The 69,034-nt window shown below is 54.0% G+C and overlaps 1 protein-coding gene across 5 annotated transcripts; it reads left to right on the top strand.

The window, feature by feature from the left end:
• The first annotated feature begins 14,061 nt into the window (after positions 1-14,061).
• Igsf9b (immunoglobulin superfamily member 9B) lies at positions 14,062-67,399 on the top strand. 5 transcript variants are annotated; one of them, XR_010049751.1, is made up of 21 exons: positions 14,062-14,320; positions 23,314-23,511; positions 25,013-25,159; positions 30,298-30,449; positions 30,639-30,756; positions 31,642-31,783; positions 32,047-32,192; positions 34,488-34,630; positions 34,935-35,075; positions 35,153-35,269; positions 35,509-35,659; positions 36,567-36,690; positions 38,548-38,723; positions 40,108-40,334; positions 41,031-41,115; positions 43,221-43,382; positions 43,676-43,721; positions 44,227-45,882; positions 47,151-47,196; positions 53,097-53,218; positions 55,761-55,782. XR_010049751.1 is itself a non-coding variant. In XM_063256115.1 (21 exons), exons 4-21 carry the CDS (start codon positions 25,099-25,101, stop codon positions 55,967-55,969), a joined length of 3,978 nt encoding a protein of 1,325 aa, XP_063112185.1. In that variant the 5' UTR covers positions 15,123-15,179; positions 16,793-16,884; positions 23,314-23,511; positions 25,013-25,098; the 3' UTR covers positions 55,970-67,399. The 5 variants fall into 5 exon arrangements, 4 of the variants coding, with proteins under 4 accessions (XP_003472595.2, XP_013010973.1, XP_063112184.1 ...); XM_063256115.1 differs by lacking the exons at positions 14,062-14,320; positions 47,151-47,196 and adding exons at positions 15,123-15,179; positions 16,793-16,884 and having other exon boundaries at positions 55,761-67,399; XM_003472547.5 differs by lacking the exon at positions 47,151-47,196 and having other exon boundaries at positions 14,063-14,320; positions 36,567-36,678; positions 55,761-67,399.
• The last annotated feature ends 1,635 nt before the right edge of the window (positions 67,400-69,034 follow it).

Genomic DNA, 69,034 nt, shown 5'->3' with positions numbered 1-69,034 from the left:
TTTTGTCTGCTTGTTTGAAACCTTTGAAACCTTTGTTATGATTATGAGGTGAGAGGACAAGTGTCATGCCCTGCTTGACAGCTGAGGACACAGATGCAAATGTGCAAAGTGAATGAGTGGCAGAACTGGGCCCATTCTGACACCCAGCTCTGGGCTGGAACAGGTTTTTGTAGTGTGGAGGTTCTCCCAGAAGTCACTGGGCCTGTGTGCCTGAGGTCGTCACACACCTGGAGAGAAGCTAACGGACAGGGAAGAATCCCAGTGGCTTTAAGGAAGGCTCCTGATGGGCCCCTGGTTCTTCAGGCTGCAATATACCAGAGCCCCTGGGACTTTGCAGAGGGCAGGTCCTCTGGTCTTGCCACTGAGCTCTGATTCACTGGGCTGAGAGCCTACATTTCAAATGATCTAACTGTGGGCTCTTGAGCCTTGTTTAGGAAACAGAGCTTCAGGGAGTGAAAGGCGAAGGGAGAGAGGAAGCAGGAAGCAGGAAGCTCGGGGCAAGGGTCTGCGAAGAGGAAACGGGAGAGATGCGGCATCTTGTCTGCCTGCAGCAGGCAGATGGAGGAGTGAATTTCTGCAGAGAATATGGATACCTCAGCCATGAATTCAGGGGAAAGATGGAATGACAATGCTTTAAAACCCAGGTTGTTTGAGGCCCAGTGAGACTCAACAGCATTCCAGCTCTCCTAGCCTACTTGAGGTTCTTTAAGACTCATTCCTTGGAATTTAGAGAAGCAGCTGCATCTTTCTTAGCAATGTGTGAGTGTGTATGTAGGGGTTCTGGATTAAGTTGGGGAGAGACAGGATAGGAGGCAGAAAAGGAGCAAGCGCAGAATAAAAGTTTGCAGTTCCTGATGCCTTCACTGCACGGAGGATGGTGATAGAGTCACAGGCACTACTATTAAATGCCTGAGATCATTTTGCTAGCCTGACAGGCATAAGAAAAAGACACTATCTTACTGGAGTCATCAGCAAGCAGGGCAAAGAAGGGGAGCAAGTCTGGTGAAGGGGAAACCCCAACTAGGTCCAGGAAGGAACTGGGTTGAGAAAAAGTAAGAGATGGGGGTGTGAGGAGCGTGAACAAAGGGCCTTCCTCTCAGGCCAGTGACCATTCTGTTCTCCTCGTTGGACACTGCTATGTCTTGTATCTGGACGCTGCCTGCCCCAGGCCCCGTCACTCACAGGTGGAGATTTTAGAGCTGGATGGGTCTGAAGTGTGTGATGCTGGGATTGAGTGTGGTGCTGGTTTAAGGGCACTCCAACCTGGGTGTGGGTGGCTTCACCCCAAAGAGGCATAGTTTGGAAGGGATAAAACGGACAGGTCAAGGCAGGCCTGCTGCTGCTGCATCCGCTTGTGTGCTGTGGCTGCTTTCCTGTTGTACTGTTTTGCTGTCTTCTGCCCACCATACACTGTTTCTCCTCTGTGATGCCCCTCTGCCATGCCACTCTGCCTTGGAGCCTGCCAACTATGCCCTGAAACCTCCACAAACTGTGGGCTACAGTAAACCTCTCCTTCTTTAACTTTGAGTGTCAAATGTTTGTCTCAGCAGTGAAAAAATTAACTAAGACATCATCCAAGGATGAGAAGCTGGAGACTTCTACTAAGATGAGGTCTCTCTTCATATGTGCAAATAATTCTCTTCCAGGAATCACGTAACCTCAGGAAGCAAAAAGTCACATCAGGATGAGGCAGGTTGGAGACCAAGCAAAGTACCTACAGTTCTGTTCTTTAAGAAATTTGCAGAAAGCTCCCAGTCTCTGTGTTTTAGTCTTCATAACAGCAGAGACACCTCCTCTAATCCACTGAGGCTTTGCTTGATTATACTTTTGAGATCTGCCTTGGGAGAATTTGTGTGCCCTAAGGCAGTGCTTCTCATAAGAGCAGGTGACGGGTCCCACACAGAGAATGAAGTTGAGCAGTATGATGGGAGGTACAGAGGGCAAAAGAGATGGTTGAGACCGTGGTTGTGATTCAGAGGAAGATTTCAAGATGAGTTGAAGTTATCGTAATTGAAAGCCAAGTTAGAAATGGGCTGATTAAAGAAAGAGGTCAAACCCCTGTAGGGCTAAGTGGCTGCTTGTGTCCTTTGGCCTCTCCTCTACCCACTTCTCTCTTTGGCTCTTACGTGCCAGTCCCCGATGGGGCTCATTCTCATCCTACTTCCTGTATTTAATGCAATTCTCACTCCTTGTGCAATTACTCATCCATGAGCTGGGCTGTGATGCATAACAATACACTCTCTCATTTGTATACTGCTTCGCAGCCTTCAGAGAACCTCTATACCTGTGATGTCACTTGATGCACACAATTCCATGAAGGAGGAAGTGCAGAGTCGTGACTAAGAAAACAGATTCTGGAAGTGACTGTCTGGCTTCCAGTTCTGTCCCTACCCCTGCCATAGATCTTATCTAGACTGCTTTCATTTATTCTCCTATAAAATAAGAGGAGTAACAGACCATTCCTCTTCATGTCATGAAGATTCAGTGACTTACTTTTTGATACATGCTTGTAATAGAGTCAGGCATATGGGAAATTTGAATGTGTTAGTGCTATTATTGTGATTATTCTGGGTTGGTAGAAGGGGCCCGGAGACTCCGACAGGGTAAATTCTGGAGGGGTTGGGGCTGGCATCCAGCTCTCCTGGCTCACAGTCTTGTGACAATAATGGGAATCAGAGCTGTTGCTACCTTTATTTCAAGTCTATTGTGAGGTGGGCATAGTGCTGGCTGCTTTATGACCTGACCTCCTTAAAACAACCCTGAGACTCAGGCATGTTTGTCCCCTCCTTATACAATTCTCACATCAAAGGGATTGGGACTTGATCCTACCTGACTCTGGTTGCTTTGCAAGATGCGGATACAGCGATCCATCTGCATCTCAGAAGAGCTGGGCCTTCCTGTCCTCGCTATAGAGGCGCTGTCCATAGTGCTGAGGGACGCAGAGGTGCCCTGGAGCGGGCTTGTGGAAAAGCTCTCTCCTCTCTTCTCTGCCATTTTAGACAGGAGGGAAGGGCTCTGACTTCACATGCTTTGTCTTTATTCCTGGAGGCTCAGAAACTTGGGTGCATGGAGGACAGTCACGGCTTCTCTCCCACCCTTCCTCTCCCCTCTCCTGGAAGCCAAGGGCATGAGAATTTACAGATGTAGTGCAGAGTGTGTGAGAGTGTATGCGTGCTGAGCCGTGTGCATTTTTGCCACATCTATACATATTCTCATGGCTCCCTATGGGGCTGCATGTATGTGTGAAAGCGTGTGGGTAGGCAGGTCTGTGTGTGGCAGCACAGCACCTGTCTGTGTGGGCGGTGTGAGCATGTGTGCCTGTGTCCCTGGAGTGTGTGGAGAGGGACTGTGTGGGAGGAGGCTAACACCTGTGGTCTGCATGGAGCTGCAGGGTGGTGGTTGTGCAGAGCTCCGTTCACTCAGCTTCATCTTTATGTCGTCCCTGAGTGGCAGAGCATGAAGCAGTACATGCAGACATGAGCATGTGTTCAATTCTCTCTTCTACACACACACACACACACACACACAAACACCTGAATCCCTATGCCTGTTCACTGCTACCTCACCCATATCTACTGATACATAAGTAATTCCCAGGAGGTAGTGCAAACACGGACATATGTGCACAGAAAACTTGAGCACACTCTCCTATCCACATGGAGTGACCCACATGGAGGTCACTCTTTGACCCTCTCTTTTGAGGACAGCCTTTTGTGCTCTCTGACCTCCCCAGGAGTGGCTGGCTGTGGTCTTGGCTCATGGGCCCACTCACTGGGCTTAGTCCTGGCACATCACGGCCTGTGTGACTGGCACTCTTCTGAAAACAGGTGCTCCTGCTGGCGCCACCTGCTGGCTGTCCCCTAGCATCTGCAGCAGGGACAAGGTGGGGAGCTGCACCCTGGAGATCAGAATCAAGGAAAAGACATTGAATGTTGGGCTGTGGGTGAGCATAAAGAAGATGGGTTTTATGGGGACCAACATCCTCGTGGCACAGATTAGGCAGGAAGAGAAGAATGTTCTAGGGATATCCAACCAAGTAGGGAGAGACACATGTGATCCCACATGCACACAAACTGTGCTTCAGTGCGGGCAGCCTCGTGGGCCACAGAGCAGCCACAGAGGATGCTGACTGTGGTACCAGGTCTGAACACATGCGCCAGCCCTGCGTGGATGTGTGCATCTTTCTGTGGGTGGTGTCTCAGTGCGCACACGCCACTGCAGGCTGTTTATTATCATCAAAAGTTCTCAGAGGTTTGCCATATATGCATCTACTTACATGTGATTTGCATACGTGTGCCCCTGCAGGGAGTGTGTGTGACTCTCGATTCGGCGTGTGTGTTTGTGGAGAGATGTGGGTCTCAGTTGTATTCACACACCATGTAGTAAAAGCCTTGGCATTTCTGATTTTACCAAACCCTTTGATCTAGACCAGGGCTCCGAGAAAGTGTCAGCATTTTCTCCCACTCTGTAAGCTCCTCACTCTCCATGCCAAGGGAATCTTTAGTTGAGACTCAACCACCTTCTCTCTTCCTTCCTGACCTTCTCTAAATGCCTGTGATTTACGATGTAGAGTTTGACTCTGGACTTCCACGTGCAGAGATTTCCAGCTGCTGTCATCTCAGGGTCCGGGGCAGCTGATCCAGCCCCCGATGCCCTTTTCGTCTGCCAAGAGGGCCCTGCTTGCCTGGTGGATGAATGGTAAAGCATCTATCTTGGCCCTCACTTCAGCCCATGCTTCTTTGCAGGGCTCATGCCTCAGGGAACCTCCACAAAGGGACAGCAGCTGAGGCCAGAGAAAGGCCCCTTCTCTCCACAGCAAATGCTCTTTTCAAACCAGCCTCCCTTGTGCTGGAATATCGCAGAGGCTGCTTGGTGACCCTCAATTAACCTTGGGAAGCTGCCAGGGGAGCAGCCTCATAGCAGTCTTCCCCCCACCCCAACCCCTCTTCTCTCCACATTCCTCCTTCTATCAGCTCATTGTCCTAGATTCCCCCATGAGATTCTCTTTTCAGAGCCTCAGTTGGCCTCCTCCCACAGCCCCCAGGCTTCCCTGGCAGCTGTACCCACCCCCAAGTCCACAGGCTTTTGCTTTTCCAAGTTGATTTCCTAGAAAGGGATTGTGTGATTTTGTGTGTGTGGTGTGTGTGTGTGTATGTGTGTGTAAGAGACACAGAGAGAGAAACAGAGAGACAAACATAGAGAGACAGAGAAACAGAGAGAAAAACAGAAGCACAGATATATAGAGACAGGGACAGAGACAGAGACAGAGACAGAGAATGGATGCCTAGGTTCTAAATGCTCTGAACCTGGGATTCCAAACAGACTCCTTCCTAAATAGGTCCTATGCCTGTGGCTGTCACCCTCACACCCCACCCTCAGGAGCATATTTCCTTATGCACATCCAAATATCCCCATAGCTGACCTTCTCAGGCAGGGTGATCTTGTCTGCTCTATGATGTCCCTTTTTTTCTAATGACCCAGAAACAGACTCTGGGGTGCAGAAAAGCCTCGGGGTTCAGCGTCATCCTCTTAGTGTTCATCAGGGCCATGGAAGCCCACCCCAGGGGCACAGGTTCTGGTGAACAGAGCCCCTGAAGTCCACTGTGAATTGGTTCTGGATGAACCTGTAGCATGCTCGAGTCCTCAGAATGACCCTGCTGTCTGTTAAATGTGAACCCTGTGAGATAGGACCATATCCGGGCTGTCATCTCCCACGCTGCAGGGTGATGGGGTCACCATAGGCACTCGATATGTACTGAGGGTGCAGGCTGCTGACGGGGTGGTTGGGCATTTACTGAGTTTCCAATGGGAACTTGAGTGGAGACACTGCTTCGGGGGAGGCAGGGATGCAACTCTGGGCTTCTGACTCCGAGGCCAGGAATCTCTTCTTGGACCATGTTTGCCTGGTGTCCAAGCACCATGGAAACTTGTTGCTGTGGTACCCTCTGTCATGGATGTTTTCCAAGAATAAATCCGGTTCTGTCTCTAGGCTCCCTGTACCACTCTGAAGTCCCCAGAGGGGAGGAACAGGAGAAAGAGAAGGTGAGAACAGAGGGCTGTGAAGCAGGATGGGAACGGGGGCGGGGCAGGTGAGCATGTAGAGGAGGACTGAGGGCTGGCTCTGCGAGACAGCAGCAAGAGGAGTCCAGGCTGATCTGTCTCCGACCTCGGTCCTTCCCGGGTCCAGCCCCTCCTCCCTTCCTGCCTCTCGCACCTGGTGGAACGCTGTTCATGCCAAGGCTCTGGAGGGAGGGGGCAGTGGTATGCAGATGCATTTGGTCTCCTGGCGCTTCTCACAAGGCCCTTTTGTGTGGGGTTGAGAGCTAAGTGTGGAAGGGTCAGGGAATGGGAGGTCCGGGGTCTACTGGGTGCCAGAAATAGACGCCCTCACAACCTCCAGCTGTGGCTCCAGCATCCTCTTTTCCCCCATCTCCGGGCTGGGTCCGAAGCAGAAGCAGGGTTTGTCCCCACACTGCTGTGGGGACCTCTTTTGACTTCTCAGCCCCCATCTCTCTGTCCTGTTTTGCGGTGGCCCAGAGTGATGCTGTCTTCTTAACCTAGGATCAGACTTGGCTGTTGTCTCCCTCTATAACCTCACTCACCTGCGCTATCCGTCTGTCCCCTCCCCTCCCCTCACCTCTCCCGCTCACTGCTTCCTCGCCTCCCTAACACAGCCTCTGATCTAACCCCGGAAGCATCTCCTTCATGCTGCAACCTACTCATCACTGCCTCTACACACGCACTGGCCACTGGCCCTTCCTGAATGTCCGGTCGGGCGAGCACAGGGATGCACGCCACACCAGCTCCTGCCCTCCGTGGGACTCGTTTGCCCCTTTTCCTTTTCATGGAGGATTGAGCCCAGGCTCCACTTGTTTCATTCAACTTTACCCCTCCCTGCCATCACCATCTTCACCTTCTTGACCTCCTACTGGTACCCAAGTCTGGGTGCCTCATTTTGTCTCCCAAATGCTCCTGTGTTGACATTGGTCATGAATTGGCAGTGTGGAGAGGTGGGGGGCCCATCAGGAGGTGCTGAGGTCATTGAGGGGCTTGCTCTTGGGAGGGTTAAGGCTTCTTTTGGCCCCTGCCCTACAATAAGAGTGAATTGGGACCAAGTGCAGATTCTCCGCTGCTCTCTGGCTTCCCACCTTACCATTGGATCTTTCATTCCTTCCGTGATGTCACCGTCACTAGGCCATCACCAGAGTACGGACCAAGGGAGCCACTTGACTTAGACTGTCATCCACAAAGTTGCTGAGCTAAATAAACCTTTCCTTTGCAGAGTTGCCCTGCTTCAGGTACTCTGTTACAGCACTGTCTCTCTCAAGCTTCCGTGTCACCAGAATTTCATATGCACTGTTTGTGTGGTTTCTTCCTCTTTCTGCCTAGATACAGATGCTCAATGCCCACATGGCAGAGATGGCAGGTTGTCACTCCTGTGCCCTCCACAGTGCCTTGCCTGGTACAGTCTGATCACAGACCATTGGTCAGTGACCACTTGACCTTTGGGGAATTCTTCCTGCTGGTACCTCCCTGGCTTTGGTTCTTGGTCTCTACATTGCCAGTTTCTAGCATGATCTGCTACTTGGCTGACTTCATATCTCTTTGATTCTTTCCTTGGATCAACCTCTTCCCAATTTGGAGGATGTCAGCCTTTTGAGTCCATTGGAAAGTGCTTCTGGGGATGATTCCATGCCATGTGAGAATCCCTGGCCATGCACTCCTTTGAGATGAAAAATCAGATCTCACTTCCTCCTGGTGTCACAGAGGCATGGAGTTGGGGTGTTGGGGATCCATGCCAGAAAAACTATCCATAAGAATGTTCCAATGAAAGAGAAGGACTCAGACTCCTAACCTGCTAGGGCAAGGCAGCTATAGCTATCTTCTTTTGGATCTTTTCACACCAGGGTGTGTGACTGGCAGCCACAGGTACCCAGCCATGCCAGGACCTCACTGCTGGGTCTGTGGAGATGGACAGGCTTAGGCACATACAGTTACTCCAGGAAGTCTGAGCATCACAGCTTCCAAGATTCAGTACTTGACAAGGAGCTGAAGAGGGATGGTGGCGTGCTCCTGGGTGGGGGCAGGCCACAGGGGCCCATGAGCTCCTGAGATCTGGAGATAAGTTTCCTGCTGAGCTGTGAATCTCCTGTCCCCTTTCTGGATGCAGTCATAAACCCACAAACACATCTCCTTTGAGGTTGTTCAGAGTTGGCCTGGAAGACCGAAAGGAAAGAGGAGAAAGGATGAGTTGTGTGAGGCTGCTATCTATCTGGTCATCAGATAAACTTTTCCCAAGTTAGATTTCTGTCTTGCGTAACAACTTGTTTCTTTTTCAGCCAGAAAAAAGTTGCATACAGTTTGGCCAACATTCCAGGAACTGACTTCTCAATCAAGTAATTTCTACAACATTTCCACAAACACAACTTTAAGATTTTTGACTCTGAGTTCAGGAAAAGAGAATTCTGCTCTTTCCATGCGCATGGTTATACCTGGGCACAGCTGTGCAGGGGGTGGGAAGGCATCACTGGTGGCCCACTGGTAGATTGCTCCATCTGACATATAGGTGTGCAGACTGCAGGGCCACACCGCGACAGTGGCAGGCTCCTAACCCCTCCCTCGTGAGGGATGGGCTCTGGTAGAGCCTCTTCAGGGGTGAGATGTCTTGGAGTGACTTTGTAGCAGTCAGATCAGGTGTCTTGTGTCAGGAAGGACTGTGCCAGTCTCTTGGTCAGTACCACCACGTAGCCATGATGTGAGATTCAGGGGTAACTGTGACTGAGCAGGAGAACTCTGAATTGTCTGGGAAGACTGTTTTGATGAAGTTTGAGAGTGAAGTTTGAGTTTGAAGAAGAAAAAGTATTCAAGAGCTTGTATTTGGGGCCTGGGATATAGCTAAGAGATAGAGCACTTGCATAGCAATCCTCAACAATGCAAAAAAAAAAAAAAAGTCATATTCTTGAAGAAGGAAAGGTAAATTGTTACAACAGTTACTGGAGTCCACAAAAGTAATTTATGCCCAAAGATCACCTGCTCCAGACACAAACAGCAAATGGGCGAGAAGGAAGCCCAGCAAGGTGCTGTACAGTTCTGCTTATATTTCAAGCTTTATATATAAAAGGGTTAGAGAACCTTTCAGGTTCTTTTTCACCTGCATCAGATTTTCAGATCAGATATTTATGTTTTGGAAATTGAATTTCCCTTACTTTTTTCTCCCCTTCTAAGTTCTTTTAAAACATGCTTACTGGTCTCTGGGGTTTTCAGAGAAGACAAGGCAAGAGGACTTACTTTTCAGATGGGCCAGTTGGGGCACATTCCTGGGATCTGAGATTGATGGTGACAGATTGAATTAAAGTGGGAAAATCCTCAGATCTACATACTGTATGTCAAACTCTCTAGTGATGGTTGATTTTAGATGTCAACTTGACCAAAATATTAAAGGGTAGCCAGACAATGGATGAAACATTATTTTGGGTGTGCCTGAGAGGCTGTTTTCGGAAAAGATGATCATTTGAACCAATGGATTCAGTGAAAAAGATCTACTCCCACTGTTGTGGTTGGGTATCATCCAGCAGGTTGAGGACCAGGATAGAATGAAAGACAGAAGGATGAATTTGCTCCCTTCTGAGTTGGACATCATCCTCTCCTAGCCTTCATACATCAGAACTCGGGTGTTCAAGCCTCAGACTCAGTACATCACCAGCTTTTTGGGTTCTGCAGTTTCTGAATGGCATATTGTTGGACTTCTTAGCCTCCATGATTGTATGGTTACATAAAAATCTTTTTTTTTTCTTTTTTGACCTCATGACCTCATGTTTGCCAGGCAGGTGCTGTGCCATTGAGCTAAATCCCCAGCCCCTCTCTGTGATTATATGAGTGAACTCTCAGATTCCCATAATGAGTCTCTTATCTCTCTCCCATCAGTTGAATCTCTCTCTCTCTCTCTCTCTCTCTCTCTCTCTCTCTCTCTCTCTCCTATTGGTTCTGTTCCTTGGAGAATTCTGACAAAAAAAAAAAACCCCTATTACTCTAGACATTTCTTCTAGAGTTTATTTTTTCTTGAACTTGGAAGACTATTTTCATGAAATTGTATCATTTCAGAGATGATTTCAAATTACCTCCCATCCACAAGTTCTTCTTACAAGCGCACAAGGACACTGCTGAATGGAGTTAAGGTTATCTTTGACACCTGTGGAGTGATACTATGTATCTTCCAAGACTAGGGTAATATGTTCTCCACTTAATCTATTCTATTTGGGATGCCAGCCTTGGAGCCGTCACCATACTGTGAGGAAGCCCAAGCAGCCCGTGGAGAAGTCCACATGAGGATGTAATGCATCCAGGGGACAAGCCTGGCTAAAGGTCAGGAAAGCTCACTGGCCACAGCATATGAGAGCCATCATGAAAGCAGAAAGTCCATGTGCTAGTAGAGCTGATACCATGTAGATCAGAGACTAACTGAGTCCACCAGCCTCTGCCCAACTGCAGATTTGTAAGCAAACAAGTGACTTTTGTAAGATCCTTTACACTTTTATATATGGGAAGCTAACTGATATATTCTTTATTATATAGGCACGAAACATACTCTTTTATGTTTATTTTGGGCAAATTCCTTTGACTTAGAGCTTACGGTTTTCCTCAGAAGAAGCTGTCCCAACAGTCTTCTTATCCTAGATCTTAGGAGGGATCTGCAGCCACCAAGGAAGACGAGAAGGAACAGGTGAGCAAGGCACAGTTTTTGAGTCATGCTTGCTTAGCAAGTGTGAAGAGGGAGTAAAAATCTCCTCTTCCACACCAGCCCCCTCATCAGTCACCCTCTCACATATCCTCTGAGGCCATGGACATGGGTGGGTAGATGGCTAGATGTGATTTTGCATAAAATAACAAATAAACTTGGCGTTGTATATTTCCAATGCAAATGCTGCTGTGAGTTGAGAGAAGATGAAAGGTATTCCCAAACATATAGCATCCCTACAGATCTGTTCACCAGCAGAGACATTGATACCAAACAGGCACACCTAGGTGCCGCTCATGGGATTGGCTCGTCTTCCTCCCTCATGTTCCTCTTGGGCAGCTGGGATCCATGATGCCCTTGAATGCCCAGCTGGATGTGCATGCCAAGCAGGGGCTGCATCTGTCCTGGATCCACAGCTCAGCTGTATGTCAAGAAGGAAAGATTTGACTGATCTCGCCCCTACTGTCAGCTGATGCAATGCCTCTCTCTTGAACTGACATGTTTGATATTAATGATGATGATCCTGAGCTCTTTCTGTATCTCAGCTTTCTCCCTTTTTCTCTCTGCTGTCACTTCCCCGTTCACCTCCTCCACCAGTAGAGCTCTCCAGAAGGATCTTATTCCTCTCTAGGTAGTTTCTTTGAACCCCTTTCCAACCCAACTTATGCTTTAAATTATCTGTACTTATTCTTTCCAATATGACAAACAGCTTTAATTTCTCAGTAGAAACCTCCACCTTGAATTGGACAAACCAGTGGAGCAAATCTGACTGAAATAGGTGGTGAGAGTGACTCTATCCTTTTTGTCAGCCTGCAGGCCACTTGCAGAAAGTTTGTTTGCCCAGATGCTTCCCACTCTCTTGCCTGCCATGTGTCAAACAGAAGAGCAACTTGGATCAGTCCTATGGAGACCAGCATTTCCATCTAGGCCACAGTAGCTGCTTAGAGTCTTTGGAGGGCAAAGAATCCTGTTATCACTAGTTGTGTTAGGCAGTTTTTTTGTCACCATAACAAAATACCTGAAATAGATTACTTCATAAAGAAAAGAAGTTTATTTAGTGCACAATTTTGTAGGTTCAAGCATATGGTACCAATATCAGTTCAGTTTTGGTGAGGTCCACCTGGCAGACAGAGACAGAGACAGAGACAGAGACAGACAGAGACAGACTGAGATGAGGTAACAGATCCTTTTGAGAGAACTACCAAGGGAGCCCATAAGAACCACCTGACCGGTGCAGCCTCAATGAAACAGGAGACGCTCTTGTGGGCGACAGTTAACTGCTGCTTTATTTACGCGGGCTCTGGTTTATATATTTGGCCGTGACCAATCACAGGCTGCCACGAGGAAGCAGGGCGGGAATGGGACGCAGGCTCTGGCTAATATATCCAGCTGTGGCCAATCAGGGGTTGCCACAGAGTACGGAGTGAGCACGAGGTGTGCATGGGTTGGCTAATTTAAAGAGGGACGTAGTGCATTGCGGAAGCTGGCGCGGTCCTTAGTCCCGGGTGGGGTATGGTATGTTGAGCGCCTGCGCCCAACACCACCTTCTGAGAGGAGGCCCTCACAACTTCAGAAGCTCTCAGTAGGATTTACTACCTGAAGGTTTTCCATTCCTTCATCTCCTGATACTGCCACACTGCAGTGAAGCCTCTAATCATATAACCCTCTGGGAGGACCCATTTAAACCATGCCATTTAAACCATAGCATGAGCTTTGCAAATAGATTCCAATAAGAACCTGGGGTGGGGGTCAGAGTTGGAGTTTTTATTCGGTGGCATCCTGCTTAGGAACACACATGTCAACAAGGTCTGCAGCTTTCAGCTCACTTCAGAGCTTCAAGAAAGGCATCTTGGCCCACAACGAGGAGGGAAAGTAATGGTCCCTGGGAAAGATGTCCTTAGAGTGACAGGTCACAAGTGTTTTTCTTGAGTGCATGGCTGGGGTCAGGTAGGAGGTGATTCAAGAGCTGTTTCTCCAGATTATACCCAGATGCTAGCCTTCACAGTGAGTGAGCTCCTCCACCAGGGTCCCAGGGTCCCCTCCTGGTTGGCAGTGAGCTACGATCTGGGTTTCAGGGAGGACTGTTCCTCCACCATCCTTGCTTTAGGCAGGTTCACATCCTAGTGCCAGGTCTCTGTGGCTCATGGATGCCTTGAAGGAGGGAACTCCGGAGCTCTCCTTCACTGCCTCTCAGTCTTCCATCCTTGGCCACCAGCCCATTCTGGGGAGCTGTGTGGCGTTCACTCCTTGAAAGAACAAATTTCTTCTCTGCCGCCTCAGAACACGGGTGTGAGGTGATTGTTTGTAGTAAGCTTCCATGATACTCATATACTCCTTCTGCAAATACAACTGCTTTCGGGGGAGCATGTGGAGAGGCCAGGGCAGGAAGACTGAAACGTGAGGGCCGTCCGGGGTGCTCACCTATGCTCCCCTGTAGGAATAAGAACTCAGACTCCTCAGTCACTCAGCCAACTCATCCTGGCTTCACGCAGCTCGGATGAGGCTAGACCAAGTGAGATGGGGAGCAAAGGCATCGTGTGCTAGAGGAAGCACACGATGTTTGTTTGTTCAGAAGGGGGAAAACTTTCATTGCTGGAAATTGAGACTTGGTAATGATGAGCAAGGATGACCGGCACTGGGGGAGGCAGCGCGGTGCACATGTGCTCCAGAGGGGTCCGTGACACGCTGCAGCTGAGCCGGTGACTCATTCCAAACCCTAGCGACTTTCAGAGGTCATTTTAGTCATCCTCAGTCCTCGGGCTGGGTGGGACTAACCATCGAGTTTGGTGGAGGCGGAGTGCGGGTTGGGGTGGGGGAGGAGAGGCAGCGCGTGACCCCTTTGAAGCGCTCTCCAGCGAAGGACGTTCCCCAGCTTTGCCCGGCTGCCTGCTCTGGGTTTCCCCATCCCTGAATCAGTGTGGTCCTCTGGGAACTGCATTTTGCTGGATGCAAACCGGATGTTGGGCTCCCTGGGTGGGCGGGGGCCTCATCCCCTCAGATCTGTCGGGGGTAACTGTTGACTCCTAGGGTCCCGTCAGCCAGTCCTAAAAGCTACCATTTCTTTCACCATAAACTTGCCATGCAGTGTGAACAGACTACAGAACACAGCGAAGACGCTACAGCGCCTTCTTCCCGGCAATGCGCATGATTCTGCGGCTCTGTGCTCGCCGCTCTTCAACGCACCTTGAAATGGGCTCGCCTCCTTCGCGCCGCGACGGGCAGGCCAGCAAGCCAATCGACGCCCAGGTTTGTAGGCGGCGTCCAATGGGCGGGCGGCGAGGGCGGGCCCAAGGCTAGGCTTCGCCGCGGACCTGGCTGCGCTCTGGCTCCGCTAGTAGTGCAGGTGCAGCTGCGCCGGCCCGAGGCAACGCCGAGGAGCGGGCCGGGAGGGATGGGGAGCGTACCGCTGGGGCTGCTCGGGGACCGGCGCGGGGCGTAGCGGCGCGGGCGCGCGGGCGAGGCTGCGGGCGAAGGAGCACTTCGCGATAGGATGAGGCTCCGGGCTGGCGCGCGGTAGTACTATGATTTGGTATGTGGCCACTTTGATAGCAAGTCTGATCAGCACCCGAGGGCTCGCGGCTCAAGGTGAGTTGAAGTGCGGCGTCCCTCCGCCACCCTCCCGCGCCCCGCCCGGGCGCTGCGGTGCACTGTTGGGCGGGGCCGCCTGGGTGCCGGGATCGACCTCGCCCCCAGCGGTGGCCCGCGCGCCGCGCTGTGGCCGTGGCCGGGTTCGGGGTCGGGGTCGGGGTCGGGGTCGGCGCCGACTCCGCGCGGGCTCGGGTCTTGATAGCTGCGGTACGCGCACGGGGGGCCGCCGGGACCCGCACCTGCGCCCGCGCCTAGAATCGCCCTGCCCACGCGTGGTGCCGGGCCGGGGGCGCCCGGGAGAACAGCTGAGGCCGGGCCGAGGGGCGCCCGCTCCAGGTTCGCCCCGCCTGGCGTCGCCTAAGCCTGTGCTGGCTGCGCAGGGGCGGGGGCCGGGCAAAAGTTACCCGGTCTCGCGCCGACCCCCGCTGCCCTTCCCGGCCGAGAGGCCGACCCGAGCCCTGCGCCCGGAGCGGGGCGCGGTTCTCCTTCCGGGGAGAGGCGCGAGGGAAGCAGGCGCGCCCGGGAGACGTGCGTGCGCGCGCGGGCTTTTGCCGGGAGCCCGACCGAGAGCCCCGCGGGCCTCTGGGTGGCACCCCGCGCCCGGCCCTTGTATGGCAGTGGCGGCGGCGTTGGAGGCTTCCGGCCCAGACACCGCCCAGCTCGGCCCGCAGGCTCCCGAGGCCGCGGCGGAGTCCGCAGGCGGGACGCGCTCCCTGCGCTACTCGTCCTGCGGGGTCGCCGGGCCGGCCCTCGAGTCTCCCTGCGTGTAGGGGAGGGTGTGAGAAAGTTTCCGGAATGGAACACGTCTCCTGTGCTGCTTGGGAGGGGGGCGCCTGGAAACAGCTGCGAAGGAAGGGTAAGGAGAGGATGGTCTTGTCAAGTGATCTGTGGTAGGGTGGCTTTGAAACTCCATTCCTCGGGCGGGAGCGCTGTAGCCTGGTTGACTGCGGAAGCCCGGCCGAGTGGGCGGTTGCGGGGAGGGCATGGTGTGCCTCGGACTCAGCGCCTCCCGCCTGCCTCCTGCCTCTCGTCCCCTGCTCCTGTTCTGTTCCCTTGCGGTCGCGCAGTGCCCGCGTCCTCCTCCCCTCTAGTCTTTGGTATGTTCCTGGTATGGGACTGTCACTGAAAGCACACAAGGATGTGCTGGGATCTTTGAATAAAAGAGGCACCGAAGGGAGGCTCAGAGATAGCTGCCCAGCCTAAACCAGAGAGGGGGCAGTGGACTTTTTTTTGCAAGTTTAAGCACAGAGTCAAGGCAAATGGGGTTGTCTTGCAGGGGCACACACAAGGGCAAGACTGGAGGAGGAAATTCCCGACTCTGAAAATTGCTGGGAAAGAAGGTTATACCCACCGCTCAGCATGCAACCCTCTCGAAGCAGAGGAGACATGATTGGTTTTGGGGTCCTATGCGTGGGGATGGACAACCTAATGGGACAGTTAATTTTCTGGATTCAGATCTTGACTCTACCACTTGCTGACCCCATGACCTTGGACAAATTGCTCAACCTCTAAATGCGTTTGTCTCAGTGGAACTTGGGTTAACAGTATGAGCTTGTAGATTTCTTTTGTTGTTGAATAGGTAGTGCTTGAAAGAAATGAGTGGGTTACCTGCTAAATAGTGTGTGCTTATGAAGTGTGATTATTTCACTGTCACCTGGAGAGCTGGCTCCCTCTTTTTTCTGGGCAGTCCAGGGGACCAGGAGCTGGAGGGAATTTCAGAATATGTCTGGAGCTGAGATGACTTTTGGGCTGACCTTGGCCCCCACATTGCACAGGCACATATCTGTGCAGAGCATGTGGCCTCAGAGCACTTGGAAATCCTTCTTCCAAGGCTCAGGAAACTGAGTGTGGTTGGGACAGGAGGCTGTGGAAGGATACAGATCCCAGCCTCCAGGGATGCACACCTGCTTCCTAAGGAGTGCTGGCTAGTGTTGGGCACTGCGGAACCTGTGAGAAAGCTCAGCTGTCCTCCGACTGAAGTCCTTGAAGTGGTAACTTCTGGATGACCCCTGAATTGGGGCCTTGAGATGCCATGTTAGGATCTGGCTTTAGCAGAGGAGTGAAAGGGGAGGCCCACTGGGCTGATTTGGGACTCAGCCTACTCCTGTGGTTGGGAGTGGGGATGTGTGTGTGTGTGGGGGGTGGGGGGGATTAGCTTCTTTCTTTGACTTTGATGGTGTGTGTGGAGAGGTGTTGAGGTAAGGGAGGGGCTACTGGCATGGCCTCAGCATCCCAGGTGTCTGCGTCATGGAGGCACCTGGCTGTTTCCATGGGGTGGGAGGACCCTGTGCTAGGCCTGGCTTATCTGACCCTCCAGCCCAGCAGGGAAGGCTGGTCTTCATCCCCAGGGCTACCTTCTGTCTGCCTCGGAGTCTCCGGTTGGGTACCCTGACTCCAACATCCTAAGGTCAGGTGGGTTCTGACTCAGCCTGCTGCTGGTTGAAGCAGTGTCCTCTGCTCTCCACCCAGCCTGATCCACCCTTCGTTTCAGCAATGGAGATGGGAGGGAGGAGGTTCAGTTCTGCTGGGCAGTTGAGAAGGACCCAGCTGGGGAAGTGCCGGTGGGTATGTGTGCATGTGTGTGTGCATGTGTGTGTCCTGCACCCACATGCCAAAGGCAGGACTGCATGCTGGGAGAAGTTGGGGAGGGGATGTTGGATAGGGCATGGTGTGGGGAAGTGGGCAGAGTCAGCTTTCAGCTGCTGGCCCTCGGCTTGATGTAGGCCGAGCTGTGGAGTTGCCAGTGCTCACGATGGTTTCATGTTTATGCTCTGAGGCAGAAAGCTTAGATCTGGAGACCTGGGGAGAGAGGCTGCCTCTTGGGGAGATGTGTAGCAGCACCTCTCCCTGCCTGCCTGCCTGCACGCCTGCACAGTGCGTCTCTGCTGGTGTCTGCCCGCTGCACAGCCAGGGTACCTGCTCTCGGAGCCTGGCCTTGCTGGACACCTCCTTGTCTCCTCACAGTTTTCCTGTTTGCTGTAGGGGTGAAGATGAACCAAAAGGGGGCGGGGCCTGAGAGTTAACAGTTCTCTCTTCCCTGAGAGCCCCGCCATCCAGTAGCCTTCTCAGCGGTGGCACAGGGTTCCTTCTGACTGTTTCTTAGGATAGGTTAAGTACTTGTATGAGGAGTGGATCTGAATGGTGAAAAGCAGTAATTGGTGCGAACTTCTAATGGTCTGAGGTGTGTGTATGTGTGTGTGTACATTCATGCGTGTGTGCACCTGTGTGTACATATTCATGTGCCTCAGATATACTGCATATGCACACATACTCATCTGCACACATACACATGCATATACCTGGATGTATACATGTGTGTCTGTATTCCTGTAGGTGCACATGTGTGCCTGTGGCATTGTGTCGGTGTACATACATGTGCAAGCACCTGTGTGTGGAATGGGGTAGCTCAGCAGGGGTGGTTAGTTGCAGGTGTGAGGTGGCAGCCACTCTTTCTGAGTGCGGTGGGTGTCAGTGAGACTACACATACTCCAGCAGACTCTTTGCTCTGCACCTGAAGTGAAGCAGCCCATGTCTTACCAGCCTAAGATTCTGGAGACCAAGCCTGAGTGACCAGGAGAGGCACAGAGCTGGGGAGGGCTGTGTATCAGGGGCCCTGCCCGGCACTCTCCAGGTAGAGCAGAGTCTGTGGCCCTGGGGTGAAGGGGGAGGATGCTAGAGAGGCAGCTCAGTGGGAAAGCCCTAACCTGGGGTACTGCCCATAATGTGGGCCTGGTCTGCTGGAGGCACTGACCTATTTTTCTCAGGAAACTTCTGCTTTTCTGCTGTCTCTTGTATGAACAAGCAGGAGGGTGGTGAGCAAATATGGGGCCAAAGTGAGGATTTTGGAGAAAGAACCCCTGGGGGGCCTCCCACCAGCCTGCCTACCCCTCAGCCCAGCCCCCTCTCCTGATGACATGTGCCTGCTGAGATGGGCTGTGGCATACAACTTGCACACAGGCACACATTGTCCACGGTGAGTCACTGTCCTCGTTTTCTGGCTTCAAAGTGGGGAACGCTGATGTTTTGCTGGGAGTAGATGTGTTAGTTATGGTGCCTGTCCAGTCTCTCAGCAGTGGCCTGGCCTTGTGGCAGGTCCAGCCTGGTGTGCCCTTGCAGGCTGCTGCCTGCCTGCCTGGGGGCACACAGCATGGGGGCGGGTCTTTGCCCTGTGGTGGGCTGCAGGTTGTGGTGGTGGGGGTGTGGCTTCGAATATCTGCTGAGGAGCCATTAAAGGAACAGAACCCAGATTAGATTACTGACTTCCTTCCTGGCAGTGGCTCCTGGGGAAAGGGCTCTTGGAAATACAATCTAGCAGAGCAAATTAAAGTTGCTAATAGCACCACTGGCTCCCTGGCTGCAGGGGGGAGGGGACCCCAGCCAAAGGGTGAGTAGGGAACTGGGCATTCCTGTGCCCTTACCCCAAGTGCTTGCTGTTTATTTATGGCTTTTTTTTTTTTTTTTTTTTTTTTTTTTTTTTCTGGCTGGGCCCATTGTGGATATACCAAGCCCTCAGAGGAAGCTGAGAGGACAGTGACATGCTTGTGGGGAGACCTTCCTCCAAGAGGGGTGGAGGTCTTTCTTAGAAGTATTGGGATTCCCAGGAGGGCCTCTGAGCCTCCTGCTGATGAGGAGGAGAGCAGGGCACCTGGTGTCCTTGGCATGGGTCTCTGTTGCCTGTGGACCCCTGGGGTGCTCATCACTGTGGCGTGGGCACTGGGGCGCCAGCCCTCTGCCTGCCTTGAGCGGGTGCCTCCCACTTGGTGAGTTCCAAGTCTGCCAGCTTCCTGGGATCTCCTGGAGCTCCTGGCTTGTTGAGGAGGAGGGATTGGGGACTATTGGGGGCCGAGCCTTTTTTGGGCTCAGCAGGGATTATTTTTAGGTTGGCAGATGGAGGTGGCGGTGGCTGTCGCTGGTATTATTAGACAACAGGCCTGTGGTTTGAGAGTCTAGTGCCCAGAGGAGGAGGAGGAGGAAGAGGTGGAGGCTGCCCCTGGGTCTGAGCTAATAGGTTACAGAGGCTGGTGCTGCTGGATGCTTTCTTTCCCTAGCCCACTGCCAGAATGCAGGCAGGGGCTCTGGGGTCTCAGATGCAGCACTGTTCACTGCCACTCAGGTGCCTTCTGAGACTGGCACACTCCTCTAGTCCTCCTGGGCTGTAGGATCTGAGCTGCTCAAAGAATAGGGTGGGGGCAGCTGAATTCTGTCTCAGTGCTGTAGGAAGCACGGTGGTGGGGAGAGAAACTTTTGTCCCCTGGCCTGCAGTTGGCCAGGTGGGTGGGATAGAGTGGGAATCCTGTTCCTGGTGCCTGTTACCTGGGTTACTTTGGGGAAGCCACGTAACCTCCCATGGAGACATGTCTCCTGGTGCTGGGGCTGTCTGTACGGATGCAGTGAGATTCATGGCATTTTCAGCACAGAACCTGGTGTGGAGTAGTGGCTTTGCAGTGTGTTTAGCTTGCCCACCAGCCCAGGTGTTCTTTGCCTGCTTGCCTCCCTCTGGCTTTGACCCTTGTCCCTTTTCAGGACCCGTGCTCCTCCAGCCTTTCTCAGACAGAGTAGCTCCAGGTTGTGAGTGTTGGGTGTGGGGCTGTGCCAGGCCTTGGATGGCCTTGTGGTTCTGGGCCCACAGATCTGCTGGCAGCTGTAGCCTTAGATACCCGCTGGGTATCACCTGGCCTGGAGAATGGAGACTTGTGCTCTGTGGGGCTTCCCGAAAGGTCAGCCAGCCCACAGGGGGTGACCATACTCTCCTGCCTTTTAGCTTTCTCCTCTCTGCCAGGTGGTTTAGCTCCAGGGTGGGGAGGGGAGACACCCAAGGTGCAGATTAGCAGGGCTCTGTGTGCAGTTTCTGTCTCAAAAAGGGGCTGCACCTATAGCCTCCTCCTTCTATGCAGTACCTCTGCCCACCACCACCCATTGCCAAGGCCAGTAGCCCTCTGGGCTGCTGGGAAGGGAAGGGATCTAAGCACCCCTGCAGTCCCTTCCCCAACCCTTCTCCCGTTTTCCCTGTGCTAAGGGTCTGTTTCCCGCCACCCAGTGTGTGGAGCTGTGCCTGGCTTTGTTGAGCATGTGTCTGGCTTGCAGGAGGCCCATCTGTGCCTCTTCCACTTCTGAGCCTTTCCTACCTGGGTTTGGGTTTGGTTACCCCTGAATTTGAGTTTGTTTCTCTTTGCCAAGCCCTTCCTCCCCTTTACTGCCAGCCTGATTACTTTGTCCCTTTTCCTTACCCTGAGCTTTTATGAAGAGTGTTGTATTAGGCATACTTGGCTCAGAAAGGATCAGGCTTTGGAGAAGTGCTTGTGGGTGATGGAGTGAGCATGCATGCTGTGTGGTGTGTGCATGTGTGTGTGCATGCATGTGCATGCGTGTGTACGTATGTGTGGGTGCATGTGGGGGGGGTGAGGAAAAATGGGTGAATATTTAAGAATCCAGAAGACAAAGTGTGGAGGCTGGGCCCTGGCTATCCCACTGCCTCCTTTCACAGAAGCTGTCTTGTCCATTCTGTGCCTTCTCTGGGAGTGTCCTCTGTGACTCTTCTCTGGAGTGGGCAGTGTCCTTGAGAAGAGCTGCTGGGTGAGTGGGTGCCTGCTGCCTTGGGGTGGGCTTCACATTCGAGTTTCCCTGCTCAGCCCTGGGGCTGGCTGGACTGGAGGAGACAGGGTCTGGAGGAGGCGGGGCCTAGTGTCCTCCCCTTGCTTGGGAAGGAAGGTGTGAAGGCGCTGCCTCATTGCCATGCAGTGAGAACGAGGTGGCATAGGGTGCAAATGAGTAGCTGGCTCTGTGGGAACCCATGCAGAGGCTGCCGACATCCTGACATTGCCCCCAGTACCCTCCATCCCAACAGCCTGCTCTGTGGAGCCAGGTTGCTATTAGGGGTTCCTGAGGGCTCCCAGGCTCCAGAGCCACAGAGCTGTGTGGCCCGCTCTACCTTTCCCCAGGACCCCTGGCGCCTGGGAGTGACCCCCTTTGCATCCCAGGTGCCTGTAGTTTTTCTTATCCCCTCAGTCTGTGCTGCAGATACTATTGTTGTATGTGTCACACACACACCTGTATGTACTCACACAGCTGTGCACACATGCTCACATGTGTGTGCACATGTACTGCTTCTGCTTGCTGTGGTGGTCACTGTCCACCCCCTCCATTCCAGCATTGGCCTTTGTGTTCCTGGATGCAGCTGCAGCCACGTGCTTCCCAGGTGCCCTGGTTTGGGGAGGTGCCTGCTGCAGCTGGGCCCTCTCCTCCTTTCCCTGAGGGGCTGCATTACCAAGGGAGCCTGAAGACAGGCTGGGGGTGGGGAGCCTGGAAATCTGCTGGGGCCCTGGGCAGATAGGTGAGCGCAACACTCTGCTCTGCTCCAAAATACTCTGTGATCTTAGCTCTTTCTCTAGAACACAGTGATGTCACCAGGAGCCAATCGGCTTCTGGAAGGGCTTGCCTCCTCCTCCTCCTCCTTCCGCAAGTTGCAGAGGTTGGGGGGAACCAGACGCAGAGACACACAGATGATAGACAGACAGACCTGGAATTCACAGACTTGCAGCAGAGACAGGGCCCCTCACACAGAAAAGCAGCCTGACACACAGCCATAGCCACGGGCCCCTGCCCCCCCCCCCCCACAATGGCGCATAGCTGGTAGAACCAGAAACAGGGAGACAGGCAGGCAGGTAGACAGACTTATTCATGTGTTGGGAGCAAATGAAAGAGATGCTGGGGGGTGGGGGAGAAGACAGACAGAAAGAGCGCCAGAGAAGAGCATGAGACAGACATATGAGACAGAGATGAAGGAGCCAGAAAGAGAAAGTGAGAGATACAGAGAGATACAGAGGCAAAAGGAAACAGACAAACCCAGAGGAGGATGCTCATGCAGCCAGACACAAACGTGAAGGGCAGACAGAACCGGAGCACTGTGGGTCAGAGGTGATGAGCAGGCCCTGTCTGAGCTCTCCTGCAGCACCGTGCAGTCCCAGGTGCTGCCTGGGTGTTGGGTGCCCAGCTGGGACGGAAGAGAGGGGTGAAATGTGGTGAGGAGAGCCTGTGGCTGTGTGGGAGTGGTGGGGCCAGAGGAGGCAGGGCTGAGGCTGCCCCCAGCTGGGCTGTTTCCATCCCTTGCTGTCTGACAAGGTGACCTTGAGTCTCCCTCGCCCTGCTGGTCCCAAGGCCTGGGCTGGGTTGAGGATTGATGGAAGGGGCCTACATCCTGCTTTGGGTTCAGGGCAGACCTGTGCTGTGAGGGCAGCACCCTCATGGGTCAGCCTTGCGGCTCTTTCTTGCTTGCACCTTGGATGGGGGCAGGGCCTCCTCTGGAGCCAGGATGGGTGACTCCATCTGGGCCATCATCTTCGGATGTCCTCTACCCAAGCTTCGTAGGGCCTGCCCCAGGGTCTCCCTCCTCACCCCAGCATCTGCTGTCCTGATGGGGATGTCTGCTGCATCTTGGGGAATCTGGTAGATCTGGGGCTCAGCAGCTGAGGGCTGCAGCTCTCCCCTCCCCTCTGCAGCAGGGCTGGCGCAGTGCTGGGAGGAGGGGCTGCAGAGGCCAGCTCAGGCTGGCCGGTGGGGTTTCCCTCTGGTGTTGCCAGAGCAGCCTGGCTTAGCTTGTTAGGGATTCCCTGCTCCTGTGTGCAGTGCGCTTGTGCAGTGCTGGAGCCCCAGGCTGAGGGGCGGGGCGGAGGCTCCGGCTCTGTGGGATCCTCTTGCTTCTGAAGAAGGTTGCACACCGTGCCTCCACCTCCGTGTCCCCAGCTCTTTAAAACTATGGGGGAGTGGCCAGTGAGGCAGGAGTAACGGTTATGCCTGCTACCTTTTGGGGCAAGAGAGGGATGTTTTGGCTTTCTCCCCACTCCGCATTTGTGGGGTTCCCAACATAGAAGGAATGTGAGTGAGGGATGGAGCAGGACACCAGGGGGCTGGAGAGGCAGGGGTGAGGAGCACATGAGGCTGTTGGGGCAAGGGCTCTGTCACCCTCCCATGTGCTGATTTGGCTGTCCCCATAGGTGCCCACGGCCTGCGAGAGGAACCTGAGTTTGTGACTGCTCGAGCTGGCGAGGGCGTGGTCCTGCGATGCGACGTGATCCACCCTGTGACGGGACAGCCCCCACCCTACGTGGTAGAGTGGTTCAAGTTTGGGGTCCCCATCCCTATCTTCATCAAATTTGGCTACTACCCGCCCCATGTGGACCCTGAGTATGCAGGTAAAATGAGGGTGCAAGGGCTGTCTCCCTCTGCCGCCCTTTGCGCGGGCCTTGGTGGTCACACTGAGGTCCCCAGTGCCCCTGCCTGTGTGCAGTGCTCTTTTTAGCATGGTGGCAGGCTGAGGGGGTGGGGCAGGGGAGGTGGCTGGCTCCCCCAGTGCTTTTTCCTCTGGGTCTGTTGTCTGTTTTCCTTTCATTCCTGCCTGCTCCTCCTGTCTTTGAACTCTGGTGCATTTTCACTGAGTGGCGGAAGCGAGGGAACAGGAGGAGAGGGCACGGGCAGAGAGGCACAGCAAGGGATGGGAGAGGGGCCAGGACTGCAGGATATGCTAGACAGGGGCTCTGTGAGGAGGGCACAGGGACCCCTATCCAGGAAATGGGGAAGTCCTGGCCCCACCCTCTGCCAGATGCCACACAGCTGGGGCTCCAGGATCTGCCACCTGCCCCTGCCCACTCCATCGCTGGGTTCTGAAGCTGGCTGTCCTCCTGATCTGGGTGTGGTTTGTGCCCAGCCTCCCCTTCCCCTGCTGTGGATCTCCAGGCTTGCTTGTGTCTGCCCTGCAGCGACACTGGCCCCCTGTGATTCACTACTGCAGTCTTGCCCACCTAGGGTGTGTGCTGAGGTCCACAGGAAGGGGGAGACACGCAAGGCCCTGCATCCACTCATTTCTCCTGAATTTCCTTTCTATCCTGGTGTTTGTTGGCCTCTCTCACTGGAGCCTGTGTTTCTCACGCTCCTTCTGGCCAGGGTTGCTTTGATGGCCTGGGCACTAGGCAGACTGCCAGTTCCAATGGTGGCTCTTGACCTGTGATGGGGGTGAGGCAGGAGCTAACCCTGAGGGAGGGGTTCACTTCTTCCTACCCTCAGGGGCAGAGGGGCCTCCTCATGGAGCTAACGATGGATGGCTTGGCGTTTTGCTCTGCCTGTCACCCCATCCCTGGCCCTTGGGGTTACGGGCCCATTCCCTTCAGATCCTGGAGTGGCTGGGCTTTGTCGAGATTTGTATCAGGCAGCAGAACTGTGAGCATCACACTATGTGAGAAGGCAGGCAGGGAGGGCGCTGGGCAAGGCCCTCCTAGGCACCCAGCTGGGGCAAGGATGTTGTCTGGACCTTTGTGGGGCCTATGGTCGATCCAAGAGGATCCTCTTCTGTCTCCAACTTTCCCCGATTCTCTCTCCTCTCTCAGCCCTGTAGCCTTCATGCATTGTGCTTTCCATTTATTTGTCCCAAGAGATCTCCAAAAGAATAGGTACATTCCAGCAGGCCAAGGCTTTTCTCAGTGCCGAACACTGAGCAGCTCCCTGGCTGGGCAGGGCAACCTGGGAGGGGACAGGGCTCCTTAGTGAGGTATCCTGCCTTGCCCTTTGCCACCTGCTGCTTGTCATCTCAGGGTTTGAAGGTCACAAGGTGTCCCCACCTTTGGCTGGGGTGGGAGGTGGGAAGGAGCTGCCAACTTGGCTTTGATGGCTTCTCCGGCTTCTGCGCGCTCTTTTCCTCAGGCCGGGCCAGTCTCCATGATAAAGCCTCCCTGCGGCTGGAGCAGGTGCGCTCTGAGGACCAGGGCTGGTATGAGTGCAAAGTGCTCATGCTGGACCAGCAGTATGACACCTTCCACAATGGCAGCTGGGTGCACCTCACCATCAACGGTGCGTATGGGCCTCTTCTGGGTGGGCGGGGGCTGCCCTGCAGGAAGGCCCTCTCCTGACCACCTGTGGGGCTGTTCCCCAGTCTTGCTGCTGCAAGTGAACCTTGTGAGATCTCAATTCGTGCCTGTCCCTCTCCCTCCACCACTGCTTTTCCTGAAACCCCTGGGTCCCTGGGGTTCGTGGGAACAGCGGTCCCTGGTTGCCAGGCAGTATAGACGTGGGGGACTCAGGCTCTGCTTCTATAACACCTATAATTCAGGTTAAGGCTGCATGGGGGCCAAACCGGTCATTGCTAATGTCCCTGCTGGCCTGGGGTGACCTGTCCATCTGAAAAGAGCCCTCCTTCCAGGAAGATTTCAGAAGCTCCTCTTCTTAGGTGGATGTTGTGGTTCCTTGGTAAATGAGTACTGAGGGCCTGTTATGTGCCCAGCCCTGTACCAGATGGGCAGTAAACACCATGGCCCCGCTCAGGTGGGCTTTACCAGCTCATGAAATGTAGGAGTGGCTTTAGTGCCTGTTACTTATGTTTCGGGTTGAGTGGAACCTGCTGTGTACAGATGCTTTTCAGGTATTTGTGGGATAAGCAAGCTGGGCTGGGCTTGCCCAGTCCTTGGGTTGGCCTAGGCTGTGGGCTGGATCCACTGGGGTTCAGAGGCGGGAAGCTGGGGGTCTTCAGGGTCTCCCAGAGGGAGAGTGCCTGCCTGGCAGGGATGTGCTGGAGGGCCAGGAGCTGAGAGTGCAGAGGAAGGGTGGAGGCTGCGCTCAGAGGGAGTGGATGGGTCTTTTGCTTTGGTGTTCCTTTGTGCTTTTGGCCTGACGCTTCGTCTTTGTATATGGAGCATCGCCCTGTTGCCGTGTTAGTCTTGGAGGCTTTGATGGCATCTGCGTCTGCCACATGCAGTGTGGTGCTTATGTTTTGGTGTATGAGGCCATGAATGCTGCGGTTAGAAGAGAGAAATTGATGTCTTTCCTGGCACAGAAGCTTCTCTTGAAATTAATCTGCTCTGGAGCACAGCTCCTTCCTCTTACTGACTGATAGTAGGATTGTCAGACCTGTGCTCCTTCTGGGTCTGAGAACTTGTCTAGGATCTTGGAAGAACAAAGTATTTTTACATTAAATGTAGTTTTACGTTTTATTTTTTGCCATGCCTAGGGGTCAAACCAGGGCCTTGTGGATTCTAGCCAGGCTCTGGGCCACTCCTCAGACCTGGAGCTGAGTATTTTAGCAAGGGGACTCATCTGTAGGGCAGGAGACTTAAAAGATGGCGTTGGTTCAGGCCTTAGATGGAAATGGCTCCTGTCAGTCAGTCCCCAGAGCCTGACTGCAGGCAATTTTAAATCTTGATCACTTTGTCCTTCATATCCAGCCAGCTTTGAGTCACCTCTCTTTGATGCCAGCTGTTGTATGTACATGGAATGAAAACTCCTCTTAATATTGGTCCAAGCAAAATATAATTAGGAAGGTAAATCTGCTACTCCAAGCTTTGTGGATTGAACACCAAGCCAAGCGTCCTGACGTGCCTTTCTTTCTGCCTCGTGCCCTTCCTTTCCTAAATGGAGCAGAGCCACCCGAAGAGCCGCCTCTTTCTTTCACATCGTCCTGGTTGGTTGGTAGTACCTATGACAGTGTGCAGATACCACGCATTGCATTACTCACATGACCAGAAGATAGAGTTTGGTTTGGGGTTGTGTGCTTCATTGAATGCTTGTCTTAGCAGGAGTGGGAGTTGGTTCTTTGGAAATTCCTAATTGCTCAGAATGGAATCAGTGTGAACAAGATTTGGTTTATTTCAGGAACTTATTCCGTATTAGCTTTGTAGTCCTGGGCAGGTCAAGATATTTCTCTGAGCTTTGGTTTCCTCAGTTAAAAAAACTGACTTCTGCAGGATTGTTGGGAGGATTTGGTAGAAACCCATGGCATGTGCCTTGCACACTGTCTGGAGCATTAATTACCTGTGTGTAATTATGGGTAAGATGCTGGCTGTCTCCTCAAGAAAGAAAAAGGATAAAGCCAGATGAAGATGTCCTCAGCAAAGACATCAGATCAGGCTGGAGGACAAAGAGAACTTTGGTAGTGGAAAAGTGTTTGTGAATTTAGCAGTGACTACCCATGTAAGACATGTTCTTATTAGAGTGTCTTCTCTGTGGTAGCCTCTGGGGATGTGGTAGGGGTTTTTAAGAGACATGTAGAAACAGTCAAGTCCAGAGATGATTGCCGGTGGAGTTGAGAACACAAGGAACAGCTTCCTTTAAAAGTGTCCTGTTCAGAGCCCTGGTCAGGGGGAGTTTAGCCAGGAGCTGGTGGGAGGTGGAGATGTGAAAGAGGGCACAGCATGTCCCAGAGCCCTGAGGGAGGCACATGGCTCCTTCGGGGAGCACGGGCAAGGATAAGGAAGTGTTGGGCACAAGGTGCTAAAATGCTGCACCATCCACCCGTGCTTGAGAGCCAGGCATGGCGCAGACTACGTATAGTAGAGCGAAGTTCACACGACCAAGGAATTTGCCCTGCAGTATGTAGAAGGGAGTAGATACCTTCCTTCATGAGTGAAGTTCTGTCTCCTTCTGAGTTCTGCAGTTTCATCAGCACAAATATTTCTAGCATCTCCTTGCTTCTAAACGAGAATGTCTAATGTCAGGCATTTTCTGACAGGGATCACCTTTGGAAATTGAAAGGCCAGTGAGAAATTAAAATTACAAATGGTTTCATTTCCTTCTGTGTTTTCTTTGAAGACCAGTTGGGTGGAAACAAACCCAATTATTTCTTTATCACTTATAAAATGAGCAGGAAGCCCAAGCCAAGGCTTCCGTTAGGCTGGTGAATTACTTGGAGGAGGGGCCAGCCTGTTTCTAACCTGCACTATTAATTATAGGGCACTTGCAGGAGGAATTAAGCCTGGAAATGCAGCTGGCAAGCTAACACCTAATTCAGTAAATAATCGAGAGTCAAACCATTATTTTCCTGAAAACTTGAAATTGTTCAAAGTACTTTCCTGATTAGCACCTAAATAATAAAGTAATTATGTAATTAGTAATTAATTTGTCACTCCAGGACATAATTTAATTTATTATCTTTTCTTTTAAGTTCAATACCATAGGCAGTGGAGGCCGAGACTGTGTTCAGTGCGTTTCAGGAGCAGGCGGACAGGGAGGCCTCTGCAGGTGGTGAGTGTGCTGGCCCAGGATCTGGGTTCGAGGCTCCCTTTGCAAGGGCTTGGGAAGGCTCACTGTCCTGCTTAGCGTATTCGTAGACACTGGCGAAGAGTTGGGCTTTTGTGGGTGTGTGTGCACACATTTGTGTGTGTGGTGAAGTGTGCCTCTCTGCAGGCTGTGTGCCTGTACTGGGCCAGGAGCTTTGGAGGCAGCAGGCCGAAGGGTCTCTCCAGTGTCTTGCTCTCAGGATGCTCTGTGTATTTGCACTGCAGTGGTCTGTAGCATGTATTGTGTGCCCAGTTAGTTTCATTCATTCTACAAATGGGCACTCAGCACTCTGTCAAGTGCTACAGGATCAGGGAATTGTTGCCACCACGGATGGGGGCAGATTAGAAGCAAATGACGTGGCTTCAGTTAGTGAGAAGTGCTTGTTTGGTTTTGTTTTTCTTTTGTGTGTATTTTTTTGCAACAGGGTCTCGCTGTGTAGTCCATGCTGGCCTTGAACTTGTTTATATAGCCCAGGCTGGCCTCAAGCTTACCATAGTCCTCCTGCCTCAGCCTCTTGAGTGGGGGGAATATAAGCATATGCCACCATGCCTGGCAAAAAGTACTTTAGAGGAAATGAAACAGGGCAAAGTGTCAGATCAGATGAGCTGGCCAGGTAAGCAGGGGTGGCAGGTGGCTGACACACTGAGCTTAGGCAGTGAGATCTGGACACAGAATTGTAGGCAAGAGAACCGTACATGCAAAGGCCCTGAAGTCGGAAGCTCTTGCTGTGTTGCTGAAAGACAAAGAAGGCCGGGATGATTAAAGTACGGTGAGTGGAAGTGTGTTGGGAAAGGGGGGGAATGGGGAAGGACCCAGCCCTGAGCCCTAGGACTCAGTCTTCTGGAGGGCCTGGTGGAGGGGAGGGAGCCCTCCTGAAACTTCTAGCACCTCAGTGGCTTGGAGGAGGGTGACAGCCACCAGAATGGTGGCAGGAAAACCAGTATTTGTTTTAAACATGTGCCTGCACTGAGCAAGATCTTTTCCACAGGTGTCATCCCATGTATTCCGTATTTCAGTTCTACAGGGCGAAGGATTCCCAAGGTTACCCAGCTAGCTCTTTTATTTATTTGTTTTTTAAAACAAGGTCTTGCTCTGTAATTCAGGCTGGCGTTGAACCCTGTGTAGTTCCAGCTGGCCTCAAACTTGCAGCAATCCTCCTGTCTTAGCTGCTGAGATGAGATTACAGGTGTGTGTACCAACATGGCCTGCCTGCATACAGCTCTTGAGCTTGGATGCCAAACTTTGAGAGTCCTGAGGAACTCCAGATGGGCTCCCAGGCCAGTGCTGTGGGTCTTGGGGCCATGTTCAGAATGGGCCCACCTTGCTCCACTCGAACTGCAGCACCCGTGCTCTGAGGGTTCAGAGGAGCAGCTCAAGGGAATGGGGCTCTCTTGGAGCCATTTATCCAAACGGGGGAATTTTAACCACAGCTCCAGTGCAGAGGGAAGATGACTTGTGTGGTCAGAGGGTTCCTGAGGAGGGAGCTTTCCACCTTCATTATCCACAGGAGCTAGAAGGGAGGTAGGGGGATTGCTTTCCTCTTTGTGCAAAACCAGACTGCAACTGGGGTGGGGTCTGGGTCCAGCCTAGACAGGGCTCCTGTGGCCAGTGCCGTGGAAATGTGGGGGCCTGGCTGAGCTGAAGTGGGGTCCCTGTGCATCATGATTACCCTGTCAGGGGACTGAAGGGTGGTGGGAGATTGTGGCGGCCCTTTCCTGTTCATCTAGCAACCTTCATGCTGAGCACAACAGCTTCTTCATGGTAGATGCTCCATAAACATTTGGCCCAGCAGAACGGAGACTGGACCCCAGGCCGCCCCCTCACCCGCCTCCCCCTTGGCATCTCGGTTGTCCTCACATCCTGCAGGTTGCAATGAGAGTTGTGCACAGGCAAATGTACGTGCGTGGTCCCATCCCTCATCTTTGTGGTCTCTCTTGCAGCCCCTCCCACCTTTACAGAAACACCCCCCCAGTACATCGAGGCCAAGGAGGGGGGCAGTATTACCATGACCTGCACAGCTTTTGGGAACCCCAAGCCTATCGTCACCTGGCTCAAGGAGGGGATGCTCCTCAGTGCTAGTGGGAAGTACCAGGTGAGCACCACTCATCTTGCCCTCCTTGCAGCTCCCCTCTCATTGCCAGCTGCAGGTGTCCTCCCTGTCACCTGCCCTCTGTATCCCAAGAGCACATGTCCCTCAGCCTAGCTAGCCTGGTTACTCTGACAGCATCTTTGCCCAGTGGTCACATTAGTGGGTGCTGAGTTGTCTGTCCTTGGCTCCCAGGTGAGTGATGGCAGCCTGACGGTGACGTCCGTCAGTCGAGAGGACAGAGGTGCCTACACCTGTCGGGCATACAGTATCCAGGGGGAGGCTGTCCATACCACCCACCTGCTTGTCCAAGGTAGGGGATTTCTTCAGTCTCTGTCCACCCTGCCCTCTTGCAGGGGCCTTCTGGCAGCTGATGGAGACAAGCAGAACAGGAGGAGTGGGGCAGGGGCTATGGGGACCTGAGTACCTCAAGACCAGATCTCCAAGCCTGGCTCTCCTGCGAAAATGCATTGCAGCATGCCAGGGAGCCCTGGGCTGTGTGGGTTTCTGGTTGCCTCTGTTTAGGTAGCATCCTCACTGTGCCTCCATCTCCCCAGGGAGGTGGCCTTCCTTGAGTCGTCAGTCCATTAGTGATGGCATCAATAAATAAAGATGGGGAGGCAATCCAAGCCCCAGGCATTTAAACAACAGCAAGGGCACTTGGCAAAGCTGGGGTCTGCACAGTCAGCACCGCAAGATGCCAGGGCATGGGGCTGGGCACTCACTGAACCAGGCAGATGAGGTCCCCCGGAGGGGCTCTGCCTCCCCACACTGCCTACTGGGAGAGGGCTGGGGGCAGCTGTGCTGGTGTCCACACCTGCTAGGACTGAGTGGCAGCCAGGGCCAGAGGTCTGTCTGCAGCTCAGTGGAGTCTGGCCAGCTGTGCCAGGGACTGCTGCAATTTCACCCTCCTCATTCTGCCCTCCAAACCTCTGTCTTTTCTAGAACCAGGCTGTTTCCTCCCCCAGTGTGTGTCCTGCTCAAGCTTTGCTGCGGCAGGGGTGGGCAGGATGGGAGTGTAGGTGGGGCGGGCTGGATGCTGGCTGGGGCCCGGCAGGCGTGGCAGGTACCCAAGCGCATAGCAGCTCCAGGTTGTGCTGCCTGCAGTGCCTGTTCCGAGAACTTCTGAGCTCCCTGGAAGCCTGGGCAGCCGCTCTCTGCCGTGGCAGAGGTGATATTTGTTCCCTGTTCTCTCCAGGGCCTCCTTTCATCGTTTCCCCTCCTGAAAACATCACTGTCAACATCTCCCAGGATGCTCTGCTCACCTGCCGGGCAGAGGCGTATCCAGGCAACCTCACATACACTTGGTACTGGCAGGACGAGAACGTCTACTTCCAAAAGTGAGCAGCAGCCTTCCCAGCCTCTCTTGGGCGTTTCCACTGCAGGTTTCCAGGGCAAGGGCTCTGAGCGGGGGCTGCACTGTTGGCCCCAGGCTCTGGAACCTTGGGGTGGAGCTAGATTAGAGCATGTGGGGCACCAGGGGTCTGGTGCACCCGGGAGGTGTGGATGTCTCATTGCTGCCTGGCTTGGTGTTCAGAGGACAAGATAGATCATCTCTGTGATTTGCCAGCACCCCTTCCTCTGTCTCCTTGCGGTTTTGCAGCGACCTGAAGCTGAGGGTGCGGATCCTGATTGACGGGACACTGATCATCTTCCGGGTGAAGCCAGAGGATGCTGGGAAGTACACTTGCGTCCCTAGCAACAGCCTGGGGCGCTCCCCTTCAGCCTCGGCATACTTGACTGTGCAGTGTGAGTGTGGGTGTTGGAGAAGGGTCGAGCCACATCAGCTGGACTGGAGGCTGGAGGGTGGCAGAGACCAAGGACCATTTATAGGAGTATGGGTGGGGGATAAGAGATGGAGGGAACAGGACGGTGCGGAGAGGCCAGGCCAGGCCTGTCACAGGCTGGGCTGATGCTCACTGGGCCTCTTCTGTGGGCTGATTCACACACTGAGATTCGAGGATAAGCAGCCCCCATCTTGGCCAGCTGTCCTTTGGAAAGGAGTGGCTGGCTTTGCCTGGAGTGCTGGCCTCTCCTGCTGAGCCTTGAAGGAGAGTGTCTGGGGGCTACTGAGAGCCTGCTTGGACCATTTTCCCTGCCTGCTGTGCTCTGCTCTTCTAGGCCTGGATAGTGTGGGGCAGGGGTGGGGAGCCTGTCCTGAGTGACAGTCCCTTCCCTCGTCCAGTGTCCAGCTTCCTGCGGTGGCTTTTGCTCCTCTCTGGGCTGCTGAGCTCTATAGGCGTGAGCTACTGCTCACACAGGGTGATCAAGGCTGCCGAGTGAGCATAGTAATTCACTTTGCTAATCTTTAATACTTGCGTGCTGCTGGTTACTTTCCCACCCTCTGGCAAGCTGAGCATTGTGAGATCGAGCAAGCGAGTGAGGGAGGAGGGTGAGGAATGAGGATTAATGTCTTCCTTTGGATTCAACGATGGTCCTGTCACTCAGCAACAAAGGCCTGCATTAGGCTGTGGGTGACAGACTGACAGACGCTCCATCTTAGCAGGGCCTGTGTTGGGGACCGGAGTGGCAAGGGTGAGAATTATAACAGTCTGGAGGCCTGCTGGCCGGCTCAGCCTGGGAGCTGAGGACAAGCAGAGGAACAGTTGGCTGCCCGGGTGTAAAGCGATTCTGATGGCTGTACCTAGTGGAGTTCTGGGGGCATCTCCCCAAAGTGGGCAGAGCCGGGGGGCCAGGCTGGGCCTGCTGGGTCCCTGCACCCTCGCCCCCTCACTTCTCATCTCTGTGAACTGGCTCTGCTGGCAGAAGCAAAGGCCCTACTCTCCACCTCCTCTGTCACAACTCAGAGGCCTTGTCACAGGCCTGGTATGAGTCTAAGCTCCTGAGAGCCGTGAAGCCTAGAACACGGGTTGTACCCGTGCAGTCAAAAAGGCAGATGGAGCGTTGTTGTTAAGGGACGGAGGGTGGGCTAGGCTCGCCTGAGGGGAGGGTCTGAGTCAGGAGGAGCAGATGCCACCTCACAGGCCTCCTGCAGGCCATGCCCTGGACAGGAGTGCGGGGTGTCTGGGGGGCAGTAAGCTTCAGGATGGTGACCCTGGCCAGGACTGAGTCCCATCCTCCAAACCCAGGCTGTCTTTCTGCCAGAGAGGTGTTTCGGTTTCCCTGTCTCTCTTGGCGCCGGCTCCACCAGTCACTCCCACTTGTCCTTTTTTACCTCCTTTCTGCCTTCAAAGAGAATCCAGGGGGTTGAGATTTATAGGTGGGTGAGACAGGGATCTTTATTTCTGCTAAAGAGCAGCGTTCTGAGTATTTCCCATTCATAAAGCCTTTGAAAACCTCGGAGGGAAAAAAAAAAAAACTCCACCATACAAAAGTAGGAAGCTATGTCTAAATATATAACACGGCCTGGTATTTATGTAATGCTGTTCTCGGAAGATTTCAGAGTGCTTAGAAGATACCGGCTTCATTCATCCTCACAGCTTCTCTGGTTCTGGATCCTTCTCTGTAGCCCTCGGGGGACTGGGGAGAACTGAGAGGAATGACTCAGCCTGTGTCACTGGGCTGCCATCCTGCAGGCTTCGTCTGTTCCCTGGCCAGGATCCAGTGGGGAAACTGAGGCCAGGGAGGCCACACATCCAGTAGAAGGGGTGGAGGAGATGAAGGCTTACTGCAGCGGGATCCTGGGTAGCACTGGCTTAGGCTTGGGACTTAGAGAGCTGAACTGTTAGTTCCCAGGACAGACTTCAGGACAAGGGATGGGCAGGGAGTGGGTGGGTAGCAAGAACTGAGGCTCAGGGAACTGGACCTCAGCAGTCTTTGGACTGGGGCTGCAGTGCTATGGACTGGGGCTGCAGGAGTGTGCCTTTGAACTCCTCCAGAGGTCTAACAGTGTGCGAGCAGTGAGTCTACAGCTTGATTTGCTGCCTATGTTGGTCTTGTTACTTGTGGCAACCCTGGTCCTGGGCAGTGTTGGGAGCACTGCAGAGCTGTCTGGAGATGGTGCGGCACTTGGGATGGGTCTGGGCTTGTTTACTGCATTGCTTACCTGGCTTCTCGAATGACCCCCTGCTCTCTCCCTTCCAGACCCGGCCCGTGTCCTCAACATGCCCCCCGTGATCTACGTGCCTGTGGGCATCCACGGCTACATACGCTGCCCCGTGGATGCAGAGCCGCCAGCAACTGTGGTGAAGTGGAACAAGGACGGCCGCCCCCTGCAGGTGGAGAAGGTAAGTGGGTATGGTACCCAGGCCAGAGAGCCCTCTGGGTCCAGTCCGAGAAGCTCCCAGCCACCCCGGTGCTCTGCTGGATCTTCTGTCCCCCAGCAGCACAGGTCTGGGAAGACAACAAGCTGCATCCTACAGGGTCCAAAGTCCAGCAGGAACCTGGCTGCTCTCCTGGGGCATGGGGTGGTGTCCGCCCCGATCTCCTGCATGTGTAGTCCAGCTGGCTCGGCTCAAATTCCATCTCAGGTGGAGGGCGGAGAGCCCATCCCCTGACCATGGCTCCCTGCCTGGTTGTCTGGATTGACAGAACCTGGGATGGACCTTGATGGAGGATGGCTCCATTCGGATCGAGGAGGCCACTGAGGAGGCTCTTGGCACGTACACGTGTGTGCCTTACAACACCCTGGGGACCATGGGCCAGTCCGCTCCCGCGAGGCTCGTCCTGAAGGTGAGGCACTGGACCATGTGTGGCCTCTGTGCGCACATGTGGGTGCCTGGCTACACACATGTGCCTGTGCTCCCCAGGACCCCCCGTATTTCACGGTGCTACCAGGCTGGGAGTACAGGCAGGAGGCCGGCCGAGAGCTACTCATCCCCTGTGCAGCCGCAGGGGACCCCTTCCCCGTCATCACCTGGAGAAAGGTACCTGGGCCCCAGAGCTGCTGGGTGATGGGCGAGCCAGTTGGGTCAGCTCTAGACCTGCTCTGCCCAGTGGCTGTCCAGCAGAGGACCGACTTCCTATGGCAGCAGACGAAGAGGGGGTGGGGATGGAGGACAGGGCCCAGGGCCTGGGCCAGCCCCAGTGTCATCCCCCTCCATTAGCCGCGTGCCCCCTCTCCTCACTTCTGCCTGGCCCATCTTCTCCTCCCCGGTCTGCCAAGGTAGGGAAGCCCAGCAGAAGCAAGCACAGTGCCCTGCCCAGCGGGAGCCTCCAGTTCCGTGCCCTGAGCAAGGAGGATCATGGGGAGTGGGAATGTGTTGCCACCAATGTGGTCACGACCATCACTGCCAGCACCCACCTCACCGTCATAGGTAGGTAGTAGGGCGGTATTCAGGGTCAGTCTGGCCCCAAGCATGGAGTCAGCAGCCCCACTATGGGCAGGGTGAGGGTTGGGCAGCCTGGGTCCTGTCCATGGTGGCCACAGGCCAGCAGGCTGCAGAGCCTGAACTGCATGGCCTGAACTGTGGAGCCTGTGGGGCGGTGGGAGGGGCTGGGATGAGGCTGGAGCCTGGGCTCACACTGGCTGAGGTGGAGTGGCGTCCTGGGGCACATCCTGGCTTGAGGAGGTGGGCAGGAGGAAGTGACAGGGCTCCTCCAGGCTGTACTGAGCTCCTGGGTCTGACTGCTAGGCATATGTCTCCGGGACCTGACCTCAGGGCCATTCGAAACCTGTCCCTCTGACAGCCAGGGTCACACCCGGGGCCAGCATCCCAGGTGACCCCTGTTGGTTTGAGGCTGTGGACTGGGTAGTCTGCATTCCTTGTCACTCAGTCAAGGAGGCAGCAGTGGGTGGTTTTTGTTAGGACAGAGGCTGAAGAAACGTGGACTGAGCAGCATCACCTTTGGGACTTGGGCTCAGTCCTGAGGTGACCTGTGTCCTATGGGTGGAAGAATGGGTCCGTGTCCCAAGGTGGGACCTTTGTAGGAGGCAACAGCTTTGGTTCTGTCTGGGACCTCGGGGAGAGTGCTGCTGTGCTCCCTGGAGGTGCACAGTACTTAGTTCTGGGATGAGAAGCTCTCTCATCGCATCTGCCTGTCATTCCTGGGATGACCCCTGCACTGAGACCAGGTCGCACCCTGGGGCCTCCCCATCCTACCCACCATCGCGCTACACTCTGCCACTCCATACCTTGGTCACTTGGGGTCTGTGCACCCAGGTGAGGGTTCCTGGCCAGGGGCCCCGTCCTTGCGGTCTGAGAGCTCTCCCTTGGTCTCCAGGCACCAGCCCCCATGCCCCAGGCAGTGTCCGGGTCCAGGTCTCCATGACAACTGCCAACGTGTCCTGGGAACCCGGCTATGACGGAGGCTACGAGCAGACTTTCTCAGTTTGGTACGGACCTCTGTGAGTCAGCCCCGCATGCTTCGCTCTCTGCTTCTCCCCTCTGCCCGACTCAGGCAGCCCGGGGGCGGGGGAGTTCCCAGGAGGTTGTGGTCTGTGCCTGGTGGCCGATGGGGTAGACAGAGACTGGGTCCTTGTGGGTGCTGGGGTTGCTAAAGGGACTCTGCGTTCCAGCCTGAAGGCGGGACAGTCAGTCTGACCCATGGCCTGTACCACCCTGACCACTTGCAACTCCTTCTGACTCATCCTGGGACTCCTGCCATTATTAGTGTCCTGCTCATTCTTTTCCTGAGTCTCTCTGGTCCTGTGACCCTAAGTGCTTTGTGTAATAGCCCAGCTGGATGCATGGGGTCTCCCCTCCTTTCTCCCCAGTCATCCAAGGGACTGGCGTGGAGAGCTGCTGCCTCTGGCCCCTGCCTCGGACCCCGAGTCTCCCCTCTTGTTCTCAGGTGCCTGATTTGATTTAGACAGACACAGCCACATGGGGGCTTTACCCACACCTTAGGATAGGCAGAGGACCAGGGAAAGTGAGGTAGAGGCCGGGGGTTCCTCATCACCCCAAGGCTTCTGCTGCTCCTGTGTGGAGCCAGGAGTCCAGGCCTGCAGGCCCCCTGCCCCACGGGTGACTACATGGGAAGGGAGCCCCCACCTCGCCTCCTCTGACCCAGGCCAGGCCCGTGGGCTCAGTCTGAATGCAGGGAGGAGAGAACCCTGACTTGGCAGAGCCCGCTTGGGGTGCTCAGGGAGCAGCAGCAGGAGGCGGAGGGGTGCCTGCCTTGTTTCTGCTGGGGGGTCTGGGGGCTACGTGTCCCGGGCGCCGTGGGCTCTGCACGGGATTCAGTCACAGCCCCCTTCTTGTCTCTGCCTGTGTGTCTCCTCTGCAGCAGGATGGTGGGGGGTGGGCTGGGCCAGCTGATCCCCTTTGGGGATACCAAGCAGAAGGCCTGGCACAGAGTGGACCCCCTCGCTGCTTAGCACTGTTCTGTGCTGCCGCTCCTCTGCCTTGCTTTGTCATTGTGTGCTGCCTCCCTGGGGCCCTGGGCAGGGAGGGCATCTTCCCTCCACTCTGACTGCCTCTAGCTGCTGTGTCCTGACTCAGATGTTTGGTGCCAGCTTCCTTTTGCTGGGCCTCCCCTCCTGGCCTGCAAGGTGGCCAGCTTATACTTAGCAGGGACCGCTGGGCACGTGCTGAGTTCCAGGGCAATGTCTCCCCCCAGTGGTGCATGTTGGCACTTCAGCAGGTGGCTTCACTGGCTCCTGGGAGTTGGCAGCCCTCTACAGCCTTGGAAAACCTTCACCCCTTCTGTACTCTCCATGCACAGTCTGAGGTCCCATCTACTGAGATTTCTAGCCTTTGAGGCCCTAGCCATTGTGATCCCACCGTGGGGTCCACCTTTGTCATATGCCTTGGACAACCTCAGATGACCCAGGTCTGAATCGGTGATGTGAGCTCCCTGGTTACTCTGAGGTAGACAGCTGAGCCCCCGACCCAGGCCCTTCCCAGGTCCTGTCATCCTCACGTGCACGTTGTCGCTCTCCAGTATTCCTCCTCTTCCAAGGCAGAGCCCGATTGTCGCTTGCTGCCCAGGGTGGGATTCTCCCACAGTGCGCTTGGTGCTGGGGCCAGAGACCAGCATGGTTTCCACCCAGACTCTTTCTGGGGCAGTGAAGGTGGCTCGTGTCATGAAGACTGGCACAGCCAGAGCTGGACAGGTCACCCCCTTGCCATCACCTCTTCCTGCCCTTGACCCCGGGAGTGTGGTCCTCTCACCCCTTCTCCCTGAGGACAGTGTGCCACTCTTCTCTCCAGTGTGACCCACCCACCCCTTTGTCCCCATCCTCTCTCTCTCTTTTGGCCAGGATGAAGCGGGCACAGTTTGGGCCCCATGACTGGTTGTCCTTGTCAGTGCCGCCGGGCCCCAGCTGGCTGCTAGTGGACACCTTGGAGCCCGAGACCACATACCAGTTCAGTGTCCTGGCCCAGAACAAGCTGGGCACCAGCGCTTTCAGTGAGGTGGTCACTGTGAATACTTTAGGTGAGCACCTGGGGCGAGTGTGTTGGACGGTTTCTTCAGAGCTGGGGCACACAAAGATGATGGTAGCCATGAACCCAAGCTGGCATTTGGGGTTTAGGAAATGCCTGGTGCCTGACCTGGTACCCTCTGTGATGGTTGCTTTGGGATTCTACTTAGGATTTGGTATGTCCTCCTGCAGGGTCGCCTGGCTGCTTGGTACTTTTGGCTGAATTATTGTTGTGGTCTCAGATGGCAGGAGGAGGTTTTGCACTTTACCCTTCTTCATGAGGCCTCCAGATTGCAGATTGGATAGGTCTTCAGGGCAGGCTGGACGTTACCCTTCTGCACTACTGGCTGTAACTGTGCTTCACCTCCCCTGAGGCCTGAGAAGGGTCTGGGTGGTCGGGCTGTCTCAAAAATCCCTCCTGTGCTGCCACTAGGGCGGGCAGAGGGGCAGGCATGCACCCTCATCCTGCAGCACTTTTGCTGGGCCATGTTGCCGGGCCAGAAAGGGAGTTAAAGTGAACAGTATGCTGACATTTCTCTAGCTCCTGGGAAGAGGCAGGTGCTGCTTAACAGCAGGGGTGTGGGGTGAGGGCCCCCGAGAGACGCCAGTCAGCAGCGTTGTCACTGTGTGAATGTTAAGCCATGTACTTACCAAACGTGGTGAAACAGCCTGTGAGAAATGGTGCCGTCAAGCATGGGGTGTGGGGGCTGGTGCTGGCTGAGAAGGGCACGCTGCTTTACAGGAAACTTTCTTGTAAGTAGAAGTATACTCCATATACGGGATCGCCCCTGTAACCTCAGCACTCTCGGAGGCTGAGATAGGAGGAGGATCTCCACCAGGCCCTGCCTGGACAGTGTATTGACTTATCCAGAATTTGTCTCATAAACAAAAAAAGACCTGAAAATGTTGCTTAGAGAAGAGGCCCTGGGTTCGATTCCTGGTACCACAAAAAAAAAAAAAAAAAAAAAAAAAGTCTTGTATAGTAGATAATGAACTGGTCACAGTCATTTATTATTTTTTGTTGAGTACTCTATACCGGACACAACTGTGTGGGCCTCGCCTATGCAGCAGGGTGCCATTGGAGGGCATCCCACTCTGCTCTGGGGTGGCACACAGCTGCTGTGGGGGGCCTGGGGCTTCTCAGCTCCATACAGGCTGCAGAGGCGCAAGACGGGCAGGCCACGTGGCTCTTCTCTCCTCGATGCTGTTCCTCCTTCGGGGAGGGGAGCCTGGTGTTCGCACACTTGTGCTTTTGGCCTCTGCTGGAGGTTGGGGCAGGGTGCTGTGAGCCACCTTCCCTGGGACCCATCTTACGCCCAGGAGGGGTTCCCTCGTGACACTGTGGACTGGGAGGCTGCAGCTGCCCCTGCGTGGTGACGCCGCCTCTCTTCTCCGCAGCATTCCCTATCACAACTCCAGAACCTCTGGTGCTGGTTACCTCACCAAGGTGCCTCACAGCCAACCGGACCCAGCAGGGTGTGCTCCTGTCCTGGCTCCCCCCTGCCAACCACAGCTTCCCCATCGACCGCTACATCATGGAGTTCCGGGTCGGGGAGCGCTGGGAGATGCTAGATGATGCCATTCCAGGCACTGATGGAGATTTCTTTGCCAAGGATCTGTCGCAGGTGAAGCCTGGCTTTCTGTGCCTGTTTCCCAGTTCTGGAAGTGGCTGGAAGCTTAGGGGACCTGGCCTGGCTGCATGGGGTTGAGTGCTACACGCTCCCTCCTGGCCTCCATTGCTGGGTGCTCCTGGATCTGCTGCCTTGGTCACCAGAACAGGGCTGGCTGGGTGGCAGCAGGTCATCCTGAGCACAGACAGCGACTCGGCAGAGTGGCAGGAGAGGCGGACAGAGTCCTCAGGCCCACTCTTTGCTTGGTCCTAGGGAGGCGGGTGGAGGGGGCTCCAGAAAGATTGTCTTCAGAGAATACAGCATCTGCTTTTCATGGGTCCCCTTTGAACGTGCCCTTCTCCCAGCCTCGGTGGGGTAAGCTGATTTTCCTAGGTCCCAGTGATCTTCACTGTCTCTCTTCCCTGGCTGCTGCATCGGGGTGGGTGAGCTGGGATCTCCACAGAGCCCTTTCAGAAGCCCCGTGTACCTTTTTTTCTGACCCTAGTGACCCCACATTCATAGCTTGAGATCAGTGAGGTCTTTTACCCCACAGCAATGTCCAGTGCTGCCCATCACTGACCAGGAATGCTTACTAGGACCCTGGTGCTCTGGGGTTCCATTCCCTGGAGGTGTCATGTAGGATCAGGGATGGCAGGGTTAGTGGTCATCCTGGGTGCATCAGCTAACCGGCTGTTGTCCCTACGGCTGTAGGACACCTGGTACGAGTTCCGGGTTCTGGCTGTCATGCAGGACCTGATCAGTGAGCCCAGCAACATCGCCGGTGTCTCCAGCACAGGTGCGTTGGGAGGGAGGTTCCTCACACTGTAGGGACAGGAGCCTAAGCCGCAGACGTAGCTTCGGTGGGCTGACGGGTTGGGTGGGAGCCAGGGAGGTGGCAGTGGAAGCTGTACAAGCTGTAGCGTTCCTGAAGCCTATGAGGTGCGTGCTCCCGGTGACTTGTGTTGTGTGCCACTGAGGAACTAGATTTGGATAGGGCTGTAGGCCAGCCACTGCAGAAAGTTCCACCAGCCTGTTCATTGCAGTCAAACAGAACCCGATGGCCAGGGATTTAGCTCAGTGGTTCAAGTGCTTCCTTCGTAAGCACAAGGTCGTGAGTTCAAGCCCCGGTACCAAAAAAAAAAAAAAACAAAAAAAAAAAAACAAACAAAAAAACCAAAACAGCGCTCAATGCTGTACCTTCTCAGTTTGCTCACATGCTTTCTCTGATGGGGTTGGGGCAGTGGGCTGGAGGAAGGGAGACAGCAGGTCAGGCAGTGTTTATGGGATGCCCGTGGTGTAGGCTTTGTTATAATTATGTGGGTTTTACTGGAAAATAGTTGTTTGGAGTTGTTATCCTCTTCTCCTTCCTTTGCCTAGATGTTTTCAGGCTAAATAAAGCCTGCTCCCTAGCATTTTCTCCGTTTATCGTTCTTTCCCTTGGCACTGGTCCCATTTCTATATGTTTTCTCTCCAGCTCCAGTTCCCAAAACAGCCAGGTCCCTCCCCCAGCAAAGTGGTATCCTTGGTGTAGGAGCGGCTCTTGCCTAGTAAGCCAGCAGTGGTACCGTGTTTGTGGGCACCGTGTGCAGAGTCCTTTGGGGGGGGGGCAAGGACCTTGGCCAAAAAGCTCCTGCAGCAAGCCGGTAGCTACAGAAGTGTAGGGGAGGGGGCGCTGCAGGCTCTGGGGAGCTTGAGTAGGGGTAGTGTGAGTTCTGTCTCATATTAGGCACCTTGGGGCTCTTTTGGTAAAACATAGTTACCTCTGCAGGCAGAATTCAGCTCACTGCTGCAAGGGGATCCATGCAGAGGTGGCAGAACAAGGAACAAAGCAGATGGCTGCAACGTTTGGGGCTCACTTCCGGGAACTGGGCATTGCCCAGTAGTAGGGTTGAGTTCTGCTTTCAGAAGGAAATGTGCCTTGTTAGACGGCTCCTCATGGGCAAGCAGGACGCGACCGCGTCAGCATTCCCCAGTTAAAGGCTCGCATTTCCAGAGGCCACAGTGCTCATTTTCCTCTCAGTTCATCAGCACAATTTGGGTTATTTTTGTACATTACTCTTACTGACACAGCAGTGCACACTGGCCAAGTGTGTCTCGGTGCAACAGTTTTCCCCCTGTGGATCTGAGGCACATGGCACTTTCTGACTGAACTGCTCTGAGTTTGTTCTGACAGACAGGGCCTAGTCCTTGCTCCACTGTTCATGAGCTCTGAATTTGGGCACAAATGCAAATCTTTACCTGTGAAATGGGAGCACCGATCCCATCTCTACTGTCTCAGCCACTTGAGCAACTTCCAGAGTGCAGACCCCGGGACCACCAGCTTGGCTGTAGAGAGCTGCATGACTGCTCTGTGACCAGTGGAACAGTACATGGCTCTGGGTTCTTGTAGCAAGCCCTGTCCTTCCTCTACGGCTTTGCTCTCAAGATGCCTTCGTCTCTGGGCTCTTGTGGTGCAGAGCACCTGGGGAAGAAGGAAAACCCCAGAGCACAGCAGGGGCAGCTGGGTTGCAGGGAAGGTGCTGACAGCAGCATGTTCGAGTCCCTCACGTTCAGCAGGTCCAGCGTTTGTGTCAGAGTCAGGCAGCCTGTGTGTTGTCTCTTGTGGGCTGATGAGCAGAGCTGGCAGCCGGTACCAAGCTCTCCACACATGGAGAGCACTGGGTAGATCCCACAGATGACCAAGTGACTCTCCCCACGGGGACGAGCCCTGGGCGTCCTTTCTTCCCGCATCCTGCAGAGGGCATTGGCTTCCATAGACTGTCCCATCTCCTCCTTTTGTGGCACACAGACCTCCTCCCAGGTGGGGCTTGAGTGCACAGGCTGAGCCCAGCCCTGTGGGTGAATAGCAGGTGGGGGTGCTGGGGCTGGAAGGGACCCACAGCACCCCAACCCTCCTTGCAGACATCTTCCCGCAGCCGGACCTGACTGACGACGGGCTGGCCCGGCCTGTGTTGGCCGGGATCGTCGCCACCATCTGCTTCTTGGCAGCTGCCATCCTGTTCAGCACTCTGGCTGCCTGCTTTGTCAACAAGCAGCGCAAGCGCAAGCTCAAGCGAAAAAAAGGTGGGTGCGCTCGACTCCCCTGCCTCGCTTGGCCATGGTCCAGCGCTCCCTTTGAGGAGGAGGGATCACTGATGGTAGTTCAGGTTCCCTGGGGATGGAAGCAGGGAGACAAATCCAACAGCTGGAGCTGCCAGCGGGAGTGGTTTGGACCGAGGGCAGGAAGTGGTGGTGGGGATGGGGTGAGCACGGGCCTCTAAGCTGGTCACAAAGCTCCGCGTGTTCTGTGGTTTCTGGGGCTGCCTTGGATGCCAGCAGGTCAGGCCTCAGTGGCTCCCTCTTGCTTTTCCCTGCAGATCCTCCACTGTCCATCACTCACTGCAGGAAGAGCCTCGAGTCTCCGTAAGTGTCTTGGGCTGCTGGGCGGGGGTTGGCAGCCGGGATGTCGGGGAGGCTGTCACTGGGGGTGGGGCGGCTGCTGTACCTGGCCTTATTTTCATGCTTCGAAGTCATTCCCTGTAAACCGGGCTTTGAACAGCGCACATGGCTCCAGGGTGTGGTGGTGTAGGTGATCCAAATGCACAGGTCCTTCATTTCTCCGTGGCCTGGTGATGTTTTTCTGTAATTTTTATTACCAGCAGAGTCACCTTCTTGAGATATTTGAAGTCAGTATTAAGATATTAGATGGTGGGGTGCTTAGACAGAGTACACCAGAGGGGAAGCTACGGAAAAGGAGCCGTGTGGTTCTTCGTTCCAAAAGCAGGCTGTATGTGTCCTGAGAAAACGGCTGGCTGGAGCATTTCCCCCACCTCACACAGCCCCTAGCCCTTCTTGGCATTAGCGTTGCTGGGGTGAAGAGCTGTGGGTGCAGCACGGTGCCCCTCACTGCCCTGCTGTCTGCCTGCAGCCTGTCCTCTGGCAAGGTGAGTCCAGAGAGCATCCGCACACTCCGCGCCCCGTCTGAGTCTTCAGATGACCAGGGCCAGCCCGCCGCCAAGAGGATGCTGAGCCCTACCCGGGAGAAGGAGCTGTCCCTGTACAAGAAGACCAAGAGGGCCATCAGCAGCAAGAAGTACAGCGTGGCCAAGGCCGAGGCTGAGGCCGAGGCCACTACCCCCATCGAGCTGATCAGCAGAGGCCCTGATGGCCGCTTTGTGATGGACCCCTCTGAGATGGAGCCCTCCGTGAAGACCCGGCGCATCGAGGGCTTTCCCTTTGCGGAGGAGACAGACATGTACCCAGAGTTCCGGCAGTCAGATGAAGAGAACGATGACCCTCTGGTGCCCACGTCGGTGGCTGCCCTGAAGCCTCAACTGACCCCTCTGTCTTCCAGCCAGGAGTCCTATCTGCCTCCACCAGCATATAGTCCTCGCTTCCAGCCTCGTGGGCTTGAGGGTCCCAGTGGCCTGGGAAGTCGGCTGCAGGCCACGGGCCAGGCCAGACCCCCGGTACCCAGGCCCTTCCACCACGGCCAGTATTATGGGTACCTCAGCAGCAGCAGCCCTGGGGAGGTGGAGCCACCACCCTTCTACATGCCAGAAGTGGGCAGCCCCCTGAGCTCTGTCATGTCATCCCCCCCACTGCATGCCGAGGGGCCTTTCGGCCACCCGACCATCCCAGAGGAGAACGGAGAAAACGCCTCTAACAGTACTCTGCCCTTGACTCAGACGCCTACGGGAGGGCGCTCCCCTGAGCCCTGGGGCCGGCCAGAATTCCCCTTTGGGGGCCTGGAAGCCCCAACCATGATGTTCCCCCCCCACCAGCTGCACTCCCGGGATGTGGCCGAGAGTCTGCAGCCCCAGGCCTGCCTGCCCCGAGGACTGCCGCCCACCTCCCTCCAGGTGCCTGCAGCTTACCCAGGAATGCTTTCTTTGGAGGCACCCAAGAGTTGGGTAGGCAAGTCTCCTGGTAGGGGTCCCGTCCCGGCGCCCCCCCCAGCCAAGTGGCAGGAGAGACCTGTACAGCCCTTGGCTAGCCACGGGCAGCTGAGACATACCAGCCAAGGTATGGGCATACCTGTGTTGCCTTACCCCGAGCCAGCTGAGCCGGGGGGGCACAGCGGCCCCAGCACATTTGGCCTGGACACTCGGTGGTATGAGCCCCAGCCCCGGCCCCGGCCCAGCCCCCGGCAGGCCCGGCGCGCCGAGCCCAGTTTACATCAAGTGGTGCTACAGCCTTCTCGGCTCTCACCTCTGACCCAAAGCCCCCTCAGCTCCCGCACCGGCTCTCCTGAGCTCCCTGCTCGCGCACGGCCTCGTCCGGGACTTCTGCAACAGGCAGAGATGTCAGAGATTGCCCTGCAGCCGCCAGCTGCCGTCACCTTCTCTCGAAAGTCCACGCCGTCCACAGGCTCCCCTTCCCAGAGCAGCCGCAGCGGGAGCCCCAGCTACCGGCCTGCCATGGGCTTCACCACTCTGGCCACAGGCTACCCCTCCCCTCCACCAGGCCCGGCCCCTGCCGCGCCTGGGGACAGCGTGGATGTGTTTGGACAGACACCTTCTCCCCGGAGGATGGGGGAAGAGCTGCTCAGACCAGAGCCCCCAGCACCGTCAACTACTGCAGGGTGAGTGTGAGCTGTCACCGCCGGCCACCTCCCCGGTCCACTACTTCCCCATGGTCTCCCTGCCCGCCACCTTCTGTCACCCCATGACAGGGTATAGGGTACCCTTCGGCAGGAGTGCTGGCTGCTGCTTGGGCAGGGTGCGGTCATGGGGCCAGGGCAGGCTCAGGTGTGTAGCCAGGGCCAGGAGGGATTTTCCCCAGCCAGTCCTGAGCTTGAAGGAGGCCACGGTCTACCAGGGATTTTGGGAAAGAGAGGGGTTGAGGTGAATCCGAAAGGGACACAGTGGTACCCTGGCATCTTGCTGCTGGGCACAGGCTCCTTGCAGTTGCCCATAGACCTCATGTTCAGCCTCCTCCTCTCCCTGGCCCTGACTCCTGCCCCCAGCTGCCCTAGTGAGTGGGCACTGGCCCCTTGTCCCTGCCCACAGCCTCTCCAGGAATGGTACAGGATGGGATGGGATGGGGGCAAATCTCAGGCCTGTGTGCCAGGGCCACTTCCCCCCAGATACCTGTGTGCCTCACAGGAAGCTGCAGAGAGACAGACAAACAGACACGCCCCTGAGATCACACCACTTGAGAGCTCACGCTAAACTGTAGCAGCTAGCATTCCAGGTACCAGAGCGGCCTGGATGCCTGTCTGCACCTCTTCTGTCTCCCTACCCTCCTCCGCCCCCTTGCCTGTCCTCCCTTCTGAAGTTAAACTCTCACTGCCTCCTGCTCCATTGCCTTTGGGTGCAGGTGCACCTGTCTTGTCCAGGAGAACCGGCCACCACTCTAGTGCCCGATCCCACCTGCATCCTCCCACTCTCTCCCATTGCCCTCTCTGGTTTGTACTTTGGTCTTTTCTGAATGTAGCATTCTGTGGAGGGGAGCAGTTCCAGAGAAGGCTGGCCTGGCAGGAGGGGACAGGGTGGCTGGAAGGAGGCAGCCTGTCCTCTGCCCTGTCCTCTCCAGCCTCTCTGGTACCTGGAAGGGTGAGGTCGCCTCTCCCCTCAGTACCCACCAGGGGTGGCGCTCTGGGGGCAGAGAAGAGCTCCGCGAGGCACCCGCCTCCGTCTGCAGGGCGCCATAGTCACCGTCTGTGCTTCGTGCAGCGCGCTCGCCTGCTGTGTGCCATTGTGCCGTCTGGTCTCTGTCTCTCTCCTCTCCTCCCTTGCCCTGTTCCGGCTCACCCGTGGGTCTCTGCTCACTGTGCCCCTCCCCCTCTGGGTGTGTGTGGGTGGTTCTCCCAGCTGTGTTGGTAACTGCTTTGTTTCTGATTGATCTCAGCTATCTGGGCAGTGTTGTCGAGACAAGCCTCTCCTCAGCTCAATAGGTAAGGGAGCTCCTCGGCTGGGCTGGGTGGGGGCGGGCAGGCGGACGGGGCTTCCGCAGGGCCATTGCTTCCTTGACAGGGGATCCAACCACATCCCCTCACTGCCCGTGGGGATAGCTGCCGCTCCTCGATTCCCATGGCTTCTGGGTTCCCCACATTGTGCTTTCCGGCTGCTCCAGCTGCCCACTGGGCCAGCCTGGCACCACCTGGCTGCAGCTTTCAGCCTCCCAACCCACATCCAGCCCCTCCCAGAGCCCTTGTGGCCCTTCCCATGCTGCTGCCAACACCTGGAGCTACCCTTGGTAGCCCAGGACCCTGCATGCACCCGAAGGACGCCCTCAGTCCGCTTTGCCTCTGCACTTTCAGGACCCCTCTGGGCCACGAAGACATTCAGGACCCTCCCTCTCCACCCAGCAGCCTCAGGCACAGGTTCCACTTCCTCGCCTGCCCCAGACCTTGGGTCTTCCCCGGACTTGTGGGTCCTCATCCCATGCTTGAGAGCTCAGTGATTCCAGGTCATCTTAAAGAGTCAGGGGTCTCTGTAACATGAGGCCTTTCTCAGTGTCAAACAGGCTCTGGTCTCGTGGGGGGAAGGATGACAAGTGTCACCACTTGCTTACGCTCCTGGCACCCCGTAACAGATTGCTATAGGGTGAGGTATGTCACCATACCCTCCAGTCCTGATTACCTTCAAGGTCCCTGCAGTAGCTCTTCTGTCCTCCTGGGGTGACACTGTTGAGGGGTCTTCGGCAGGAGCTTCCCAAGGGGAGAGCAAGCTTCCCTCAGGCAGAAGGGAGCTGAAAGGAAAGACCCTGGTCACCACGATGCCCCAAAGCCCAGCATAGCCAACTTGCTCTGCATCCTTTCAGGAGGCCAAAAAGCTGTGGCCACCATTGGGGCCCTGAGCTCTCAAAGAGAGGCTCAGAGTAATCCAGAGTGATGTCTCTGTGCTCGCCCCTGTCTGGATGCAGAAGGGAGCCTTCTGTTTGGGTGCGGTGGGCTGCTGGCAGCTGTGTCCCTCCCACCTCACCTTGCCCAGGAAGCTGACTGTCCTAACTAAGGGCTGTAAATGTCACTTTGAACAGGGCCCCCATGTAAAGATAGCTGCCTTTTAGAACTCTCAGCAGCCATGAGTCCCCAGAACTGAACACGAGGCTGTCCGGTGTCACACTGCAGCCACAAGCACTGGCGAGAGCCCAAGGGCCAGTGGCAGCTTTATGAGCTCACCTGGCCCAGGCCTCCTGAGCCTTCTCCAGAGAGGGGTGGCAGCTGCCGGTACCTTCCTGGCCTCCCCAGGTAGACCGTGTCTGTTGCCGTCGGGGGCACGATAGTTTTAGACTTGCTCTCACCCTGGCTTTTGAAAGTGCCTCAACTCCCTTCCCACCTGTTACTTGCCCTCTGCCCCTTCCTGCCACACCCCCTCATTCCCCAGTGCCCCTCACACCAGATCTGAGAGAACCCAGCTACCCTACCACTGCTGTGGCAAACCCAGAAACCAGGGGCAGCGACGAGGGACTGTTGTTCCTGTCCCGGGCTTGGCCAACATCCCCAGCCTAGGAGAAGGGAGTCCTCCCACCCCTGAGTTAGACCTTCATGTGCTGGGCAGCGGGAGCTCTGCTCACTCTCCTGCTTGCTGAGACCTCCCTGGGGCGCAAGCTGCTGGGGCCATGGGGAGACGGCGGCGCCTGTGCAGACGCTGTCTTCACACCGTGCCTTTGCATGTGTTTCCTCTCCGTCCTGCTTGGAGAAGTCGTGCCGCCTCTTGTCTACATCTGTTCTTGCTGTTTCTTTCCCTTGGAGTCTCCTGTTCCTTCTGCCCGCACCTGTCAGTTCCCCCCATGCTCCTGTATCCTCTTCCCCTGTTTTCTCCTCTTCTCGACTCCCGTCTCAGTGTGGGGAGTTGTGCTGTGTGGACCTGTCCTTCTGTGGATGGCTGGGGGCTGAGCCGTGGCCCAGCTCTCCTCCAATGCCCCCTTTCCTGCTCATCTCTATCTGGCGCCCTTTCCCTTAGTATCTGCTATGACATCAGTGACACCTGGCTCTGGAAGCAGGCGGCGGCCCCCTCCTCCTAGGCGAGCCGTAAGAGGGAACTCCCCTTTGGACCAAGCCTCTCCTGGGTTCTGAGGCCGAACACCGAAAGAGACCATCTGCGGGAGGCTGCGTGGGGCTGACCTGCTGCCCGTGGGCATGGGGGCACCTTTTCCAGGGCCAGAGCACACATGGGAGTGGGTCTCCCGTGCCTCCTGCTGTCCGTGGTGTCGCTCCAGGCATATGGCGTTTGCTCTCAGGCCGTGCTGGAGAGAAGGGCATGGCCTGTGTCACTGCCCCTGCCTGTTGGCTGGAGGATGACTAGGAACTATCATGAGGGTCAGTTCTGAGGGTGCCTCGGGAAGGTGTGCCCAGATAGGTTTTATCTGCCCTGCCTGGAGGTTTGCCTGCACTTTGTGTCTGGCTGCCTCTTTCCTCAGCTTCCCTAGGGAGGCAGAGCCCCAAGCCAGTGAGAGTGAAGTTGATCCCCAGCAATTCAGTGTTAATAATTAGAGAACGGGGATTTATGGGAGGGCTTTGGTGATTTCATCTTTCCGTAGAAATACTTACTTCCCATGGTTTGCAGTGTCCCTGCGTGTTCAGACAAGTGTAGGCTGATAGGATGGAGACCCACAGTGCCCTTCCACAGGTCCGATTCCGCACACTTCACAGCTTTATTCTAGGGTTCGGGAGGAGGTGCTCCGTCCCAGCTTCTTAGCTGGGACACCAGCACCCAAAGCTTCCTAACCAGAATGGCTCCTGCAGGACTTAGGGACATGGTCCTTCCTAAAAAGAGAGGTAGCTTGGCTCAGTGAGCTTTCTGGGCTGTTGATAAAGTCTGAAGGAATATATTTCTGTTATCTTTTCTGTATGATCCACAAAAATAGGCCTGTTTTGCTTAGCCCCTTCCTTCCACCTGTCTTGCGAGACACTGGCTTTTATTTTTGCCACTGGCATTTGGCGAGTGTCCTGTTGCACCTGGGAACTCCTTCTGTCCCGTTGCAGTGTCTGACTGAGTGCTGAGTCAGGAGCTGAACTAGGTGGGCAGCGGTGGAGTTTGGCTGATTCTCAAAGGAAAACTGGCTTCTTGTCCTCCACGGATCATCATTGTTTGCGAATTTTTGCTCAAAGTCCTAAGTTCAGCTGGTCTGCCCGTCTGGCATGCTTCACTCACCCTGGCTGCCCCGAGGCACAAGCCTTCATTGTGTGCCTTGCAGGGCAGCTTTCGTTCTCCAGAGCAGTATGGGAGCAGTATAGGAACAGTGCAGTTCTATAATAGCTTCTGCACCTGTGTCTGTGGGAAGGAAATTGAAGAGCAGTTTAGTGGAATACTAGAATCAGACTGTTGGATAAGTTGCTTAACCTTTCTAAACTTCAGTTTCTCCATATAAAAATGGGATCAATGTTATATGTACCTCTGTGCGCTGTTGTAGAGGTTAGAGACAATCATAGTAAACTTAGGACGGTGCCCAGCCTGGTGAAAATGATAATAGTAATCATATGTTGGTTATAGCAGTAATTCTCTCTGGGAAGTTCCACCTTGTTTGAAGTCAGACTAGGTATCTGCAGGGCTGCCCTATACAGCTTCTGGCTGTGTGCTGACCCCGCTGGAGAGTGGCTGTCTGTTGTAGGCTGGTAGGGACTGGCTTGCAAACTCCTGGTGGGTTCATCTTTTCCCTGACCGTTGCAAGTACACGAGTGAGCTTCCTCTGCCTCTTCCCCCAGCATCTCACCGGGCAAGTGGGTGTTACACTCAAGCATTAAGGAGCAGGAAGGGCCTTCATGTGCCTGCCTCTGCTGTTGGTTGGAGATGATGGAGGCTGTGTTGTAACTGCATCATCCAGAGCTATGTTGGTGGCCTCTGTCCTCGCCTGTCCTGTGCCCTCAGACCGTCTGTCACTTAGCTTGTATAGTGTTTCTGTTGAGGCCGGCCAGGACCAGGAGGTGGGGAAACTGAACAGGTAGACTCATGCCTTGCATCTTCCTTTTATGCAGCGTGAAGAAGCTCTGGTCATGGCCAAGAGGGGATCAGACATTCACCCAACCCTCAGGAAGGCAGGCTCCTTTCTGCCCTTTGCCTTCCAAATTCCTTTCAGGAGGCTTCTTTGGAGAAGAGGAAGGAATGTGCCATTGGCTTGTTGGGTCTTGGGGGAAGGACCTGGTTTCTGTGGTTGAGCTGGAGGACCTCTCCGTGAGGTGTGTGTGCCTTCGTGGAAGTGTGTAGCACTATTGTTGGGGCTGTGCAGAGTCAGGAAGACATCCCTGAGTTGAACTTTGAGGGAGCTTCTTGATACTTTATGTACTGGAAGACATGGCCATCAAAGAAGGTGGAGGCCATTGCCAGTAACCAGAGTGTCTGTAAGTCTCTTCTTGGTGCTAGCAGAGACATTTGACTTGGTGGAGACAGGGTTGCAGTCTTTTCATCTCTTTTCATTTTTTATGACTCCAGCTGCTCCCTGACCTTAGGGGGCTTATTTGGTCCTCATAGGCTGTTCATCTTTTGATCAGGATTTACCGAAACATAATTGGCAGAGATGGGGGAGGGAGGTGAGGGTGCTGAAGAAGAGAAGAACATGTTGCCTCCCTCTGCTGTCACCCTAGAACATCCCTGCTGCTCGCATCATGTGCCAGACCCTGCTGGTGGGAGGAAAGAGTACCCTGTCCTTTGCTTTCCCCTTTATTCCTCAGGTTCGAAGCTGACTTCCTTTGAGAAGAAATGATACGGATAACATTCTTCCAGGCTTTCTTCTTTCATGACTCTTGAAAAAAGTTCTCTCCAAAATGCACAGTTGTCGTATTGCTGTCCTCTCAGTTTGCTTTGATCCCCGGTGACACATGGGCTGCAGGGCTGTGGTTAAATAGTTGACTTTCTTCACCATGCATTTGATCCATCTGTGCAAATGATGCCCTGTGTTCCTCAGCTGGGGTGCAGGAAGGGGAACCTGCATGCAGGAGTCTTCTCTCCCAGCAGCCTCCTTACCTCTGTGGAGTCTTTTTTTTTTTTTTTTTTTGTCTTTTTCCTTTTTATTGGTACCAGGGATCGAACTCACGACTGCCTGCTTGCAAGGCAGGCGCTTATGCCGCTGAGCTAAATCCCCAGCCCCTCTCTGTGGAGTCTTAACATGTAGTGTCCACTGGGTCCTTGTGACCAACAGCAATGGCTTTGTGAGGGCTGTAGATGCAAACACCTGTCATAATCTTCTTCCTTCTTCTGTTATCTTACAAGACACAGCATATCTGAGCCTCATCTGCAGGAGGTCAAGTAGGCAACCCTTCTGCTCTGTTGGCCTGTGACAAGAACTTGTTGCTGCAGCTGCAGACGTTCCAGCTGCATCTTTTGGGACAAGTGGGAAGAACCAGTGAAGCTGGGTTTGTGGACTTTCCATTGATGTGGTCATTGGCATTGGGGTTCCCACTTGGCCCTTCCTCTTTCCGGGACTGGAGGACAGTAAAGTGGGGCTGGAGTTGCTTGCTTTCTGCTTTAATCCACCCTTTTACTTTGCAGTTGAAGGCCTTTATTGCGATGATGTCTAGGAACTGCAGACACTGAACCTGCTTCTTTGACACTTACTGCACTTGAATGGTGTGGTGGGGCTTATTATTAAAGTCTGTCTCTCCCTTTCCTAGGGTCTTCTCATCGCTCTACAGCTTGGGTCCCACCTGAGGTAGGCCATCCACTGCTGGTGCTCTCTGGGTTTTCTCCCTTCCAGGAGCAATAGCAAGGCAGGTGTCAAGGGACCAGAGTGGACACCTTGGACTCCGTCCTCTGGGCTCCATCCTTCTGCAGGCCAGCTCTTTGGCTTTCTTCCAGTCCCTCTTCCAAGCTCCCCCATCCGGGAGCTGACCTGTACCTCTCTAATTGTCCCTTGCAGAATACTCCCACCTGCTCCCGGGAATGCTGCTGCACCTGAGAGGCTGGAGGCTCTGAAATACCAACGGATAAAGAAGCCCAAAAAGTCATCCAAGGGCTCCTCGAAGTCAAAGAAACGATCCGGTAAATGGTGGGAAGTGGCCGCTCCTCTTTCCACCTTGCTTTGTCCTGAAGGATGAGGATTGCTGGGCCCAGGCTCCCAGCCTGGGGTTTTCTAGAATTGCATCCACCAACTTTTCTTGTTCTTGGTCTCTTTTTAGCCATTCATTTTAAAGTAATCACAAGTGATTTTCATGTAGAAAGCAAGAAAGGTGAAAATGCGATTGCCTCCCCATCCAGTCCTGCCCCTAGCTAGGGAACTGTGGCTCCGTGGCTTGGGTGCCTACAGACCCTTTTCTGCTGTGTTTTGATGTGTTTTTAAACGATGTAAATAGTGTATATCTTTTCTCCATTCTACAGCACACCTTGAAAACGTCTCAATCTCCTTATCTGTCTGTTTCCCTAGGATCACCTCAAGCCTTCTGTTTGACATGGGAGTGATGAAACTTAGGGTGCTGGTGGCATGGACCACCCCCTGCGGAGTGTCCAGACTTCTCTTGGTAGATAAAGCAGTGTCTTCCTGTCTCATAAAGGGGAGCTCCACTCACGAATGTCTGATGATTGTCTGGCAGTGATTGGTAGCTTCCAAGTACCACGTAAAAATAACTCGGTCCTCTTTCAGAAGATTCCTTGATATTTATCAAATGCTCTCCATTGATGGCTTTAGGAATATTGTAGTGCAGTGTCCAGGACGATCACTCAGCCATTTCTTTGCAGATCTTGGATAGCAGCTGTAGAGTAACTTTCCCTAGAAGCATCATGCAGAGGGAAGCCTGCCGAATTGGTGGGAAATGGTGATGGCTGATCAGGGATTTAGCGTGTGTGTGGTGTTAGTTTCTTACCAGTTTGGGAATGGAAATCCTGAGGCAGAGAAAAGAAAGTGAATGTTTTAAAGCTTAGGGGAGAAATTGGAGCCCATTGCTGAGCTTTCCACCATCTTAAACTCATTTCAAGAGCTATTTATCTGTTGTATTCTATCTATCTCTCTACCTGTCTGTCTGTCTGTCTGTCCAGCTCTCTATTTACCTTATGTGTGTGTGAGCGGTGTGTAGTCACATGTTCCTGACCCTGAGGGCATTCTGAAGGGTGTATTGTTAGGTGATTCTGTTATCGCAAAGTGTGTTCACACGAACTAGCTGGGCCAGGATGTCACCATGTGGCATTGTCTGTGGGTCCACCATCAACAGATGCTGTGATTATGTGGTGCCTGACTTCAATTTATAATGAGTAAAAGGCCTTCGCTTATTGCACAATAAGCTGCAGTGGTCCTGGCGCCTGTTCTGTCCGGTAGCTCTCATGTCTGCCAGGTACCTTCTTTGAGCTTGTGTTCGTGTGTGCGTTGACTGTTGGGAGTGCACTCGGTTGTGCCGTGACCCTGTGTGATGTCACAGTGCAACCGCGGACTGGCTTCTTCAGGTCAGTGAGTGGTTCCTGCCTGGTTGCTCCGGTGGCTTCCTCCTGTGCTCTTCTTCCTACTCTCTTGATCACACTTCATCCATTTAGTCTGCTGGCTCTGAACCTTGCCCCCTTTTGGTGACTTCACTACAAAAGCTGCAGCATGAACTCCCTCCTTTCTGCCTGCGCGGCTGTGGACCCTGGTGGTGGCCCTGGGTCTCTACCCCTCTGCTCCTGCAGCACACTCTGCACACAGTCAGTGTGTCCTCAGAAAATGTGATTGAGTGTATATGGATGTACATACGTATGTGCAAACACACACACACACACACACACACACACACACACACACACACACACACACACAGTCTTGCGTGCACTTCTGACAGAAACGTTCCAGGCACTTCTTGCCACCAGAACAGATTTCAGAGCCTAACACCCTGCCTGTCTCTGCAGACTCTCTGTGACCACCTCTGGGATGTGCTGTGTTTACTCTTGACTCAGGGTTCCCCCTTCGGCTGGGAATCATTTCCTTCAGATCTGCAGAAGGCTTGGAGTCCCAGACATCCTTTAAGAATTAACCTTCAGAGGGCAGAATCCTTGGTTATCACTTGACCCTATTTTATCCTTCTCTGTTGCATTTTTGACATCTGAACTCTTGCATTTTGACAATTTGCATCTTCGTTTTTGCTCGTGTGCTAAAATATCCAAAACCAAAGCATCCTCTGAAGGACCCTGAGACAGAGGAGTGGCCCTCTCAGGCCAGGCAGGGTCCTGCCCTGGCTGTGTTGTATGTCATTAAAATCTGTTGCTTGGGGTGAGTGGGAAAATGTGGGGACCCCACCCATTCTTGGAAGCCCTCATTTTTGGCACCTAGAATGATGTCCAGTCCGCAAGAGGTACCGCAGAGGAAATGCTTGCAGGTTAATCAGTGAGATCTGTGAATTCACAGAAAGCAGGCCCTCCTCAGCCTCCTTTCCTCACCTGCCGGAGCAGGGCCTGGGGCTGACTGTCTGTTGCCACAGCAGCCCGGAGGCGTGTTCTCTGCAGGTTTGATCGTGGCCCTCCACACACGGGCAGTCTCTTGTTTTTGCATTGGAAGCTCAGAGTGTGCACTCAGCCTTTTCACCGCCTTTCCTGTTTCTTTTGTGTGTCTCTTTCCTGTCTTTAGACGGTTCTGCCTCTCAGGCTCAGCAGCGTCCCAACTCTCAGGTTCTGTGGCCCGACGAAGCCGTCTGCCTTCGAAAGAAGAAGAGGCACTCTCGCCCCGACCCCTTCGCCCGGCTCTCAGACTTGTGCCACCGTCAGCTTCCGGAAGACCAGACGGCAATCCTCAAGAGTGCGGATCATGATGACCCAGGCCACGCCACTCTGCTGTGACGCCATGCCACTCTTAAGTGTCCCCAGGGCAGGCTGCAGGGCTGGGGGCTAGGGAGAGACTGCGAGGGCCTTGTCTCCCTCTGTCCGCCAGGGGATGGATCTGAGTTCTGCACGCCACCTCCACCCCTTGGTCCTAGCTGGCTGGCCTGGTCCACAGGACCAGAGCCAGGGCCATCCTTCCGCCTGTGGGTCAGAGTCAGGAAGTGACTCGTGACACAGGGTCACCTGGCTCTGTCCCATCTCCCCTCTTCACTGAGATGAAATCCTCTCACTTCCTCAGCTGTCTCTGGATATGAAGAAAAGGAAAGCTGTGGCTTTTTCTGCTCGGCTTCAGTTTCAGATCTTTGAGTCCCGGGAGAGGGCTGGACCTCTGTCCCTTTTTCCTGACCCCACATATATATAGATATAGATACAATGCACACGTGTGTAGTTGGTGGGTTTCTCTATGTGTATATATATGTACTTCAGAGCAAAGTGCTGTTTCTTTCCGTGGTCCATGAGGAAGGAGGAGTAGTGGACAGCTGGGGCTGGTGAGCAGGGCTGGCCCTGGCCAGCCCGGTGCCTACACGTCTGCCTTGTGGGGCTTCCTGCCGAAAGAGCTCACACCTCTTGGCCAAGTTCACCATCGTCCTCTGTAGTTTCTTGCATCCAGAGCAGAAATGGGGCCCTGCCACAGTTACCAGTAGGAACTCAGCAGTGCATCACCGCTGAACACAACATAGTGTTTATTGCTTGGCCACTGATGGAGAAGAGGTGAGCAGCATCTTTCTTCTTCCGCAGTTTGGCTCAGGCTTCAGAACTGGAAGCTGCCTAGTGGTGGGGCTGACAGGCGCCAGAGCCATCTGGCTGCACATCAGTTCCTTCAGCTGGGAGCCCTGTGGCCAAAGGTCCTGGAGCCTGGAGCCACCTGTTCGGAGCCTGGAGCAGCCATGGCTTTAATTATATGCGGCTGTGCAGAGCACTGTCTGAGGCGCGTTCCACCACAGCTGATTGGCTCCTCCTTTCCTTTTGTGGAAGCTAATTCTCCAGATTGATTAATTGCCACTTGTGCAGAGCCACCCGTGGCTGCACGCGCCGCCTGCTGCTCTGCACTGCCTGCGGTCCTCCTCCCTTCCTCAGGACCCACACTCCTGTCGTGTGGGCTCTGGTGGAACTAGGGTACCCCTTCCTTGTACAATAAAGGTGAGCTGGTCAGGGCTTCGGAATAGAGGGGCAAGGGTGGTCGGCTGGGGTCTGGCCCTAGTCTTCTTGCCAAAATCTTGCCCTACTTCAAACCTTTTGCACCGGAAGCTTCCACAGTGGGCAGTCTTCCTGCTCGGTGTCCTGGTCTTCCCAGCAGGGTGCTGGGCTGAGGATGGGTGGAATGTGTGGCTGCCCTGGCGTCCCCTCTTCCCCTGCAGGTTGGTCTGGCTGAGGATGGCAGGAGCCACCAGGTTCCTGGAAGTGTTTTCTTCTTGGTGCTGCTGTCTTGTGGGTTATTCACCTCTTCCCAGTGACCTGCTTGGACATCAGCCATGTCAAAGCCCTCGAAGGCTTCTGCTGGTCTCACTGCAGCTGCCAGGGGCTTGGCCCAAGGACCAAAGTAAGCTTGGCCTCTAGCTGCAGCTAGCAGGCTGGTTCTTTGGCTGGAGCTTCCATCCTGGGGACAGACTTCGTCTCAGCCAGCCAGGCCTGGTGCTTTCTTCTCTGTCCTAGTGACTGGGGGGGCCTGCTCTGCCCTGCAAGCCACCTACCACAGTTTGTTTCTGGACACGGGTGAAAGAGGTGCAGAGGGTCGTTTCAGTCATGCTGGGATTAGTTGTGGGCTCTGGGGGTGCCCTCCAGATGCTTCAGCAGATGCCTTCCTCTGTGGGAATCCCCTTGACCACTGGGCAGCAACTCTGGGGAAGGAAGTTGATAGTAGAGTGGGCAACAGCTTGTGTCCTTCCAGTGGCCATGCTGCCTTTGCCACTGTACCACCTGGGCTGTTCCTGCAGTGTCTCTCCTGGGGGCTGTTGGGAGCACACCTACCTGCGCTCCTAGCCAGCGTGAGCTGTGGGGCTCTCGGTGGGTCTGTCCGTGGCCTCTGTCCTCTGGCAGTGTGTGATTGCTCCCCCAGGGTGCCACCTAGGGCCTGGGTGGAATGTGGGTATGGAGTGTCAGGGCTGTTGGACATAAGGTTGAATTCAGGCAGCTGTTTTGAAGCAGCCTTGTGGGAATTTTAGGCCTTAAAGTTGTCTGGGCCTTGAGGTTAGGAAAGGAAAGAAGAGACGCTCAGGTGGGAAGTTTGCTTCCTTGGGATGTTGTGTGGGGCTGGAAGCAGGGCTTGTGGCTGAGGCACTGTGGCCCGTATCTGGGCTTTCTTGGGCCCAAGGTGGACAGAGGTGCTGACTCCCACCCTCTCTCCTTGCCTCTGGCAGCACCCCTCACCTCAGTACAGAAGACCAAATAGTGGAAGCTGTGTTTTTGCTGGCCACTGGGCAGCAGCCCTGTTGCGGTGTCCCTAGGGCTGGAAAGGACACAAGGTCTACCTATCCTCAGTGGCCTTGGGCTTTTTCTCCTCCTTATGTGGCTTTCTTCTTGTGACTGTGTCCTTGGAGGCCAGCCTCCTTCCTATACCTCTGGAAGCTGTTTCATTCTTTCCTTTAAAGACTTCAGAGGAAGTTCACAGAATCCAATTTTGTTCCGCCATGGGACGGAGGATGAGGGTGTTAGCATACTGTTCAGCGGGCCGTGTTGACAGGTGCATGTGAGTCTGTATGGTGAGTGGATCCATTATTAGGGACCAGTGTCCTTTGTGCTCTGCTTTTGAACATGGCAATGACAACTATGAAGCTTTTTAGGACTCTTCACCCTCCAGCCTGGGAGATCAGTCTTCCAGACTTCCTGTTTTAGGATCTGGTAGCCTTGCCATAGACACAGTTCAGATAAAATCCTGTTCTTGTATCTTGGATTTTTATCTGCAGCTTTCTTCTGCATCTGGGCTGGAAACAGTGGCTGTTGGGTCAGCAGATGGTCCACAGACCAGGAAGACAGTGAAGTCTCTAAGAAGCTGAAAGACTGCAAGTGTGCAGGGAAGTAGTGAGCAATAAGGAGGCGAGTCTGGTGTGCATCCGAATCTTGAGTGCTGACTGGCCACCAGCAGGCGTCATGGCTCTGCCCCGAAGCCGTGTGTGCGTGGTCTCGGTTCCAGCGGAGCATCTGCCCGGGACTGGCCCCACCGGCTGGCCTTCCGTCCTTGCAGGGCTTGTGGAAAGACCAGGGTGGGAGAGGCTGTTCGACACTTGCTTTCTTAGCAGGAGGAACACTAGGTTTCAAGGGCCAGTGGGGCCAGAGCCTGTCTTGAGGATCTGGGTCACAGTTGGGATGCTGGAGATGGCTCCAGCAGCAGTGGACGGGGAGGGTTGTTGGTGTTTTTCCATGGTCTCCGTCTTTATTTCTCTTCTAAAATACCTGGGGTTAAATGGATTTCAGCTGTTTATTCCTCTGCCCTTTTCTCACACAGGAAACTGGATAAGCTTCACATGTAGATTTCTCTTTTTTCTGGCAAGACTGACAAACAGCTTCAGGAGAGAAACTGAGGCCACAGAACATCAGGCATCTTTGCTACCACACAGGGTTTGACTCAGACCTGAAGTGTGTGTGGCTGTAACGGTTTCTTCCAGTATTGTTTGCAAGTGTCTTTTGGGTTTTTGGTGTGGGCTGGGGGAAGAACTATAGATAAAATATATTTTATTGGTATGTAGAGAACCCTGAGAAGGAACAGCTTGCTTTGCTTTCATGTAAAGAGCTTTGGGTGACATCATAGGGGTTGGGGGAGGCAGTAGGAAAGAGCCTAAGGACAGAGAAGGGCAGGAATTAGGGGAGGCTCCCTGATGCTCTGTGGGAGCTATGAGCATTTCCGTCAGTGCTCTTAGCTCAGCCTGCCCTTCTGTGTCTTCCAGGACAGGCAGTACAGGCTCCAGGCAGATGGTGGCTCAGAGTCCTGCTCAGTACTGCTGTGGGGAGGGCTCAGGAAGGGCCTCAGTGGCCAGCTCTCCGTTAAGCAGCCATTGCCCATGTTTTAGGAGGAGGTGTTAGAGAGCTGGAACATGGAGAAGAGGCCTGGTCCTTTGCCATGGTGGAAGGCCAAAAGGGCATAGAGCACTGGCTCTGTCATGGTGTAGGGGCAGGAGTCCTGGGTCTGCCTGGTGGCACCCAGGCAGGGGCCCCAAGCCTTGCCTCTCTCCTCAGGGCATCTGCACCCTGACAATTTAGGGTCAACACTGGGGCATTGTCCCAAAGGGGCAAGTGACTGTCCACTGAGGGTCAGATGGAGGAGAGATAGTAGCAGAGACCCTGGGGACAGAAGTGGGAAGGGACTTAGCCACTGAGAGTAGGCTGAGGCTGGGCTGGTGTACGTGCTCAGACTGCATGTCGGAAAAGATCTTGCTTCTCAACTGGACTTCCCGCTGCCTCTAGAATTAGCTTCTGATGCTAAATGCTGAGATGTGGTCATCCTTGTCATGTTCTTCAACTTTCTGTCTTTGTTTTTGGAATGTCCTCAGGTCTGGCGCACGGAGACTCGTCTTGAAATGGCCAGTCTATCCTTAGCTCTAGGTCAGGTGGTGAAGAAAGGGTTGTCCTCAGGGGCTTCCTGAGCTTGTTTTAGTAAGCAGAAGTGGCAGAGTGCCTTTCCTTTTGTCCACCATTTGAAGATTCTCACAGGTCCTGGTGACAGTGGGAGCTGGGCGTCCGTACTTGTCAGCTTTCTTGGGTTACACAGAGTCCGTTCAGGCTGTGGAGCTACAGAGTGGTCAGGCCTTGAGGTTTTATCTTTACTTCTCTTCTTTGGAAAGTAACCCATCTGCAGCTGAGGTGGAAACCATTTCACCTTGAAATCAGAGAGCAGACATTCTTCCTTTCTTAAAGTCTCCAGCTCTGCTTCCATTTGGATCAAGAGGTGGAATTAAAAATCACCTCTTTAGAAGAAGTCAGTAAACCAAGGCTCAAGGCCAAGACTGGGCTTTTCAGCGCCCTCACCAACTTGATGTTTGGTCAGGGGCGTGTCATCTCTGACGGTCCGTCTGCTTAGGGCCAAGACCTTTATTTCTGGGCCCCTATCTACACTTTCAGATAAGTCTTTGAGGAGCAAATATACTCTTCCCACCAGATGTTTTGTGTGTTGTTTTGCCAAGAGAGTAGAGATTTTTTTTAGGACCTCATTTTAAACTGATAGAAAAATTCCCAGTCTATTGACTTGTTGTTCAAAGACACCTGTAGACCCTCAGGGTTTCTGTGTCAATGAAAAACTAAGAATTATTGCAAATACCATTAATGGCTGGTAATGCTTTAGAGGAGGAATTGATTGATAAACACTTCCATAGAGCAGCAGCCAGTCTTTACTGTTGCCTGGGAACTCTCTTCTGCAGGGGTCAGTGGCAATGGTTAGGGATTCTGAAGAGAGCTGGGGACAGCAGCTCTGGATGCTGCCAGGGAAAGCCAGCCTGGGGAGTAACCAAAGTATCCCAGAGCCTCCTCCCATCCCTGGCCCTTGGTGTCTGCCTTTCCCATCCCTCTACTTGGTGACAGGAATGGCCATCTGAGCCTGTTTTTCCTGTGGGTCTTGAAGAAACCTGTCTCACTAATCCTGTGCCTCTGCCCCTAGCACTGGATTTCCTGGATTATTTTAGGAACTAGGGCTAGCTCTGCCCCTGTATCTCATACACTCATGAGTTAGGTTCCCTTCCCTCCCCTCCCTCACTTCTATATGGCTCCAGGGATCTTGAACTTGTGCATGGTTTGAGACAGGGAAGTGGTTGGGTGGGGAAGGGAATTTGGGAGGGTACTAGGGTTGGGCTGGGGAGGGGTATTTTCATTTTTCAGCCTTAGGAATACTGCAAGCATGCTTGTTTCGGCTATGTTTCGGGTTTTGCCTAAGTAGATGGAAGGGGCCAATGCCCAATGCCCCCTCATGCCAATGAAGAGGGCCAGGTGGTATTTTGCTTCTCTTTGGCTTGGCAAGCTATGAAACCTTGTATCTGATGGAGGGACTAAACCTCATGATCATCTCACAGTCCTTGAAAGGGAAACTCAGTCACTCTATCAGTGAGTATTTCTAATGGTTGTTGTGGACAATGAGCGGTCTGGTCATGAGCTAACATTGTCCTTGGCTGGGTCAGAGGAACAGGATTCCCTTACTGTCCTGCAGTGTGAGGCATCTTCCTGCTCTCTAACCCCTGCCTGCCAACTATTCTAGTGTTCCCTTCCTGGGTTCAGGAAATGTGTGTGGTGGGTGTGTGCAAGAGCGTTGTGCGAGCATGGAATCTGTGTGTGTGTTGTGTGTGTGTTAAGAGATGTGTAGGGACACACTGCTTTGCCTGAGTAGCATCAGGCCTGGGAGACCCTCCTTCATGTTGGCTTTCTTTGGTAGTAGGGTCACATTAATAATACGCCAGCTTGGGTGTATTTTTTATGGAGATTGTATATAAAATTATATAAATATATATAACTTGTTCTATTTTAAGGAGCTGGGGGAATTTATGTTGGGGGGTGAGAATCAGATGCAATAGTAATGATTTACAGTGGGCGCCTCAGGCAAGTGGCCCTTGCAGATTGGGGGCTTCATGAACAAGCAGGAGATGCGAGCTGGGTGGGGTGCGTGGGCTCGCGCCCCTGCACACATACATAAATAGAGAGAAAACCTATATCAAGTCTATCTAGCTAGCTTATCTATATATCTGTATGAAGTCATAGTTTGCTTTATTTTTGTACCTGTGCTTAGAGATGCTTTGAGCAGTGTCACCTTCCCTAGTGGGAACTAGCTCATGCCTTGATGCTGCCTCCTTGTGCGTCCTTTCTGGGATGCATTCTCTGTCCAGAGCTGCTTGGGTCTTTCTAATAGAAATGTGTATATATGAAAAAACTTAAACAACTCACTTGTAGATGCACAAGTGAGCTGAATGTTGGGGGGGGTGGTTGTGGGATCCGATGACCTCAGAGAGTGTGGATCCAAGTGTCTCTTGGCACTAGTAGGAGACACTGGGAAGGTGCTTGATCCAGTGGGGGTGCTAGGGGGCTGGAGACCCCATGGAGCCATCGTTCGGTGGCTGTGGCTGATGTCCAGCTCCTTGGAATCCAGCTCAGTAGCTGGTAAAGAATGTGGTCAGGATTTTTAGGGACCGTCCTGGTTTGTAGCACCTGGGCTCACGGCAGGTTTTGGAGGACTGGTGGTAACAGTTTGTGAGGCTGACTGTGAGGACCCAGTCTTGGAAAAGAGATACCCTGAGAATTATCACTGCAGATTCTTGGAACCAGTGTGAATGTGATATTTAGTATAAATATGTCATTGATGCTATTTTCATTTAGTTTTAATTAGAAAACAAAGTGCTGTTGGAAGAAGTCATCCAATCCTGGTACAATGAATGGACAATCAGGAATGAGAGATTAACTTTAGACAGATCCGGGAGGGTGAGTTTTACTGGGACCTTCCTTCTGGTACCCAGTCAGGGACTGACTTCCCTGAACAATGTATTGGAAAAATGTGACCAAGAATGGGAGATTCCTGGGGGGCGGGGGGTATCCACTTGAGTTGGAGCCAGTAAGTCTGCCTAGGCTGAAGAATACCTCTGAGAATTCAAGACCTCATATTCGCTGCAAAGGCGACGTGCCGTGTGGCCTCGGCAGCCAGCTCCTGGTGCTAGCTCTTCCTTCTGACTTGCCAAGTACTCAGAACGTGTTTGAAGCTACTGCAGGGCCAGATGGTGCAGGGAGCCTGGTGAGATTCAGTGACTACAAGCTCTCATCTCTTGTTTCTGCTCATAACTCCAAAAGCAGCAACACTATCCCCTCTTCCCCATGCTGTCTAAGAGCTGTCTAAGAGCTCTTGACTGGATTTTGACCATTTGAGCAACTCAGATGCCCCGGTCATGAGGATGTTGGTAGTGTTAATGAGAAAAGTGGGTCAGGGTGGAGCTTGAGCCTAACTTCTGCTTCTTAGTGGATCTTATACAGCCCTGCATTCATTAGGGCACTGTTTCTGGGGCTCCAAATATTTCCTATTGTCTATGGACACAGTGGGAGAGCGGCCTGTCCATGCAGTGCTGGGAGGCCTGCAACCCTGGCTGCAACTGGCACATGACTAATCTTTCCCTAAGACTCCCCGGGAGGCCAGGAGAAGCTGCAGCAGGTGATTCTTACAAGGTTTTTCTGGGAGACTGAACAAGAGGAAGAGCAGCGCCTTCTATGTCCCTTCCCGGCTCGTACCCCCTCCTGAGCTACCAAAGAGGGGTTTCTGTGACTATGCTTTTGGCTCTCAGAGCCAGCCTTTTCTCTTTCTCAGTGGACTCTGTCCCATTCCTGGTCACATGTAACCTGTAGAATCAGTCAGTTCAGCACACAGGCACCTCAAAGGGCGTGTACTCCATGAGGCCCAGAGCTCCTTCAAGATTCCATCTCTTTCCACATTGAGCCAAAGGCTTGATCCTCAGCCACACAAGGTGTGGGAGATGAGGAGAGCCTGCACATTGCCATCGCATTTGTCAGTGTAAGTGGACATTTCATTTGGGAGAAAGCAGGGAAGACAGGGACCTTGAAATTGTGGAGCCTGCAGAGGGCGTGTTACTCTCCAGTGTCCTTCCTCACCCAGCTCTCAGAAAGAGGGTGTGAGGTGTGGCACTGGAGGGGAAGGAACAGGCAGCTCGTATCAATCTCCCGGTGTGTGGAACAGAGGGCAGTGGGATCTGACCATGGAGTAAGCAAGGTGTCCTGTTTTTGAGCCTTTCTGTTAATGGGACAGGTAGGTGGGAGGGGTCGTCTGACGAAGCCTTCGAGGCCCACAGCCACTGCTAGGGGGTGAGCTGCCCCCTCTGCTTGTGACTTACTCCTTAGCCCCCAGACAGTGAAGGGTTATGGGATTTTGGTGCTTTTCCCTTTTGGTAGGAAGTAGGGGGATGTGTAGAGTTCTTGTTTTGCTACCTCTGTCTGATACATGGATGAGAGTAAGGAATAGATCTGCTGGGAGATGCTCTCCCACAGATCATGCAGGCTGTGTTCTTTCTGCATTGTTATCACCAGGGCGCCTGGGGAGAGCACGGGCCTTGTCCTTGTTCTTGGGCCTTTGCTGTGAAGGCTCACGTGGATCCACCTTGGACAAGCACTGGACACCAGAAGTGCTGTCAGGCCTGCACAGCACTGCATCGGTGAGCATGCAGTCCCACTGCAGGGCGGGGCTTCTGCTGTTGGGCAGTGTGCAGTCTGCACTGGGAGGTTGCTCCATGGAATGCGCTGGATGCTGGGCTTTAGGCGAGATGTGGGAGGGGAAGGGCAGAGCTGATGCTCCATTTACTAAATTGAATGTGTGAGTGGGAGAAAGTCTTCAAGTACCATTCAGATTTAATTTCCAAACTGCTGTTCGTGGGGCCAGAGATGGAGGCCATGGATGGGGTGTGGTCACTAAATACCCGTCCTTGTCCATAACCCGGTGAGGAGGGATAGCCTCTGCTAACGTGAGCAGCTCTCGGTACCACGTGTGGCCTCATGCTCTCCCACCTGGGGGAACCGCGCTGTCCTGGATGTGCTGCTCACATTACACACATGGAGGCGGTTCTTGAGGTTCCCCTCCTGTTACCCCGAGCTCTGTGGATGCCCAAAGGGGAGGGTGAGGAGGGGTGCGGGAGGGGTCCCAGCGCCCTCCTCCAGATACCTAATGGCCTCCTGCTTTTGGTTCTTCTTTTCTAAGGAGTCTGGATTGACTCGGTTTCGTCATGAGATTTCTTGCTCTCATTTCGAACTCTATTTGCTTCCTTCAGCTTTCCTTGGGGCTTCCCCCATTCATGCCAGGTCTTCTTGTGAAGACTCTTCGGACCTTGTTTCCATTTCTCGAATGTTGAGTATTGTAACATCACCGTGCTAGGGTGCTTTATGGTGCTGTCTGAGAGGCCAGCCGGCTGGACTGGCTCCTCCTGCTGGTTCTTTAGATCTTGTATTTTGTCTTCTTTGATTTTTTTTCCCCTAGGGGTTTGGGGTGGGTAACTTGGGAGTAGATTTTGTGTTCTCTCTGTCTTTCTTTTCTGTATGAATGAACTGCTTAAGGTCAGTTAGCAAGAGCAGCTGACTTCACGGTATTGACTGGTTGGCTGACTTTGGTTCCAAATTAAAGACAAACCAACATGTTGTACAGCCGTGTACAGAACACCTTTGGGTGTGAATTTGGATGGTGACTAGAGGCTTACTTTTTGAACTTCAGGTATGTAACTCAAAAGTAAATAAAAACACTATTTTTTCAGTAAGCTTTTTTTTTTTTCTTCTAAAAGATAACTTAGAAATCAAACTACAAAAACATAAAATCGGTGCTGTACCTAAGCCTTACACAAACACATTCTACACTCTGTATAACCTGTCTCTGGGGCGCTCCCTGCTCCATCACCCTCTTCTCAAAGCCTGGGAATGCCAGCATGTGCCAAGCCTGGGGCCGGCTGTTGGGGACCAGTGGGCCCAGGGGACCCTGGGAGTAGAGGATGATGGTAGTAGAGATGAGGTGTGGGGTCCTGCTACCTGAACAGTGTGGAAAGGAAACCAGGCATTTGGGTGTGTGATGTATGTGTGTGCATGTGAATGTGTGCATGAGCTTACAGGTGCACAATGCCAAAGTAAATGCACCAACTGGGGCTTGAAGGAGACAGGTGTGCCCAGGGATGTGGCGAGGGGCCACACTCGCTCCTGCGTCCGCTCCCCTTCCGTTTCTCCTGTCAGGGAGTGGAGAGATGCTTGGGAATAGCTACACTCCGACCAGGTGCTCCTTCCTCACAATCTCCAACCTGTAAGCACTGCTAAAGGGCCCTTCCCAGAGGTGGGCTCTCTGGCCACCGAATCAGAGCCAGGACTGGCTGGAGTCTCTCCTTCCCAGCCCTTCCTCAGCTGGCTCCCTCGGGGTCCCTTTTGCTGGCCTGGGTCTCTTGTTGCTGCCACCCTCCAGTTGGTCTCGCATCTACTGTCTTGCCCCTCCCTGCCCACCGAGAGGAGCTCCAGGAGGTGACTGCTCTGTCACACTGCTGCGGGGCCCTGAGCAATAATGCCCACCCTGGCTGTTGGCCACAGTGATTCCTCTGGCCTGGGATATGCCAGTTAGAAACAGTGACCCCAAAGCCCCAAGAGGGAGAGATTCACAGTCTGCCTGGCTCAGGCTGCCACTCCAGGCTCCACTTGCTGGTATTTTCAGGCTTGCTGAACCCTAACCAAGTCTTCGCCAGTAACACTGCATGCTCATATCCTGAATTACAAATCAAAACGAGCGAACCAAGAGAGAAACAACACAGTGCGTCCCGTGACCAGATGTGTAGCCTCGAAGGTACCCCGGGAGTGTTGCGAGTTAAACCAAGTAAAGGTTTAGTATTTAAATGACTCATGTAACATTACTCTGCTTCGGAAATGTTTTGTATTTTGGTATAAATAAACATTTGCTAAAAAAGTTCACTTTCTGCTTCTTGTTTGGACCTAGGATTATTTTCTGGTATTACCTAATTTTGCGGCTGGGTCTCCCTAAATCTACCTGATTTAAACTTCTGGCCCAATGTGATTCTGGGGACCAGGCTGGAAGGTGAAAGGCCGCTGCTGTCCTTGTGGGTGTGTGCAGAGGGTGTACTGCATGTGGGTCACCGGCCTGGGCACTAGTGTCCTCCAGGGAGCACAGAGGACGAGGCTCCTGCTCCCACACTGGTCTAGGAAGCCGGGTGGAGTGTGGGTGTCGCAGGAGGAAGGGTAGGCAAGGTGCAGGGCAGGGCGAGCAGCTCCCCTCACGTGAGGCCCCTGGACTCCTGCTGCAGGCTCCTCACACACTGAGTTCTTTGTGGGTTCTGCAGGGCCGGGATGAAGGTCCCTTTCGGCTTCAGCTCCAGCCTCGCTATCAAGCTGGCCCTCTACTTTGGAGAGTCGCGGATGCTGTGGCTCCTCTGATGTGCACCTGTGTCTTGCCTTCCACCCGGGAGTTAGCAGGCTTCTGCCTTGCTCACAGCTCCACGTTGGAGTTGGTGGATCTCGCCGCCTGCGTTGGCATATCCTTCTTCCCTGACCACATCGTCTCTCTCATGTCTTGATACCCTTTCTTCCTTACATCAGTCTAGGCCATGCTCCCTGGTTGATTGTCAATTCCTACTAATTATGCTTATTTTTGACTTTATTTGAGATTTATATCAAAGTATATTCCTTTTTAAAAACTAATGAAACAAATAGGTCCACCTCCAAATTTAAAAAAATCTGTCATGAATAATCTTGGCCAGGAGGACCTCTGTGTCAAATATGTTAAGGGCCTGTGACCTGTATTTTGGTAATCTCTTCACGGTTTTTATTTGGTGCTCATAGTAACCTTATGTATTAGGTACAATATGTCTTAATTAATCTTTTTTGGTCAGAACTCATGAATGAGCCAATCAGTGGCCCTCCAGTCCTCTCCCCCTCACTCCCTTTCTTGTTTTACCAAGGGAGACAGGAGTTGTCTGAGAGACAGGAATGAGGGCCCAGGAGGCTGCGTTCCCCAGCACAGTCTGGGCAGAATCCACAGAGCCTGCAGTCCTCTCCTTGGCAGGGATGCAGGTCTGTGACTGCAGAAGACAAGACTGGGAGGAGACACAGGACAGAGCTCAGGAAGCATCGGGGTGGGGTCTAGAGCCTTGACTTTTAGGTTTTGTGGGCAGATCTGGCTGGTTCTGGGACCCTCATCGTCATTGTCATGCAGATGGCACAGGGCAAAGTGAGCCCAAGTGGAACCACAAACCAGTCAAAGTCATGTTTGTGTCCCCAGCCTCCCTTTACTGTCTCACCCTTTCCATAGAACCCTCTCCTTCCCAACCCTCTGTCCACACACTCAATGAGCAAGAAGAGTTTCATGATGCCCTAGCGGAAGTCCTGGGTGTTCTGTTTGCTGAGAGGTAAACCCAGGACAGTACTTACTACACCTTCTGAGGGAGCGTTTTGAATAAGGGGTGCGGGGAGGGAAGCACCTTCACGTTGGCGTACACTCTGCAGTGTTGGGGTACATACCTAGCTGCCAGGACTCCTTAGCAGCACCAAGCTGAGCCTGCAGGTTTTGCAGCTGGGCTGCAGCCTTTCCAG

Source organism: Cavia porcellus, unplaced genomic scaffold, assembly GCF_034190915.1.
Source record: "Cavia porcellus strain 051 isolate PalLab524CR breed Dunkin Hartley unplaced genomic scaffold, mCavPor4.1 scaffold_9, whole genome shotgun sequence".
Classification (NCBI taxonomy): Eukaryota; Metazoa; Chordata; class Mammalia; order Rodentia; family Caviidae; genus Cavia; species Cavia porcellus.
The sequence above is the reverse complement of the archived record's forward strand: the minus strand, read 5'-3'. Positions and strand labels throughout refer to the sequence as shown.

What these genes read in the sequence shown, in the direction of transcription:
- Igsf9b (XM_013155519.3), top strand. Translation starts at nt 14,257, where the DNA reads ATGATTTGGTATGTGGCCACTTTGATAGCAAGTCTGATCAGCACCCGA. An exon ending in CCGTCATCACCTGGAGAAAG is followed by an intron (nt 35,270 to 35,508) that starts GTACCTGGGCCC and finishes CGGTCTGCCAAG; the next exon opens with GTAGGGAAGCCCAGCAGAAG. An exon ending in CGCCGGTGTCTCCAGCACAG is followed by an intron (nt 41,116 to 43,220) that starts GTGCGTTGGGAG and finishes CCCTCCTTGCAG; the next exon opens with ACATCTTCCCGCAGCCGGAC.